Source organism: Triticum aestivum, chromosome 1D (assembly GCF_018294505.1).
Source record: "Triticum aestivum cultivar Chinese Spring chromosome 1D, IWGSC CS RefSeq v2.1, whole genome shotgun sequence".
Classification (NCBI taxonomy): Eukaryota; Viridiplantae; Streptophyta; class Magnoliopsida; order Poales; family Poaceae; genus Triticum; species Triticum aestivum.
This window is the reverse complement of record NC_057796.1, coordinates 91,354,181-91,425,234: the sequence shown is the minus strand read 5'-3', so window position 1 is coordinate 91,425,234 and position 71,054 is coordinate 91,354,181. Positions and strand designations below refer to the sequence as shown.

The following is a 71,054-nucleotide window of genomic DNA, read 5'->3' as shown; positions in this document are numbered from 1 at the left end:
CCACGGCCGTCCCTCCGCCTGGCGTCCACCCCGAGGTAGCACTGGCCGCCTCCGCATCCCAAGCCGACGAGCTGGAGCCCACGGCCGGCTGCGGCTCCAACGCGGCCTTCTGCGGCTCCGACGCGGCCTTCCCCGCACGCCGGCTCGACGGAATCCAGACTGACATCTCAGCCCTCACGGCCGGCTCGCCCCCCGCCGACTGTGCAGGCGGCGGATCAGGCCGGCCGCCTTGGGCCGCCCCAGTTGGCGGGGTCGGCACCGGCGCCCTCTCCAAGATGATGACGTCGTCGCCGCTTCCCCCCAGCCCTGGCTGGTCGCCGCTGGCTCCCTCTGGCGAGGGCTCCATGGGCCCCGGCGCCGCAACACGCAGAGGGGTGACCATCAAGACCTCCCCCGCTGCTTCTGCTGCTGCAGCCTCTGCTTGGGCCCTGGCTACAGCATCGGCGAGCGCCTTTGCCGCCTCCTCCTCCCGTGCCGCCTGGGCGGCGGCCGCCTTCCGTGCCTCCGCCTCCCGTGCCTCCTGCTCCTCCCGCGCCTCCCGCGTGTTCCGTTCCGTCGCCGCCTAAAGCTCGGTGCGGGGGTCCACACGGCGGGTGGTGCTCCCAGACCCCCTTGGAGACTCGACGACGGAGGCAGCAGCCGCCCGCTCAAGCGACAGCGGAGCCCTGATCATTGGAGAAGAAGACAAGAGCTCAAGAACCACCAAAGAAAAGAAAGAAAAAGAGTATACGAAAGAAAGTGAACTTACGCCGACACGGTCTGCGGTTGCTTCACCGCCTTGCGGAAGCGAGCCGCCTTCGCGGCCGCCTCCTCCCGCCTGGTGGCTGCCGCCCCGCCTCTGGGCTTCTTCGTTCGGCTACCAAACAAACCCTGGGCGGCGCGACGCTTCTGCCCTCCGCCCCGAGCAGGCGGTGCAGCGGAGGAGCCCGCGCCGCGCCCAGAAGCCGGCCAGTCGTCGAAGGTGACTCCGAGCCCGGAGCCGCCTGCTTCGCCGCCGGCTTGGCCGCCACCCGGCTCGATGTTGTCGTCCATGCCGGCCGCCCCCAGGTCGGGGTCCTCCAGATCGTGTTCCGTCCGGTCGGGGACGAATCGACGCTCCGTGTCTGACCCGCCGGCCGGCCGAAGAAGAGGACTCTGTCAAAGAACAAGCCGACTAAGTTAGAGTCGGCCAAGAGGAACTCGGCAACGAAGTTGAGAGAAAAAGAAGACACAGGGAGAGCATACCATGGGCGGTGGATTGGCTCGGCTGTATGGCTCCTTGCCGAATTGCCACTCTTCGGAGAGCTTGCAATTCGCAAGGTAGTTCACCATATAGGCGACCTCCTCGCGCGGCATGTCCTTGGTGCACATCCGGCTCGGATCGAGCTGGCCGCTCATCTGATAGATCAGATGAGGACGGCTCTGGAGCGGAAGAACCCGGCGCGTGACGAAGGCGGCCAGAAGGTCAGTCCCCGTCAAGCCCTCCGACTGGGTCATCACTCGCACTCAGGCGACGGCTGCGGACCCGGCTGGCGTCAGAGTCACAGCCCGGAAGGACCACTGGGGCAGCCCGCCCGCCGGTGGGCCGGCTACGTAAGCCGGCAGGTTGATGTAGTCGCCCCGTGGGGCGATGTTCCGCACGTAGAAGTACGACTTCTGCCACTTCTTCACCGATTGGATTAGCGGGATGACGGGGAAGGGGTTGTCGGCGACCGACCTCCGCGACGCGATGAAGGCGCCAGTCTGAGCCGGCATGCCCTGCCTGCGCATGCCCAGCTTGGTCTGGAAGAACTCCCCCCAGAGCTCGAGGGTGGGGAGGACGCCAAGGTAGCCCTCGCACAGGGCGACGAAGGCCGACAGCAGCACCACCGCATTCGGGGTGAGGTGGTGCGGCTGGAGCTGATAGAATTCGAGCCAGGAGCGGAAGAAGGCGCTCACTGGAAGGCCGATGTCGTGCAAGAAGTGCGAGCGGAAGACCACCCGCTCGCCCTCCTGCGGCTGCGGCGTGATTTCCTTCGCCGGCGCGAGGCGGACCTCCACCTTGTCCGCGCCGGGCAGCCGCCGCGTGTTGCGGAGAAACTCGACGTGGTCGTCGTGGACGTTGGAGCCGTCCCAATCCCCGCCATGCTGCTCCGTGGCGGGAGGCATGGCAAAAACAAGCGCGGCGGCGGAGGAATGCGTAGAGGAAGTGCGCGGCGGCGAGGCGCTGTCGCAAGAACGGGCGAGCGAAGAAGATGGTGGAAGTAGGAGGAGCGTGCGAGGGCCTGCTGCCCTCCACCTCCCCCCTACTTATAGCTTCGCGAGGCGAGGCCGAAGAGGCCGGACGTGGGGGGGAGACGTGGGATTAACTGCACCCATTCCCCCCACGCCTCGCGATTATTGCGCATAAATGCGAGCCGAAACTGCCGCACGGGACGTGCGGGCGGTTTCGGGATGTAGACGATCCGCGCCTGGGCCGGGGCGCGGACGTGGCGGGCCCCCTCCCTGCGGCGACGTCCCATCACGCGCGTGGGCTGGCAGGCTTTCTGGCCGAGGGAGACCACGTGGTTCGCGGGCGGCAAGTGGCCGGCCTGCGGCCCGGAGCACACGCTAGCGAGCTCCCGCCCTCCGACTCCGGAGTTTTCGACCAAGGTGGCACGCCTAACTGAAGCCGGATCCCAGCTGCCGGCCTGCTAAGACGGGAAGCTGATCGAGCTTCTCAACTCCTACTCAACCTCAAAGCCCAATCAGCTTCGGGGACTACTGTCGGAGTAAATGGCCACGGGTAGCCTAACCGACTACCCCTGGTTCTTCAGAAAAATTATCAGGCCTTCGGGCCTCCAAGCACTCCAAGCATTGGGCCGCCTTCCCTGGCCGGCTACCTCTGAAGCCGACTCCCGGAAGGCGACCCAGCCTCAACAACCCCTCCCCAGGACGACTGCGGGGTGGTCGACTCCAAGAAGCCGGCCAAGAAGGACGCCGACTCCAAGAAGCCGGCCGAGACCACAACCACCAAAGCTACACCCACATAACGGTGACAAGACGGGGTGTGGCCACAGTGCAGCCCACTACCCCCGAGGCCCGAGGCAGGCATGGCCACAGGAGGCCGTACGGGATGACCGTCTCCTGTTCGGCTCGGCACTGTAGCCATGCCAGCCTCGACGTCATCCACGACCAACTCCTGTACGGCCCGCGGGCGGCGGGCCCCTTCCGCCAGAGAGAGGCGCGGAGGCGGCCCGGCCTCCCCCAGTCGGCCAAGGGCGTAGCTGGCCCCCAGAAGCCGGCTACCCCCTTCCTCGAAGCAGGAGCCCCATTAAGGAGACAAGACGAGGTAAGGCTACAGTGAGAGCCCCCGAGGCGGCCCACTGTAGCCACGCCTACCTCGACGAAGCCCTCGTCATCAGAGGCGAGGCTACAGTAAGCAGCCGCCGACAAGACCCTGGGCGGTGGGGCCGGCCTGTCGACCGAGAAGCCGGCAGCCGGCGGGACCCAACAGCCGGCGGAGAAGCCGGCGAGAGTAGACAGTGACGGCTGGGACCAGAGCCCAGCCGGATTACAATTGTACCCCCGGGGGTAGGCCTATATAAACCCCCCGGAGCACCCATGCAAAGGGTTGGCTTCTAAGCATAGCACACACACACCATAGTTAGAGAGAAGCAAGAGCTAGCCTTGTTCTTCTTCTCCCTTGACCCCAACAGCTCTAGGAGCGATTGTAGCTACCCATTCTCGATCTAGTGATCATGCGGAGACCCCGCAGAGCAGGACTAGGGGTGTTATCTCCTCGGAGAGCCCCGAACCTGGGTAAGATCCGTCGGCGTGCATGTCTTCGCCTCATCCCGTTTCCAGGCACCGGCGACGTCTTATTGGCTCCCACAATGATAAGCCATCCATTGGCATATGTCGCACCAACCACCCGACAGATAAACAGTGCAACATCATCGGCATACATAGAAAGTCTTTGTGTGTCTGCGATGCCTCTGAAAGAACCGAGGACTCCCACTTCTGATGCTTTGCAAATTAGGTTGGTGAGGGTGTCCATGGCGATCACAAATAGCAGGGGGGAGATGGGGTGAGGGAGTCCTGGACTAAGGGGTCCTCGGGCGTCCGACCTGTTAGCCATGGGCCGGACTAATGGGCTGTGAAGATACGAAGACCGAAACCTGCACCCGTGTCCGGATGGGGCTCTCCTTGGCGTGGAAGGCAAGCTTGGCAATTAAATGTGTAGATTCCTTTCTTTGTAACTGACCTTATGTAACCCTAGATCCTCCCGGTGTCTATATAAACCGAGGAGTTAGTCCGGAGGAGGATATACTCATTACCATAGTCATACATGCTAGACTTCTAGGGTTCAACCATTACGATCTCGTGGTACATCAACTCTTGTAATACTCATATTCATCAAGATCAATCAAGCAGGAAGTAGGGTATTACCTCCATAGAGAGGGCCCGAACCTGGGTAAACATTGTGTCCCCCGTCTCCTGTTACCATCATCCTTAGACGCACAGTTCGGGACCCCCTACCCGAGATCCGCCGGTTTTGACACCGACATTGGTGCTTTCATTGAGAGTTCCACTGTGCCGTCGTCAAAAGGGGTTGATGGCTCGCCTTGTCGTCAAGGAAAATATCACCTCCGGAGGAGCCCTGGCCCCAGGCCAAACCCTCCGGCTGGGCGGCTTCGTCATGACCGCCAGTTCGGCCCTTAAGCCGACGATGACCTCTCGAGTCATCGAAAATCGCCTCCGCGTTGATCCCGAATACTCCACACGGATGGATCCGACAGATTTATCATCTTTAAACGAACTCCTAAATCGCATTGCCGCCTTGGGGGTCGCTACAGACTACGATCGGATTGGGCTTAAACCCGACCAGAGAGAAATTAAAACTCCGCCGATCACCCACCAGATAGCGGTAGTCGAGGAGCAAGACGACTCTTCCTCTATATTGAGTATGAAATATGTTCGGATCACCGATTTCAAAGAGCCGGATACTCTCCGGCAGAAAGACATGCCTTGTCCTATGAACATAGAGTCGGACGACGAGCCTAAAAAATCAGTCGATGTCCTGGAGCCCGAACTGTCATGTCCGGAAGATCTTCAAACTCCGGATCCAAAATTGGGTCAGGGTTCAAATTTAAACCCACCCACCCAGATATTAGCGCTCTCATGAGCATACAATAGCAGTCTCAGGAAACGGTCCACCACTTCTGGGCCAGATTCCTCCTTGTCAAAAACAAGATTAAAGATTGCCGCGACGAGGACACGATCTCAGCGTTCCGCAATAATTGCATGGACGAAGAAATCCTCAACGCCATCAGCCGCCGTCGCATATTACAATTCGCTGATTTGGCAACTATCGTACAGAAATACATCGCAATGGAAAGCGCCTGAAAAACTCAGGCAGCCCACTGGGAACCATCGGTCCCCACTCAACCCCTCGTTCACGCGAAAAGGGCGCACCCCCGTGGCACGCCTGGTCCAATAGTAAAGAAATATAAGCCCATTACAAGGCGCGAAACCGTTCTGGAAGGATGGCTCGATGGGCCATGCAAAATACAGCGGATATCACGTCCTGCTGGGGCGAGACGCTTTTTCACGCTTCCAAGCTATACCTCATTATGGGTACATGAAGCTCAAGATGCCCAAGCCCAACGGCATAATCACTCTTGTCAGTGATCCAGACATAGCACTCCACGCCGAAAGCAAAACCGCATCCCTGGCCCTCGAGGCATTATCTGAAGCCCTCGCGGCCGAAGAATTAACCGCATTGCGCTCTATGGTGGATAGGGACGATGTGATCCTAGACAAACGACCCAAGTCCACCTCCTTCAAACCAGCAGAAGAAATAGTCAAATTCCAAGTCCATCCAACGGACCCCAACAAGACAACATCTATTGGGGCACAACTCGACCCAACGGTTGATGCCGGGCTACGAGAGTTCATGCGCGAGAACTGGGACATATTCGCCTGGCACCCTTCTGACATGCCAGGAATCCCACGCAGGCTAGCCGAACACAGCCTCAATATCCTAAAGGGATATAAACCGGTCAAACAAACACTGTGGCGTTTTTCCGAACCCAAACGACAAGCTATGGGAGAAGAGCTAGCCAAGTTACTCAAAGCCGGATTCATCAGAGAAATAAAACACCCAGACTGGCTAGCAAACCTGGTGATGGTACCAAAGAAGGATAAATCCTCGCGCCTATGTGTCGACTTCAAAGACCTCAATAAGGCTTGCCCTAAGGATCCCTTCCCCCTCCCCCGGATCGATCAGATCATCGATGCAACCGCAGGACACGACTCATTGTGTGTTCTTGACGCATACTCCGGATACCATCAGATCAAGATGAAGGAGTCCGATCAAGCCGCAACGGCAATTATTACCCCATATGGGCCTTTCTGCTTCAACACTATGCCTTTCGGGCTCAAAAACGCTGGCGCCACTTACTAACGCATGATTCAAACATGCCTGGAAAAGTAGACCGGCAAGACAGTAGATGCATATGTGGACGTCGTCGTCATTAAGTCCTGGCACGTCGAGTCGCTAATAGACAATTTACATCTCACATTCGACAACCTCTGTGCATTCTACATTAAGCTCAATCCAGAAAAGTGTGTCTTCGACGTCCCTGCCGGAAAACTGCTGGGCTTCATTGTTTCCAATAGAGGAATCGAAGCAAATACAGCCAAAATCCGAGCTTTGTCACAATTGGCTACACCAACAGACCTTAAACAGGTCCAAAAACTCACCGGATGCGTGGCAGCATTAAGCTGCTTTATCTCCAGATTGGGAGAAAAGGCATTGCCACTGTATCGCCTACTCCGGCGCACCAATCACTTCGAGTGGACGGATGCGGCCACGGCCGGACTGGAAGAAATAAAAGCCCTTCTAGCGAACAACCCAATCCTGGCCGCGCCAAACGTCGGCGAACCCATGCTATTATACATATCGGCAACACACCAGGTGGTGAGCGCCGTGCTCGTTGTTGAGCGAGAGCAGGTCGGACACAAGTTCCCGCTTCAGAAGCAGGTATATTACGTATGCACTTTTCTCACACCATGCAAATCTCGGTACCCCCACTATCAAAAGATAGCATATGCGGTCTTCATGGCATCCCGGAAGCTGTGACACTATTTTCAAGAGTGTTCGATCACGGTGGCTTCCGAAGTACCACTCAACGATATAATAAACAACTGCGATGCTACGGGCCAGATTTCCAAATGGGCCATTGAGCTCCTTCCATTCGACATAACATACAAACCACGCCGAGCCATTAAATCCCAAGTATTGGCGGACTTCATCGCCGAATGGACAGAAGCCGAACTCCCTAAGGAGTACGGCGCATATTCCAACTGGGTCATGTATTTCGATGGCTCCAAAATGCTGGCAGGATTAGGAGCGGGCGTCGTTTTAACGTCCCCCACTGGAGATGTAGTCCAGTACGTACTCCAGATATTATATACAGACTCCAACAACGCAACCGAATATGAGGCCTTATTGCATGGTCTTCGGATGGCCGTCTCCATGGGCATACAACGCCTCGAAGTGCGTGGGGACTCAAACCTCGCAATATCTCAAATAAACGGAGATTTTGACGCCAAAGATCCGAAGATGGCGGCTTATCGCAATGCCGTCCTGAAAATGTCGGCTCGGTTCGAGGGGCTCGAGTTTCGTCACGTGGCTCGAGAAAGTAATCAAGCGGCGGACGTCCTTGCTCGCATCGGCGCCAAACGCGACCCCGTCCTACCTAACATCTTTCTGGAAAGGCTTTTTAAGCCATCCGTGGTTTGCAAGGGGAGAGCGGCGACACTAGTCCGGACCCGAACACAACCCCAGATTCTGAACACACCGATATCATCGGGGGCTCAGCCACCGAAATAACACCGTCGGCCCATCTCATTATGGCAGTAATTGCCCCATGGACTGAACCCTACTTGGCCTACCTTAATAGGAAGGAACTCCCTGAGGATCAGAACGAGGCCCGCCGCATTGTCCGGCGTTCGAAGACCTATAAGGTTCACGACGGCGAGCTCTACAAGAAAAGTGCTACCGGAGTCCTTCAAAGATGTATCTCCGAAGATGAGGGGCCGCAGATCTTGGCTGAAATTCATGCTGGTCTCGGCGGCCACCATGCCGCAGCTCGGGCCCTTGTTAGCAAGGCCTTCTGTACAGGTTTTTATTGGCAGACGGCCCGAGCAGACGCGCAGGACCTTGTCCAACGTTGCGTCGGATGCTAGCTTTTCGCTAACCAGAGCCATATGCCACCCACCGCTCTGCAAACAATCCCCATCACTTGGCCTTTCGCGGTCCGGGGGCTCGATATGGTCGGACCCCTTAAAGGAGGAAGCCATAAGAAAAAAAATATGTTGGTCATGGTGGATAAATTCACTAAGTGGATAGAGGCCAAACCAGTTAAAACGGTCGAGGCCGGACCAGTGATAGACTTTATATCCGGCGTTGTACACCGTTATGGTGTTCCACACAGCATCATCACTAATAATGGCTCCAACTTTACAGCCGATGAGGTGAAAAATTGGTGCGCCAATCTGGGCATTAAGCTCGATTACGCCTCCATCTATCACCCGCAAACAAATGGTCAAGTCGAAAGGGCCAATGGTCTTATTATGAGCGGCATCAAACCCAGACTGGTGCGATCTTTGAAGGAATCAGACAAGCACTGGGTTGAGGAGCTCGACTCCTTACTCTGGGGGCTGCGGACCACGCGCAATCGCACTACCGGATACACACCTTTCTTCATGGTGTACGGCGCAGAGGCGGTGCTACCCTGCGACATTATTCATGACTCACCTCGAGTGCGGATGTACGAAGAGAGAGAGGCCGAGCTCGATCGGCAGGACAGCCTAGACGCCCTGGAGGAGGAGCGCGACGTTGCAAAAGCCCGTTCCGCATTTTATCAACAGCAGGCCCGCAGATATCAAAGCAGAGAAGTACGGGCCAAGACTTACAATGTTGGCGAACTCGTTCTACGCTTGCCGGAGAAGAAAAAGGACAAACTCAAGCCCAAATGGGAAGGTCCCTTCATCATTGACGAAGTACTCACTGGAGGAGCTTACCGCCTGCGTGATGCGTCAGATAATCGCTTAGAGCCGAACCCTTGGAACGCGGCCAGACTCCGAAGATTCTATGCCTAGCGCCGAACTCTTTGTTTGTCTCCTTCTCCTTACTGTTCCCTTTGCTTTTTCCTCTCTTTTCGCCCCCCCCCCTTTTTAGCCTTAAAGCTTTTCATGCGGCTCAACCGTGCACCGGTGACATACACATACTTAAATATGTATGTCCATCATACCTGGGGGCTTCTTGAATAGAAGCTTGTTATTATTATTTTCCGCGCATCAAGCTCATCACATATGCGTTTTTTCATATGTCCCTTTTCTTTGCCATTATATGCATCGATATGACTTAAGTTTTGGCCAATCTGGGTTGCCTGGCTCCTGTGCTTATGCCCTACGTTCCCGTTAGTTCGGCTAGGGCATAAAGGGAGCACATTTGCGATTGTTACTGTCGGGTCATCCGGATGTGTACCTCAGGCTGGGTGAAGCCGAAAGCTAGCGTTCTTAAGGGAATATTCCGTCGGTGGATTAAAGATGTTTTTTGCATTTACTACATTGTGAACCCCTAGAAGTTAAAACATACTGCGATTTTTCAATCACAGTTCGGACATGCGCATTAACACATGCACACCCAGGGAAAGGAACCCTTAACGGAACTATTCTCTCTGGAAGATGTTTCTTACAATCATAATGTAATATAACATAACTAGCCGGATACAACTTGTCTGTCAAGCAATTATGACCCCTACGCCTGGTTTCCACGCATACCTGGTCTATTTTACCTCTCAGGTATTCGAAAACACTCTGCACCTTCAGGTCCAGAGGTCGAAGCGAAAAGGTCTGCCATGACAACAATTCAGCTAGAAGGAAAGTACATAGTCACTTGGACTAAAAAATTTCCTCCTCTGTACCGTCTAGCAGGCTGTCTAACTTACAATCCTGGTGGGAATACTTGGCGGCTACTTTTACTTGGTCATATGCCAAATTAACGGGAACTTCTTTCCCATCTGACCCTAGAGGTCCGACCTGAGCCATATGATTCGGATCAAGCTTGGTGTACCGTGTTTTCACCATGGCCCAGGCTTCTCGTGCACCTTCCTGGTAGGCCGATATCTTCCACAATCAAAAGCACCGTCGCGCTCCCTTGAATAGCTCTATGATCTCCTCCATCTTTCCTGGAGGGGAGGCAGATGGCCACAAGGCCTTGGCAACGCTTCGCATCGCCTGCCGAGCCTGCTCGTACATGTGCGACAGCTCTTGTAATAGATCGCCCGAGAATCCGGACATCTCCTCTTCGGGACGACCGGTCAGCATACCTGCAGACATAACTCTGTCGGTCCCTTTTTTCTCCGAATTATTTGAAGGTAAGTTCGACAACATACTGAATATGCCGCCTCGCAGCCTCTTATTTTCCTTCACGGAATCAGCCAGGTGGGCCCGTACATCTTTCAGTGCTTCGCCCAGCTGGGTACAACTTGTCTGTTCAAGCAACTATGACCCCTACGCCTGGTTTCCAAGCATACACCGGTCTATTCGGCCACACTGGTATTCGGAAACACTCTGCACCTTCGGGACCAGAGGTCGAAGCGAAAAGGTCTGCCATGACAATCGTTTTACAATTCAGCTAGAAGGAAAATACATAGTCACTTGGACTCAAATATTTCCTCCTCTATACCGTCCAGCAGGCTATCTAACTTACAATCCAGCTGGGAATACTTGGCGGCTACTTTTACTTGGTCATATACCAAACTAACGGGAACTTCTTTCCCATCTGACCCTAGAGGTCCGACCCGAGCCATATGATCCAGATCAAGCTTGGTGTACCGTGTTTTCACCATGGCCCAGGCCTCTCGCGCACCTTCCCGGCAGGCCGATATTTTCCACAATCGAAAGCGCCGCCGTGCTCCCTTGAATAGCTCTAGGAGCTCCTCCATCTTTCCTGGAGGAGAGGCAGATGGCCACAAGGCCTTGGCAACGCTTCGCATCGCCTGCTGAGCTTGCTCATGCATGCATGATAGCTCTTGTAGCAGATCACCCGAGAATCCGGACATCTCCTCTTCGAGACGACCGGTCAGCATACCTACAGACATAACTCTATCAGTCCCTGTTATGTCTGAATTACTATAAGGTATAGTTCGGTCACATACTGAATATGCCGCCTCGCAGCCTTTTGTTCTCCTTTACGGAGTCGGCCAATTGGGCCCGCACATCTTTCAGTTCTTCGCCCAGCTGGGTGTTTGAATCTTGGAGTTTGTTTTTCTCCTGTCTGACTCGGGCCAGCACCCGCTCGCTTGCGGCATGTAGTCTTTTCGACTCTTTCTCTTCCAGTTGATCTGACGATCCTACTATGAGACAAGCAACAGTATTAGCACAGCTGGTATATAATTATTGTTCCTCGATGGAGGGGAACATTACCAGAAGATGACTTCTTGGACTTTTTCAGTTCGGCGGTAGCAGCATTTAGCTGTGTCCGACACTGTTCCAGCTCTTGGGCTAGCAGGTTGTTCTTCTCCGTAAGAACCTGGGTATACCATGATCCTTAAATCAGTTGTACCAACTGCTTTCAGTCACAGGGGCTACTGGCATATGGTTATCCTATTAGGACAAAGAAAACTTACCTGCACATCTGTTAAATGCTGCTTCGTGGCTCTGCCAAGCCCATCTCGAGCAGCTCGGATGTATGCATCAGCCGAGCTGAAGGCATCGAACGCCTCTTTTGAGAAGCCAAGGTCTCGCAAAACGGCCCTCCGGCGCCGATGATTCATGGCGCTCTCCACTTCCGAGTTGGTGACGGACATATCTTCCGAACCCTCGGGCGAAGGATAGTTCGGTGCTATTCCTGTATCGGCCCTCGTCTCTCCGACGGGGTCTACACGCCGACTATTGGGAGTACGGCTGGCCGAATTCCCGGACATAGTTCGGCGAACTTTTTTTCTGATACAGGACAAACATAATAGTCACAGTTGGATGTGACTACTAAAAGCATGTTTTCAAATCCATACCTCTTCGATGAAGGCCCGGCTGTGTCTTCACCTGCCTTCCTTTTGGAGGCCTTGCTCGGCATGGGAACCGCTCTCTTTGGAGTCGCCCCTGGGGTAGCATGGCGTGCCGAACGTCTCCCCTTTGGGGCATGAGACAGTGCGGTGGGTGAGGCAGAACGAGGAAACTCTTTCGGGGGGATGACTCCTGATGACTTACGTGAGAAGCAGGAAGAAGACCGGGATAGTCGGTGATAATAGCCACTTCCGTGCCATCGTAGCTCGCCTGGTAAAACACCCCTTCCGCGAGTACCACGAATATATCCGAATCCTCCTCGAACCCAGGATCAAGATCCCGGTTGTGGTTCTCAGGCTGTGGGGTGGGGCTGTGAAGCCCCTCGGAGACCTTTCGCCAGTGCTGTTATAAATAAGAGGATTAAGAATTCATTAAAGATGACCAGGGGAGTGGAATGAGTAAATACAGAGGGGTTAGGACATACCTAGCTGGGAGGGTCGTACATAGAGTACCCATCTCTGCGCTTGATGCGAAGAAATTCCTCTTCCTCCCCTTTATATAGCTCGGCCAAAATCTTGGCCAGAGCGGCGGGGGTGTCCGGACCTTTCCGACCGCAGCGGGAGGCGTCATCCTCCCCATTATAGTGCGACATTGGGAGCCCTCTGTATTGAAGTGGCTGAACCCCTCGTACTATGGAGGTCGCCATTACCTCGACTATTGTTAATCCGGACTGGGCGAGAGTCTTTATCTTGCTCATGAGTTGACGAACTTTCACACTGTCATCCTCTTCAAGACTCCGGGGGCGCCAGCTGTGGCGTTTCTTCAGCGGAACGCTTGCAAACTCAGGAAGACCCTTCCGAATTGGGTCAGGAAGTGCGACGTCCTCGATATAGAACCATTCGGAAGGCCATTCTTCGGATGCCTTCCTTGGTGTGCCGGACAGGTACCCGGTATCGGCGATGCGCCATATTTCGGCTCCGCCCACTTCAAATATTGATCCCTCGTGGTTACGCGGGACAAGACAGAACAACTTTCTCCACAGTTCAAAATGGGACTCAATACCCAGAAAATAGTTTGCATAAAGCGACATAACCCGCAATGTGCAGGATGGAGGCGGGAGTAAAGTTGTGCAGCTGGAGGCCATAGTATTCCAGAAGCCCCCGGAGGAACGGATGGATTGGAAATCCGACGCCCCTTAGCAGATAGGGGACGAAACACACTCGTTCCCCCCGGATGGATTGGGGAAATCCATCGCCTGGGTTCCGCCATTGAAGGAGGCCAGCCCTACTCGAACAGGGACCAGATCCACAGGAGGGAGAAATCCCTGTGTTTGCAACTTCACTAGCCGACTATGGGATACGGAGCACTTCTCCCACTCGCCTTTTTCTGGGCCGCAGGGACGGGAGAAGGAGCCGGGGATACTAGACATGTTGGAGTGTTCTTTCCTAGCAATCTTTGGGGATTTTTTCCGCGAGATGTCAAATGGATCTGAGATCCAATCTCTTTAAATAAATGCTATCCCTCGCGTGGCCAGGGTGTTATGTGCAAAAATGCCCTGACCTTCCGCATTCGCTCGACACGTGAAAGCTAAAGTCATGGATACACAGAAGCCGAGGGGAGCGACATTAAAAGGAAGGCCGAATACATTACTTGGAGGTCATCGGTGGAGGAACCCGCCTTGCAATGCCGAAGACAATCTATGCGCCAAACACCTCGTCATTGAAGACTGGTTCGGGGGCTACTGAGGGAGTCCTGGACTAAGGGGTCCTCGGGCGTCCGGCCTGTTAGCCATGGGCCGGACTGATGGGCTGTGAAGATACGAAGACCGAAGACTGCACCCGTCTCCGGATGGGGCTCTCCTTGGCGTGGAAGGCAAGCTTGGCGATTAAATGTGTAGATTCCTTTCTTTGTAACCGACCTTGTGTAACCCTAGATCCTCCCGGTGTCTATATAAACCGAGGAGTTAGTCCGGAGGAGGATATACTCATTACCATAGTCATACAGGCTAGACTTCTAGGGTTCAGCCATTACGATCTCGTGGTAGATCAACTCTTGTAATACTCATATTCATCAAGATCAATCAAGCAGGAAGTAGGGTATTACCTCCATAGAGAGGGCTCGAACCTGGGTAAACATTGTGTCCCCCGTCTCCTGTTACCATCATCCTTAGACGCACAGTTCGGGACCCCCTACCCGAGATCCACCGGTTTCGACACCGACATGGGGCCCCCCTGCCGCAAACCCTTCGCATGGTGGATGGTGCGTCCCGAGACTCCATTCACAATGATCTTTTGGTCGTAGCAGTGGCCAAGATGAACGACACCCAGCTGAGCCAAGCATTGCCAAAGCCCCTTGCCCCCATGATCTCTAGCAGAAAAGGCCAGTAGAGAGAGTCGAAAGCACGAGAGATGTCCAGTTTAAAAAACAACGCCTTCTCCTTCCGAGCATGAATTTGGCGCGTGACCTGCCGGACTAGGAGGAAATTGTCATGGATGCCCATTCCCATGATGAAGGCCGACTGATTAGTAGCCACGATCTCAGGCATGATTATGGCAAGGACCTTCGAGAACAACTTCGAGAAACTATGCGGGATGCTAATAGGACAATAGTCCCAAACTTCCGTGGCGTCAGCCTTCTTAAGCACAAGCACAATGAGCGCCTTGTTGAGCTTGCTAAATCCTCTTTCATCTCCACAAATAGCTTCAAGAAGGCCGCCATGATGTCGTGCTTATCTACCAGGCTTTGTGGTAGAATATGCCAATAAACCCATCCGGACCCGGAGTGCGATCGGGGGGTATCTCCTTAATAACATTCCATACTTCCTCCTCCGTGAAAAAATCTTCCAAACCAGAGAGGTCAAATTCTTCCAATCCCAGAAAATGCAGGTTCAAGGTGTGTTCCCTCTGTTGGGCCGAACCCAGTAGGCCCTCATAGGCCTCCGCGAACACCTCTTCTTTCCTCTGTTGGTCTGTAATGATATCCGCGCCTTGCCTAATGCTGGGTATAAAGTTATTCGATCTTCTGCCGTTGGCAACCGCCTGGAAGAGCTTGGTATTGGCATCGCCCTCGCGCAACCATTTAATTATGGACCTTTGTCGATCAATAGTTCTTTCAAGGGATGCCAGTCCAAGTAGGGATAACTTCAAGGATCTTCTCAGCCAAAGTCAAGTGGCGTCAGTAACCTCCTCTCTTGGACTTGATCAAATTTGTAAATGACCCAGTTAGCCACAGCCATAAGCATCTTGATGTTGCCGGTCTTCCGCTGCCCCATGCTTGCAAGTAGCGGGCATCATTCCTGTAGAGGGCATTGATCCTTTTGAATAGATCTACGACGGAGTCATCGCAGACCCAGGCTTCCCTAACTGCTTCCTCGAAGCCCTCCAGTTTAGTGCAATATAGTTCAAATCTGAACCTCTTCTTTGGGGAGAAAAGAGCACTGGTAGACAAGTGGAGGGGTGCATGATCCGAGATGTTAGTCGACAGCGTTTGGAGGTGGTGGTCTGCATGCGCCAGCTCCCATTCCACCGAGACCAACATTCTATCAATTTTCATGAGTGTCGGCGCATCCCTTTCATTGGACCAAGTAAACAAACGGCCATGCATGTAGAGCTCCTTCAACTCATGGTCATCCACGAAGCTCCAAAAGTTAGCCATCATTGATCTGTTCAAGTTATTATTGCTCTTCCCTCTCGCATGAAGAATCATGCTAAAATCACCCATCATGATCCATGGGCCCGGGCAGCAAATTTTTCTGGTGTATAGATCCAGAAGAAATTGGGTTCCGAGCTCGTCTCCTTGTGGGGCGTAAACAACCGTGAGCCACCAAGATATGCCATCCATGATGTGCACCATACCTGTGAGAAAGTTAGTATCATATTGTAACCGGTCCACCATCATCACCATGTTATCCCATGCCAAATAAGATACCTCCACGAGTGTCCGTAGCCGGCAAATAAGCATGGCCGTCAAATGACGGGCCTAAATATTCCATTATCACAAAGTGTTCCACTACATCCAATTTAGTTTCTTGCAAGCACACCATGTTAACTCTCACCGATGCTACAAAGCTCTTTACCGTCTTCCTCTTCGCGGGGTTGTTAAGACCACGCACATTCCAACACAATACCTCAGGGTTGTAATCCATGAAAAAGATGGAAGCAACACCAACACCTCATGAGCCAAACTCATTGCACGGCAACCACCGTGCTCTCTGCTACCTCCAGCTCACACATTGGAGGCACGGTTTTGCCAAACAGTGCCGCAATGACACGGACATGTTGCTCCCTGAGTGACGAGTCAAAGAGCTTCTGTAGCTCCAGAACCGCGTCATCGTCCACCTCCATGTCTTCAGCCACCAAGCCAAGGGTGCGCAGGAGCACATTCTCCACTGGCTTGGGTTTGCCCGAGCACGAACTCATGTTGCGTTTAGCTGCACGGGTTGTACGCTTCAGGGTAAATGGCTCCGCCTCTGGCCTTAGAGAGGAAGCCTGCACTTCACGAAGCAGGGGGGTGCCAGTTTCTATACTATGTTGGCGCAGAAGGCTTTCATCTTGTCAAAGGCAACAACTTCATGTGGTGTCATCCCAACTGATAGACGGCCAGAATCCTCGCCCGGGTAGCCGCATTCCCTACAATGGACATCTTCAATTGTGATTAGTAGCCATCTATAGGATACGCCACGCCCATACGTGCATGGGCGTGGTCTGCTGCATGATTTCCATCAACTGGGTCAGGCACCGCATTGGCTGCATGCGCCACCACCAATGGGGTTCCTGAATCAGGTCCCACCACGATGTCAACCTGCGGGACCTCAGGTGGAGCCGGACCCTCAGGGGCCACCACTATCTCTGTCCCCATTGGCAGCGCAACCAGCTGATCCTGTGTCTCGATAGACCCCCCAACAGAATCCCCCGCCAGCGGGCCCCCGCGATTGGGCTCAGCAACCTCGGTCTATGGGTCCACAATGGTTGTGTCTCCCGGGTCCACCACTGGGTCGGTTGGGATCCGCTCGGGTGCGACCACGTTCGTCCTGACGGTGGGGGAGGCAGTCACCCCGGCCGGCAGAATGATGGCCCTATCCAATCCCGCAGCTTCCTCCACAATTATTGGTGGGACCCCTGGCGCATCCAGAGCCAACGAGTCCTGCCGCACCGTGCCCGACGCACCGGAGGGGACGATCGCACCAGTCTCCTGCAGCGGAACAGCTGGCCTTATCCCATCGCCCAGTGTCTTGTCTTCCTCAGTCATGGTCGCCTACGAGTTGTTGGTTGGCTGGCACACCACAGCACCATCAGCAACAGTTCTCTGATTTGAAATTTGAATCCTTTCTGAAGCATCTCTTGGGCCCAGCTGCGTGGTCAGGCGGTCAAAAGCCGACGCCCTAACCGTAAGCCTATCCTTGACCGGAATCGTGGGTCCCCTGTCTTTGCCACCGACCTCTCCTCCATGGCCAGAAGGCGCCAGTCCTCGCCGGCGCTGAGAGCGCGTCTCAAGGCACCGACGTCGCCGGCCACCATACCTCCGTCGTTGCTAGCTCCCTGCCGACGCTCATCTCGGACCCCAAACTGCCAGGGCAACCGCCTAGGAACTGTCCTGCTCGCTCCACCCTCACTGATTCAGCCATCCAAAGGAACGCCACTCTGTCCACTGTCCGATGACACCCCCAGAAACAGGGGCTCATCCCAATCACTGTAATTTGTGATCGAGTCCAGGTGGATCAGCACCTTGTACTGCAGCAACGTCAGCTCCATCAATGGCGCGCCAAGCCCTGGCTCCGGGACCTTGAGCCGCCGGAGATATGGGATGGACTCAGGCGCCGCCGTCTAAGCCATAAGCTTGAACGCCGATAGATCACGGTGCGAACTGGTCTCCAGGGCCACCATGTCGACGATGCAGGACGAGCCCAACAGGTCTTCCACCACCCCCCTCTCCCAGGTGTGCGACGGGATGCCCTCGAGAATGAGGGAGACCTTGAAGCAGAACGCAGAGTGAACGGCCTGAGCTTGACGATTCCATTGCCTGAAGTACAGTCTGATCCCCCGGTGCTCCACGAATGGCCGCTCCGCCACCATGTTGCGAATCTCCTGTGAACGGAAATCCACTCCTGCTCGATCCCGATGACCACCCCAATCGCCACACTCCAGGGTGATATCGTGTCGGGCACCAGCTGCGTATGCCACCATGGCGAATTGCAGCCTCCTCTCCAAGTCCGCCATGGAAGGACAACAGCGTGTGATGCAGAGCTCCTGCAGGTTGAACTCCTCATGTCGGGCATCCACCAGACGGGGTAAGTGAAGGCGAGGCCAGGCGGCAGGGGCCGCCTGCATCGGCGGCGGCGGGGGCGGGGGCAGCAAGGACGAAGATCCCCCGCCCGCGAAGGGAGCACGGCGCGAGGGCGCTTGGTCGTTGCGAGCCACCCTGGCCGCAACCTGGCGTCGGAGCTCCTCCTCCGGGGACGGACTGCGGGGCCTCTTGCAGTCTTCGGAGCTATGACCTGACCCGCCACAACGGAGGCAGACGATGTCGTTTGTGCAATCCCGCCGGAAGTGGCCTTCCTCGAAGCACCTGAAGCATAGCCCCGCCATCTCCGGTGGGACCTCCCTCCTAGGCCGCACCGAGGTCTCTCCATGGGCAGCGGACCCCCTGAGGCCAAGACGACGCCTCCACAGCTCCTTCCTCGTCGGCGGCGGCTGCACCCAGGCCGGCGCCCCCGGAGCAGCGTCCCCAACCACGGCTGGTGCGGGGTCGAGCGCCGGACCCATCGTCTCCGAGCCCTCCGAGCTCGAGGAAAGGCCCAGGCCCGAAACCACGGGGCGCTCGTCGGAGCGGCGGTAGGCGAAGGTGACCGAACGAGGGCTGGACGCCATGGCCGCGCGACCAACCGAAGGCGGGCGGGGAGACATGGGAGAGCTGGGGGGGAGGGGGCGAGCGGACGGTGTCCGTCGTGGCCGGAGTGACCGACGACGGGAGGGGTGGACGCCGCCGTCAGAGTGGCGAACGGCGGGGAAGGGGAAGGGCTCTTGCGCTCTCACGCTCGGGGAAGGCTCTCACCATACCGACGAATCGATTTCAAAGTGAACCGATTTTTTGAATTTTTAGGAAGTGTTTGAACATTTAAAAAAACTTGTATTTGTTACAATAAAATAATAAATAAAAGGGAACCAAAAAAAAGAGAAAACTTGAAAAAAAAAAGTGGCGTACGAGTTGGCTTGCGGGTGACGAAGCGATTTCAAAGTGAGCTGTCCCTGCGACTGCGAGCGTCACCCGCGTAAACGCGACGCGTACGCAATCTGTCTGAATCCCGCGCTAATTCGGAGACGCGCGCTGCCAGTGCCAGCCCATAAAACAGCCTCGATCCTCATCCTCCTCAATCCTCATCCTCGATCCTTCCTCTCATCCACCTCGATCTCCTCTGCTCCCGACGCACACGAATCCCCGCCCCTCTTGCTCTGATCTGCTCTCGGCGCGCGTTCTAAGCCAGGGTCATGTCGACGGCCATCCGCAAGCGCCCGGCGGAGGGACAAGAACCGCGCGTCCATGGCGGCAAGAAGCCCCGATACGCGTTTGGAAGCATCTCCGACTACAAGAAGCTTGAGGTGCTTGGAGATGGCACCTACGGCGAGGTGTTCAAGGCGCGCGACCGCCGCACCGGCAAGAAAGTCGCCGTGAAGTGGGTCCGCGGCAACGGGGCCGGCGGGCACGGCCCGCCCGACATCCGCGCGATCACCCGCGAGGCCGGCTGCCTCGCGGCGTGCCGGGGTCACGAGTCGATTATCGAGATCTTGGATGTGGCGACGGACACCAAGACAGGGGATGTGTTCCTCGTCATGGAGCTCGTCGCCGACGGCCGCACCCTGCGCGAGTCACTCTGGAGGCCTGTATCCGAGGAGGGGACCCGCGTGATGATGGAGCAGCTCCTGGACGCGGCCGCCGGAGTGCCCTATGAGGAGTGCTGTGTCGGCACCCTGATTTACACCTCGCCGGAGCAGCTGGAAGGCAACCGGTACTACGGCCAGGCCGTGGACATGTGGGCGCTTGGGTGCATCATGGCGGAGATGTTGACCGGCGGGACCCTCTTCGTGGCGGAGACAGAGGAGGAGCTGCCCGCCGAGATGTACAAGCTGCGAGACCAGATCACTTCTATGGGGAAGCTGGATTTGGAGTTCTTGGAGGAGCTTTCAGAAGCCGGGCATGAGGTCCTGACCGGCCTGCTTGCCTTCAACCCCGACGAGAGGATGACGGCGGCGGAAGCGCTCGAGCACCGGTGGTTCAGCAAGCCCAAGGCAGCAGAGCACCCTGGCTTTGTGTCGCTGATGAGTTAATTAGCTTGATGTAGCATCTGATAGATGCAGTGCCACTGATTAATTATTTCATTGCAGTGCCACACACCGAGTTAGCTTAATTACTGTGTTAGTATGTACTGTAATTAGTTTAGGGGCCCAAACTTAGTTTATGGGTTCCTCGCCATGTAATCCTCTGAGCAATCAATGATTCAGTTACTGTAGCATGCAAATTACATTACATAATGGAGCTAAAGGCCAAGTTTGAACAAACAATGTCTGAATCTGCTAAAGGCCAAGTTTCTGAATCTGGTCGAGCTTTCTATGAACGGTCTGAATCTGCTAAGCTTCTGAATCTGGTTGAAAAAATTGATGTTGATGTATGGACCAAATAGATGTGAAGTCCAAGGAAGGAAAACAAATGCTGAATGTCTAAGACATAAGAAGGATATTCTACTACTAGCAACTTGGATTTCGTCGGTTTAGAGCAACGCACATGAAATCTGCACAACAGTAACATATTCCACTGAAAAAAAGATGGCACTAACAGACAATACAATGAAAAAGGGAACATCCACATAAAAATCCTAAGCTTTCTTGGCCCAGCAGGTCTCTGCACAGGTGTCTCGGCTCTCATCATGCCTCAGCTTTACTTCCATTGCAATGCAAGTCACACAAACACAAAGTGCCTGCTCCTAGTCCTAGATTAGGCTCGATCAATCCTCGCCTCTTCTCTGCAGTTGCAGGTCTATATAAACCTCGTTTCATATCACTTCATCTTCATTTCAGGTCTCCTCCTCAACTCAAGAGATCTGAGCCGAGAGATGGCTCTTCTTCCTCCTCTGCTTCTGTCCTGCATCTTGGTGCTGGCTCTCCCAGGTGACTCATCAGTGTGCTTGTGAAATGTGATGAAGGCCTAGCTAGCTACTCGACTGCTGCGTTTGGACTGAACATGTGCAGCGTTTCATTTTGCTGCAGGGCCGGCGGTGGTGATGGTAGGGGGCGTCACGTTCCACGTAACCAACAAGTGCCCGTTCCCGGTGTGGCCGGCGGTCGCGCCCAACGCCGGCCACCCCGTACTCGCCGCAGGCGGCTTCTTCCTTCCTCCGGGGCAGTCGGAGCGCGTCGGGGCTCCGGCCACCTGGAACGGCCGCTTCTGGGGCCGCACCGGCTGCACCTTCGCGGGCAACGCCGCCCGCTGCCTCACCGGCGACTGCGATGGCCGCCTCGCCTGCAACGGGTCCGTCGGCACCCCTCCCGCCACCCTCGTCGAGGTGAGCCTGCACGAGGACCAGAGCAAGGGGAGCTCCTACGACGTGAGCGTGGTGGACGGGTACAACCTCCCGGTGGCCGTGTGGACCAGGCCGGCGAACCGCAGCGGCGACTGCTTCATCGCCGGGTGCGCCAAGAACGTGAACGCGGTGTGCCCGCCGGAGCTGCAGGTCACGAGCGGCGCGGGCAAGAAGGTGGTGGCGTGCAGGAGCGCGTGCCTGGCCTTCGGGCTGGACGCCTTCTGCTGCCGCGGCGCGTACGGCACCGCGGAGACGTGCCGGGGCAGCGTCTACTCGCGGATCTTCAGGGACGCCTGCCCGGCCTACTACAGCTACGCCTACGACGTGGCCGCCGCCACGGCACGCTGCTACGCGCAGGAGTACGTGGTCACCTTCTGCCCGTCCAGATGGGGCGATCGTGTGGCCCAGATTTGAGCAGTGGGCAGCCCAGGACCGTGCTGCGTATGTATTTATATATATTTTAGACTCCGTATATGTATTTATACCGACGGTGTGTAATATTTTGTGTTGACATAATACATGTACCCGGCGATACGCATTCAGTGGGAGGAGACGTTCCCGTCGATGATGAGGTGCTTACAGTGACTCCATAAATTTTAAGATGATATGCCGGCTCAGTCTTTCGGTACCATGCAAAAATATAAATAATACATGTATTTTTTTTTGAAAAAAATACATGAACTATTTGACCGGAAAAAAAAATTCATGTACCATTTAGAGGCTAAAGTGCGCGGCGAAGCTATTCTCTATTTGTGGGATTAAGGGTCTGTTTAGTTGATGTCCTCATCACAAGATGCTTGGCTTGAAGCCTGCGTGTACCCCATCCAGACGCGTGGAGTCAGGCTAAGAGCATCTCTAGCCGCGTCCTCAACAGGCCCTTTCCAGGTGTTTTTGCCGCGCCGGCGCTCAAAAATCGGCCCAGTCGCGTCCCCAGTAGCTCGTTTTTCGCCGGCTCGGGCCGAAACTGGTGCCGACGGACCCAGGCCGAACCCGGAGCGCTGGGGGGCGCCTGCACAAGCGAAAAGGGGCGTGTGGCCGCTCTGTCGGCGAGTCGAGAGCCTCTTCCCGCTTTCCCCCCTTCCTTCCCATTCTCTCCATTCCTCCCGCCAATCTCCCTCCCGCTCGCCTCCCAGCCGGCCGCCATGCCGCCGAAGAAGTACGTGATCCCCCGCGCCGCGACAACCGCGACCGCCTTCGTCGCCCAGCCGAAGCAGAGGAAGCCGAGGGCGCCGCCGTCCAAGCCACCGGGCATGACAAACGCCGAGTGGAGGGCGGAAGTTCAGCGACGGGATGTTGTCACCGCCGACCGGCGGAATAGGGCAATCGCCAAGAAGGCCCGTGACAACGCGGCGCGTGCAGCTGCGGCCGTGGCGGACCAAGCCGAGTCCGAGGCGACTTGCGTGGGGATGATGAATCCTCCCGGCGGCCACGCCCAGTACGCGCCCTGGAGCCAGCAATGCGTCGGCTCTCCGTCCGGCTTCTCGTCATCGCCGCAGCCATGGGGATGCACGCCGTCGCCGGGCTACGCCGACGGGGACGCGCACGGTGGGTCCAACCCCAACATCACCTTCCCCCATGAACACCCGGCCCAGCGCACGCCCTCGCCCGCCTTCGCCGGCGTGCAGTACCCTCCATACAACTACTCGCCGCCACCTTACGCGTCCTCCCCGACGCCCCCTCTCCGCCGTGGCGCGCTGCCCTTCTCACAGCTTGGCGACACCGATGAGACCGACGCCGACATGGACGACATCATCGTGGCAGGCTCGGCCGTGGCTGCCGCGTCCCCCGGGTTCGCTACCCCGGAGGATCTCAGCGGCGACATGGACGGCGAGCTCGACTACGGCGATGAGGAGCCGGAGGAGTAGGAGGACGAGGACGAGGAGGAGGAGCCGGCGACTGTTCCGGCGAGGAGGCGCAAGAAGAAGAGGGCGGCCAGGACCGGCAAGCCGCGCATCAAGTTGGCATCCAAGGAGCAGGAATGCCTCGCCGAAGCATGGAAAGTCGTCTGCCTCAACCCGACCACCGGCACAAACCAGAGCATCGAGACATACTTGGAGCGCATCAAGGCCGAGTTCGACGAGCGCAAGCTCGTCAACCCCTACTTTAAAGACGTCTACATGCAGCGCGGGGCGAAGGCAATGGCGAACCATTGGGGGCTCATCCAGTGGCGAAGCCACGTTTTAGCTGGGTAGTCAGTTGACTACCCAACTTTTCTTTAAAATCAACGTGCACATGTATGGATCCTGCAAAAAATACTACAAACTCACATATTTGACTACACAATTTTAAATTGACCACACAAGCTTAAAATTCTGGCATCGCCACTGGGCTCATCCAGGGTGATGTAGGGCGGAACCCTAGGTGGCCGATCTTTCATGAAAGGAGCGGTTCCCTATGAAGAATGTGATGAACACGAGGGGAAACACGAGGGAAACACGAGAGAAATCACTCAACCAACAAGAATAGATCACACATGCGCTATATCGATGAACACAAAGGTAAGATACAAGATCCAAATCCAAGAAAGGGCGATACAAAGGTAACCGGTTCTTCACCGTAAGGAGGTCTTGATGGGGGTCTTCTCCATGAGGAGGTCTTGATCCAAGGTGGATCTTCTCCGTAGAGGGGCCGCGGTCTTTCTCGTGGATTAGATCCGTAATGGATGAGCAAAGCTCTATCTCTAAATGAGCTAATCCTTTGCTAACCCTAACTAGGAGGAGGTGGGGGAGTATATATAGTCTAAGGGACGAAGGGGTACATGGGCCTCGGCCCAGATGCGCTGCACGCAGGCAGAGGGGGCCGGATGTCCGGGCCTTCCCGAGACGCCGGATGTCCGGGCGCTGGGGCCGGATGTCCGGGCTGGCAGGGTCCAGCTTCTGTGATGGGGCGCCAGATTTCCGGGAGCTGGGCCGGATGTCCGGCGGCTCGCGACGGGCCGGATGTCCGGGCCTGGGGGCCGGATGTCCGGGCTGACTTGGTTCAGCTTCGGGTGTCTTCTGTGATGGGCGCCGAATTTCCGGGGGTCGGGCCGGATGTCTGGGCTGGTCCGGATGTCCGGGCTGGGGCTGGATGTCCGGGGCCTGTAGCAGTTGTCTCTTCTTCCTTCTCCTTCCTTTGCTTCCGCGCACGCTTGGCCTTGGTCCTTGGGTTCTCCATGGTCTCCTCGGGTGTACCTGAGTATGAACAAGGTCCGCGCTTGAAGTAGCATCCATGTCTTGCATGCGGAAAGGGAAGATTCGGAAAGGAGCGAGTTCACCTTAGGTCCAATGGCGTAGGCTCGAGTGTACATGGGGATGATCGTCGGATGCTCCGCATCATCTCCCCTCCCTTGGGAAAGATCCGGCCTCGGATCGTAATCCTCATCACCATGGAAACGATTGTCGTGGACGGACTTGAAGTTGGACGGAGTTGAAGACATTGCGCAAGCCAAGTACTCCAAGATGTCTCCGAAGTGGTATACATGCAAAAATAGCAAACACAAACGACACTCGGAAATACAATGGTTAGCGCACACAAAGTGTCCATCATGTAAGAATGAGTCCGTGAGGCAAGATTGTTCATGACAAAGCACATGAAGCTTAGCAAGATGATATGGAATGAGATGTAAAGCATTCATGGCAGCAAAAGCATTCATTGTGCACACAAATGTGTTGTGAATGTGATCAATGCAACCACGGTGCAAAATGATGTCATAGTGAGACGGTTGATCAATAGCATGAATATGGCAATGGATGCTCAATATGATTATGTTATCATGCAATTGATGGTAGGCAATATGATCATGATGTATGAATATGCCATGAAGAAAGATCACAACAAATTTGCTAAGAAAATGCACAAGCTCATATATCATGGATGACATGGGAATAGGTGCAACAAGACAAGCATAATGTGTGTCAATCCATGCATAAGATGCAAATTTGTCATGGGTGGTGTTGTACCATAGCTCGATGTCGTGGTAGAAGTGTTGGTCCGGTGGTGCATCCACTAAGTCCGAGCACTCCTCAACTTGAAGGTCCATAGGGTCCATCTCCAATGTCGGTCCTCCGTTCACGAGATGTATCATGTAGAAAACAAGAAGGAAACAACAATGAAAGAATGACCCATCCAACATGCGTATTTGAGAATGGCTCAAAGGGAAGGAGTTCACCTTTAGTAGTTTCTCAAGGGTGATGGAGTTGCGCATCATGTATGCCTTCTCATAACCAAAATGTTTCGTGATCGTACCGCCTCGTGAATCCTTCAAAACGAAAGAACATGACAAACACTCGGAAAAACAAATGAGGTTAGCTGAAATGCAAAACCTAGCATTCGTGTGGTAAGATACCCAACAAGTGTATGCATCATGCTCATCATAAGAAAGTACAACGGTGTAGTTCATGGTATGGAGGCGTATGATGCGAAAACAACCAAATACAATAGGCTCAATCAACCAAGCATGCATCACAAGTGAAGTATCCAAGTCTCCAAGATCATTAAGCATAGAGGCAACTATTGGAGGCAAGCGACAATAAACAAGATATATCATGTGAGAGGCATGAGCATATATGTCATCAACCCAAGAAAGCGAGTAATGGAACATGGGTGATGCAACCAAGCAAGTAATCATAGTGATCAAGTCAAGCAAGCTAGTAGTGCGAAGATGCAACGTACTAGAAGGAATCATGGCAAACATGTCATGTGTGCAAATAGTGGGTATATATAATGCACATGACATTTCACAAGCATAAAGACAAGATATGAGCAAAATAGCATCAATAGCATGGGGCACATGATAAACATGGCAATAGCAACAAGGATCTCCACCAAGCATGCAAATACACATAGAAGTAGCATAATGGTGAATCAGATGTAAGTGCAAGCAAGGGTCATAATTGCATGTCAAAGGCATGGAAAGAGGTGTAACATGCAAAGTGAACACGATAGAATGGGCATAAGGTAACAAGTGATAAATAGCCCAAAGCCTTGTGAGAACCAAGTAGAAGAGATGCGCGTAGTGCTTGCGCGAAGGGAATGGTGGTAAGGATAGTCCACGGGATCCCAAGTCATCTTTGCTCTCAAGAGCTCGTTTCGTCAACTCATGGGATTGTGAGGTTGACGAGTGTTCATAAGTACCTACACAAAACAAAGACAAAGGGAAAATTGTGTGTGCGTGGTAGATGTACACATCATCCATCATGATGCATACATGCTTGTGTCGGTTAGCACCAAATAGCCAATGCTCAAATAAATGAGATGCGTGGTATAGAAACATGTCATCCATCATGATAGGTTTGGTGTTATGTATAGCATAATGGAGACTCAAAGGATGTAATGCATCATGGGAAATATGTAGAGCATTGTTATTCATGGAATGCATATGGTGCAAACAATTATGGGAATCATGCAAAGTATGGAATGCATCAAAATCTCCTAATATGTATGAGGAAACTATGGGGGTCTCCTCATGAGCATTAGTTGAAACATCACATGGAGAATATTGACAACATCCAAAACAAAGCATATTTGGTTCTATGTGATCATGGCATGGCATAGTAGATGAATTGCGTAAATCATGTAAAGGAAGCATGGCAATATCATCACATGAAAAACAAAAGCCAATGACCATCATTTCGTCATCTATGCCATAAGTGCAAATGGGATGTATTTTAATGGGGCATGCATAGTTACTATGTTGAGATTGAAATGAAGCAATATGGGAGATCTCACTCATAGCATATGACAAGTTCAATGGATTGTCAAACATGAAGTGACCAATAGAATTTTCACATGATATCCTATGGAGCATAGCATCACAACTAGGCAACTCAACATGCTCATCATCATATTCATCATAAATTGGTAAGTCATGACATGAAGAAGTCGCACTAGCATGAAGCATTGGATTAGGTGGATCAACATCATGCAAGCAATCATTGGTAAGATAGTCCACTAGTGGGACAAGAGAAGCACTATCACCTATGTTACCTTTGGAGCGTAGCTCATGTGTTGTAGGTGAGGTTGCAACTTGATGGTACCATGTGGGGGTTCATCATTGTCCACCATGGCCATCGGTTTTCCCATTGGAGGTATGGACTCGTCGAGGATAGGCGTGTCGTCATGTAGGAGACCTAGCACCAAAGAAGAAAACACACTCGGAGTAGAGGGTAAGTCGTTAGAAGTCATAGTGGCCTCACATGCTGTGTCAACTACCTCACTCACTAAGTGTTGTGGCTCACTCGCTCCCAATATGATGCTCTCACTCGTATGGTTGGTGGAGTCACTCAAATGGCTCTCAACCTCACATAGGATGTGTGGCATGCTCTCAAGTGTGGGGCTAGTGGTGGTCACACTCATCCTCTCATAGGAAATGCTCTCAATTTCACATATGGTGGAGTCACTCATGTCACTCATGTGGTGGTGGCTCTCCTCACATGGCAATTGGGTCATCTCATGATATGTGGGTGTCGGAGAGGTGTAGGTGCAAACGTCTCCATGCTCAATCATGTCGTAGTCGTAGCCGTGGATGAAGGCCGAAGATGGCACATCATCACTCTCCTCCAAGACCAAAGATAAGGTCTCATGTGCGGTATCGTAGCTTGACTCGGAGTATGAGTCCAATATGGGCAACGTCTTCATGTTGTTGAAGAGGTTCGTGCTCATCGCTGTGGTCGAAGGGGATGGTCCTTGCTCGACCTTCTTGTCGCCGTCTTGTTGTTGGAGGCCCATATGATGTGGCACCTCGTAGCTCATCTCCATGACCGAAGGGAATTTCCCATGCTCGGCCATCTTCCTTGAGGGGCTTCCGAAGATGGAAGTGTCGCCCTCGCTCGTAGGTGGTCGCCTTGTTGTTGAAGATGTCGATGTAGGCGAACTCACGGGAAGTAGGTGAAGATGTCGTACGTCCAAAGGCGAATATGCCTTGATAGCACTTGGTGAAGATGCCGAAGTGGTTGTTGTAGCCGTAGCTCCGTCTTGGTGGTGTTCGTCTCGCGGTCTTCTCTTATGCTCATGAAGCTTGGACTTGGCGTGAAGTAGTGCTTGTTGGGACTTGTGCACTTGCGCTTGTGGAGCATCTTCATGAGGATGGTGTCGTTGTCGTACTTGAGCTCGTAGTAGATGTCGTTCGTCGTCGTTGTGCACATGATGCTTGGAGGTGACTTGCCCTTCATGACGATGTGGATCACGAACGTGATGGTGGTCGCCATGTATATGTGGACGTGGACGACTTGCGCTTGCGTCGCGTGGGTGCTCCGAAGATGATCGACTTGCTCGCCGCCGCCTTGAGGATGGTGAAGGGGAAGAAGACTTGTAGTCGGCCACCATGTCTCGTAGTTGATCCTTTAGCTCGCCCAACTTGGTGTCAATGTAGTCCCTTTTCCTTGCTTCGGAGTGTCGTATGTCGATGGCGAGGTTATCGAGGCGCTCTCGCAAGGTAGATTGTGCACCTTGCATTTGTCGTTGTAGTCCGAAGATGGACGCTTTGGTGATGTAGTTGTTCGCGCCGTCGTTGTTGTCGAAGACTGGAGATGAAGTGCCTTGCATATCCATCACAAGACTCGAGCAAATATGAGCGGGAGAAAGAGAAGAACTATACCAAATGTACCTTGACCGATGTTGAAGATGGATCAATGATCACTCAATGTGTAACAAGGAAATAGCACAATTGGTACCAATTCTTGTCGGTTTCTCACACCTACACAAATAAGGCTTATGGTGGAGCTCGGTGAGGATAGTGGCACAAAAAAATTGATGCAAAATGTTAGCAAGAGTCAATAATGTTGAAAGAGATTCACAAATTCGCAAGTGAAACAAGTAGACCAATAGCAAAGAATGGCACACGGAAACACACACACGGATAGATAAATGGGGTCATGCAACCAAGGAATGAGCACAAAATGTGGAGTCCACGGAAAACGCTCGTGTTGCACAACTCAAGAGAGATGCTAGCACGATTGCTCAATAGGCGGATACGACACTTGTGCACAACCTATGATATGCAAAATGGATAAACTTCTATCCCAAGTATGCTATATATGTATGGTTCCCGATGTTTCTATCAAGATGATCTAAGATGATCGGATATGACAATCTTATATGCAATGTGGTATGATGCTATGGCACTTGCTTACAAGCTTCTTTGCTCTTTCTCTTTTTCTTTGCTTAAAAGCTTTATTCTTTTCTCTCTTTTTTTGTATGTATGGTCACTTTGCGAAATGCACAAACCAAGATAGCAATTGTGTATATGCGGGAACAAACTTGTGACACAAGGGATGATATGATACCAATATGATATGGTATGTATGCAATGGGAGGTATAGATCACTAATGTGCACAAGTAACATTGCCGGCAATACTCAAATGGCTAGTCTCGATAGGCAAGTGACGCAAAATGGGCTAGGGGTTATCAATGCAATTGCAAGGGAATATACAATGGAGGGATACCACGATACCAAGATGATATGGAGGTTACCGTCCGAGGCGATGATGAGTGGCGGTGTTCTTGATGTAGATACCAAGATGATGGAGACTCGTCCCTAAGTAGCCAAAACACCTTAGGAAACAGAAAAACCGCGAACTCAAAATCTCAACTGTCAAATGTCAAAATGGTGGTAGCGGGAATGCGGTGGAGGTTTTGCGGAAACTCAATGGGGTTGCGAGAATGCAATGATGGGTTGTGAGACGCAATGCGGAAGTGGAGGGTAAGGTTGTGGACTATACACGGTGTCGGAGTTGGAAACATGGTCCCTAAGTAGCCGAAACACCTTAGGAGATGCAACTCACAACACCAACAAAATTGGGTTATATGGAGTGGTGGAAGTGTATGGTGGGTAAGCCTATACGGAAGTTATGGTGGCGGTTGATGAAGAAGCAATCATCCCTAAGTAGCCGAAACACCTTAGGAGACTCTAATCACAACTCAAACAATCACTAATGATATAGGGAACGAAATGGGTTAGGTTGCGGAAGTCGGTGGTGGTTATGCGGATGTTGTGGTGGAAGCCCTAGGCAAAGATGCCAAAATGCCAAAAATTTGATGGAGTCAAATGGTGATGTAACCTATCTAGATGGATAGAGGATGTCAATAGCTACTCAACGAGCTAAAGAACGCGAAAATCGGACTCCGGATGTGGAAGTTATGCACAGAACGGTGAAACGGGGAAAGCTGAAATCCCAGGGGCCGGATGTTCGGGGTTGAGCCCGGATTTCCGGGGCTGTCTGTCCAGAACCGCGCGCGAAAAAGCGCTCCAGGAGCCGGATGTCCGGGCTAAGGCCGAATGTCTGGGGTGGCCGGATGTCCGGGGGTCGGGCCGGATGTCCGGGCTCCAAATCCGAGGATGAAACTCGAGGAACTCGATTTTGGGGGCGGAAATTGATGATTTCGGGGGCAAAATTGCGGAGATTTTGCGGATGGAAAGTGGGAAAAAGTGGGGGAAAGCTAGATCCACAAGTAACAAAGCAAATCCATGGATCAAAATCAACAAAACATCATCAAACCAACAAATCACAAAAAAAAATTGGGGGCTATTTTTGGTGGGGATTTTCGAAATTGGGGAAGAAATCAACAAAACTAGGCTAGAAAACACAACGGGGAGGCTCCGAAATCGTGATCAACGTGGCTTATGATACCAAGATGATGTAGGGCGGAACCCTAGGTGGCCGATCTTTCACGAAAGGAGCGGTTCCCTACGAAGAATGTGATGAACTCGAGGGGAAACACGAGGGAAACACGAGGGGAACACGAGAGAAATCACTCAACCAACAAGAATAGATCACACATGCGCTAGATCGATGAACACAAAGGTAAGATACAAGATCCAAATCCAACAAAGGACGATACAAAGGTAACCGGTTCTTCTCCGTAAGGAGGTCTTGATGGCAGTCTTCTCCGTGAGGAGGTCTTGAATCCAAGGTGGATCTTCTCGGTAGAGGGGCCGCGGTCTCTCTCGTGGAGTAGATCCGTAATGGATGAGCAAAGATCTATCTTTAAATGAGCTAATCCTTTGCTAACCCTAACTAGGAGGAGGTGGGGGAGTATATATAGTCTAAGGGACGAAGGGGTACATGGGCCTCGGCCCAGATGCGCTGCACGCAGGCAGAGGGGGCCGGATGTCCGGGCCTTCCCGAGACGCCGGATGTCTGGGCTGGCAGGGTCCAGCTTCTGTGATGGGGCGCCAGATTTCCGGGAGCTGGGCCGGATGTCCGGCGGCTCGCGACGGGCCGGATGTCCGGGCCTGGGGGCCGGATGTCCGGGCTGACTTGGTTCAGCTTCGGGTGTCTTCTGTGATGGGCGCCGGATTTCCGGGGGTCGGGCCAGATGTCCGGGCTGGTCCGGATGTCCGGGCTGGGGCCGGATGTCCGGGGCCTGTAGCAGATGTCTCTTCTTCCTTCTCCTTCCTTTGCTTCCGCGCACGCTTGGCCTTGGTCCTTGGGTTCTCCATGGTCTCTTCGGGTGTACCTGAGTATGAACAAGGTCCGCGCTTGAAGTAGCATCCATGTCTTGCATGCGGAAAGGGAAGATTTGGAAAGGAGCGAGTTCACCTTAGGTCCAATGGCGTAGGCTCGAGTGTACATGGGGATGATCGTCGGATGCTCCGCATCACAGGGGGCGTGTAACAAATGGCATGGGATCGTTGGAGGAGGTCGCGGCTCGCCCGGAGAGCGGCGCCAACGTTGAGAATCAGGTATGGCACGCCGGTCTCCCGCTTCTCTTCGCCGTGTGCGCCCGTCAACTGTTTGTTCCTCCGCGCAGCTGGTGCGCATGTTCGCCATGTATCGCCAGGGCAACAGCGACCAAGAATTCAAGTACCTCCACGTTTACAAGCGCATTAACAAATGTGAAAAGTGGGCGGAAGTCCGACGCACCCTCGACAAGGCCAAGGAGACCTACAAGCCGGACGCGCCGACGCCGGGCGCGTCAGAAGGGCGGCCGGACGGCAACAAAGGGGCCAAGAAGGGGAAACACGCCGACGCGGCTGCCGCGTGAGTGCAGGAGTCCATCGAGCATTGCCTCGCCGACGCACAGGCCCGGGCTGCCGTACGTGAAGAGAAGACCGAGGCGCGGTGGTCGGTGTTGATGACGAGCAACGCCGTCAAGCTCGACCTACTCCGGACCAACGTCGCCGCAAAGAAGAGGAACACCGACCTGGCTATCCTGCTGGGTGGGGCGGACATGCTCCAGAGCAACGAGGAGACGGTCAAGGCGTGGTACTTGACGGAGTGTGGCCTCATCCTGAACCAGCCGCCCTCGACGGCGCCGCCAACTCCCACGCCCAAGCCGACGCCGCCGCCAAGCCCGAATGATGATTGTCTCCACGACTCCCCACCGCACAGAAGCCACGCCGACGCCGCTCAGCACAGAAGAAGATCCGACCCCGCCAAGCTAGCGCAGGCCGACTCCGCCGACGCCGGAGGCCGACCTTGCCGTCTAATGCGCGGCACGCGCGTCCTTTCTTTTTTGTACGCCGAACTTTTCATTTGATCGCTGAACTGTGGCCACTTGATCGCCGGATTTGTGGCGTCTATTTTGTGAGCGGGAATGACTACGTTTGAATTTGCCGCGGCTTGGGGGCGGCACCTGGGGGCGTGGCTGGGAGGTAGGTCGCCCCAGGGGCCAATCTAGCGCCGGTTCGCCCCCGGGTCGCTCTTTTTCAACGCTCTGGGGGGCTGAACGGCTGGAGATGCTCTAACACCCTCCTGGCACTAATGCACAATATTACAATTGGATTGTGTGCTGCTTTCGTGCGTTGTAATAATTTTTTAGTGCTCCCAGGCCAGGTCTCAATCAAAACAAGTCCTTCCCAGGCATTGCCTGCCCATGCTGAAAAAAGTAAACGGAGATGCTAAAAATCAGTCGACTGAGACTTCGCGAAGTCTCAGTCGACAGTCTAGCCGTTCGATGTTTGTCGCTTCAAGATTCACGTAATATAGTGTCTTGTATCAATTCGGCCTGTTAAGACGTGACCAGCCCACTTCCTTTTTGTTTTTTTGCCGCGAAAGGCTACGCGCGGCTGGCCAACAGCTGGATGGCCTTTTCCATTCTTTTGCTTTTGTCTACAACAAGCAGGAAACTTGCTAGGGCAGCCCACTCTCCTATATACCCGTACTTTCTTTTTTATTTTTTGTTTCCATTTTCTATTTTAGTGTATATAATCATCAATTTATTTGTTAAAATGGTTTACTTGTAATTTCTTTTTATCTTTTGGCAATACGGAACATCTAAATTTTGTAGAACAGACTTTTTTTGCATGCATGAAGGATTTTACGCTGCTTGTTGATGTCTTTTGTACATGGATTTTTTTATTTGTATGTTGCCTGTTCTTTTTTGTACATGGATTTTTTGTTTATTTGTATGTTGCTTGTTCTTTTTTGTAATTTTTTTTGTTTCATTCATGTATTACCCAAGAATATATTTTCGTAATGTTGATATGCCCTATTTTTCCTACGTCAGGTTGACAGAAAAATTGTTGCCTTTTCTTTTTATTTGTCACAAAAACTCTTGTTCCCCTTACGTACAACTAGAATTATCGGAATCCATGCAACTACGAGGGTGCTAACACGTATGCAATTGCATGCATCCAAAACTACATGCAACTCAATGGATAAAATGCGTCCGCAACTGTGACGAGACTTGTGTGGCGATGAGATCGAAACACGCACAATATGGGGAATTTTATTATTTAACTTTATTTTATTTTATAGTTTTTGTACTTTCTTTTTCCCATCTACATGGAAGTCGACATCCAATGGGATATTCAATTTTCTTTTGTTTTTCATGCAATTTGCCCCGTCGATGAGGTGTTTCTTTCTTTCTTTTTATTGCTCTTTTCAAACCTTCTCTTGCTACCTTTTTTATTTTTCATTTTTTATTAAATAACCGTTTCACTTTTGAAAATTGGAAATGTTGCCATCTAGTTGCACAATCGGCCCCGACTGCAACTACATGTCTTCAACATGATCGTAACTCAGTGGTGTTTTTGTTGGGGAGGGAGTAGCTAGCAGGGGTCGCCCCTAAGTACAACTGCACATCTTCAACGCGATTGCAACTCTTTGGTGTTTTATCAGAAGATGTGGTAGTTGCATGTCTATCACTAGGCACACAACTCCAAGTGCCCGCCAACTACAACCCTATGATGTTTCATCGGGAGGACAGTTGCTTGCTTGGAACTAGCATGCAATTGCAAGTGTCTTGTCCTGACTGCAACTGCAAGTCTTCAACTCAATTGCAACTCTGTATTGTTTTGTCGAAGAGAGACAATTGCATGTCTGATACTAGCCATGCAACTGCAAGTATCGCCCCGTAATGCAACTATGTATTGTTTTGTCGGGGCGGGGGGGGGGGGGTGGAGTTGCATTTCTGCAGCCAGGCACACAACTCTGATTGTCGTGCCCCGACTGTAACTACATGATTCAAACACGAGTGCAACTCTATGGTGTTTTGTCGAGAGGACAATCGCATGTGTAGCACTAGGCATGCAATTGCAAGTGTCTCGTCCCGACTGCAACTGCAAGTCTTCAACGCAATTGCAACTCTGTATTGTTTTGTCGGGGAGGGACAATTGCATGTCTGATACTAGCCATGCAACTGCAAGTATCGCCTCGTAATGCAACTATGTGTTGTTTTGTGGGGGGGGGGTGGGTGAGTGTGGAGTTGCATGTATACAACCAAGCCCGCAACTCTGATTGTCGTGCCCCATCTGCAACTGCATGTCTTGTAACCGACCGCAAGTGGACTTTTTTCTGTCGGAGGGGGCGGGCCAGTTGCAGCCCGACAACAGCCCCGCAACTGCAAGCGCCGCACCCGACCGCAACTGCATGTCCCCCAACATGGTTGCAACTGGACCTTTTGTTTTGCTGGAGGGGCGGATCAATTGCATGTCCGACACTAGGCATGCAACTGCAAGTGTTGCACCCGACCGCAACTGCATGTCTTCTAGCCCAACCGCAACTGAACTTTTTTGTTCTGTCAGAGGGGTGCCGCTAGAGGGGGCGGGCCAGTTGCAAGCCCGACAACATCCTCGCAACTGCAAGCGCCGTACCCGCCAAAATTGCATGTCCCCCAACGTGGTTGCAACTAGACCTTTGTTTTGTCGATAGGGGAGGCGGGAGAGGGGGCGGGCCAGTTGCATGTCCGACACTAGGAATGCAACTGCAAGCGTCGCACCCGACCGCAACTAGACTTTTTTGTTCCGTCGGAGGGGCGCCGCTAGAAGGGGCGGGCCAGTTGCAAGCCCGACAACAGCCCCGCAACTGCAAGCGCCACACCTGACCGCAACTGCATGTCCCCCAACATGGTTGTAACTGGCCCTTTGTTTTGTCGGAGGGGGCGGCGGGAGAGGGGGCGGGCCAGTTGCATGTCCGACACTAGGCATGCAATTGCAAGCGCCGCACCTGACCGCAACTGCATGTTCCCCAACATAGTTGCAACTGGACCTTTGTTTTGCCGGAGGGGGCGGTGGGAGAGGTGGCGGGCCAGTTGCATGTCCGACACTAGTTGCACGTCCTCCCATGCGCAACCACATATGTTGTAGTCTGCATGCAATTGCAAGTGACACCACCCGAGCAAAACTAGGGTGTGTGCGGGGCAGGCGGTTGGTTGCTTGGGCAGATCGATATGATGGGTTTATTTTTAACTTTTTCGTTTTCTACTTTCTATTTTTTTGTTTTTCCCTTTTCTTATTAGTGATGTCTAGGATTTTTATTTTAAATAACGCCACTCGACTTGCACACCCATGGGCCGCACAGTCGCCAGTACTCTGGCCATGCCCATCCATGTACAACTTAATATATTTTTATATTTATAAGATAGTGCCACTGGTTTTGCACGTTCCAGCCACATGTCAATCGTCCACGCGCAATTGCATGCTCGTCATTTCTATGCAACCTTTTTTTCTCTCAAAATAGTATCATTTGATCGCTCACACGTTGATCACACACAATTGCATGTCCGTCATCCGTGTGTAACTTATTATTTTATTTAAAATATATTCTATTTTCACACGGATCACCTAACACTAGTGATATACACTAAGAAAGAAGTAGATGGTCCCAGACTAGGCATATGCAACATTATTCTTGTTCCAAATTACATTTTTGTTAGACCAGAGAGCGACCTTCAGTTTTCTACTACCTGCTTCCCCTTTTTAGCAGTTTTTACGACATGCACCAGGAAGCTCATTTTTAGTTCAACCAGAGATGTTCTCTAATTTATTTCCATTTCTTGTGTCAAAATTATGTGCTCAAGTGATACAAACACACTATTTTTTTATGCATTATGTTATGTTTCATGGAGACGCACTCCATGCCTGGCAGCAGCGTTGACACAGACACTGAAAAAAGTAACCAACCAAGTAGGAGACTAGACAGCCCAGCACACTTAAGAAAAATAGGCACAGGAAAAGAAGACAGCCCAACACGAGACAAGCTTTTGGGAGGACAAAACAAAGGGAAAGCAGCCCACTTAAGAAAAGCCTCGTACACACAGCCCACATGAACGAATAGGAAAATCAATCGATCGAGGCAGGCCTATACGTACGATGCTGTCGACTGAGACTTCGCGAAGTCTCAGTCGACTGAGTCCTAGCTAAACCCAAAAGTAAAATCCCAGGCCCAGGCATGCAGCGGTCTCGTCCAGGCATGAGGCTCAGGCATGCAACCAAACTACCTCTAACTCTTATTTTCTTTGACAGGTTGTCATTGCAGTTCATGCTTTTGGTTTGGTTGCATGGCGCCGGCAACCATGCGCCATAGGCGATCAGTAAAATAAAAAGGTAGAAATCAAACAAACACATAGGCGATCAGTAAAATAAAAAGTGGCATGGCGCCGGCAACCATGCCTAAGTACATAGCATGTTTCTCACATATTCAAGATGAATCTGAGAAGTTCCGATGATGTTTTTTCATTCATATATCGTGTTATGATGTTGTGATGTTGTTGGAGACGATATTTGTTCTAAGAGCAGTGCGGAGTTCTAACTAATCTAAATCTTGACTTGACCAAACCAATTAAGGATTCAGTTAAACAAGTTCCATTCATTTTACTGTCCCTATTGAAGTTATGGTCAATGTTAATTGCCATAATGAGTACAGCTCTAGGCTACTGCCAACAAATAGTATTGAAACATTTTTGAAAACCCATATCCTCAATCGATGAAACTGAAGTGATAGCAAATGTTGCACATGCACCTAAATCATAAGAATCGTCAAAGTTTGGAGGATTGGGATTGCCCAATCTTGTTCTCACTCGAGGAAAGCCATGATCTCCATGTTCATGCTTGCCTCCTGAAAATTATGGAAGGAGTGTAATGCTAGAGTCTTCCGCAACACCGCGACCCCTACCTATGGTCACTGTGCACACTACCAAGGAGGAAGTGAGCTTTTGGGTGCTTCGGGTGCTAAGCAATCGAGTAATATAATGTTGCGAGAGTGATGACCTCTCATTTGAACCCTCTATTGGGTTCCTTGTTTCGAACCCACCTCCTTAATTAATAAAAATGGCAAAAAAAATTAAAATAGGATTACCACGGTCTGTGCATCATAGGATGCACACAACTATAATATTAAACATAAATCAAGTTCCAGTCACCGAGTTTCAGTAGAAGAAAAAACACGACCACAACCGGTCAAACTCGAGATTACATAGCTCATCCACATAATCTACGATTGGCTGGACTACACACTATGTTTTGCCTTGTTTAAAAAAAACGCATGCAGCGGTATACAAATATGGACGCACTATGTACCGATCAAGCAACCACGTGGGTGTTGGGGACAAGCATGAGCTTCTCCTTCCTACGGACAGTCAGACCAAACACCTCCGTCATATCGATTTTATCGTCCCTCTCCATGCCGACCGGCAGCTCCCAGTCGAAGCAGTATGCGAGGTTCGCCAGCATGATCTCGACAGTAGCCAGCCCGAAGTTGAGACCGGGGCATATTCTCCGGCCAGCCCCGAATGGCACGAACTGAAAGTCCTTGCCCGTCAAGTCCACCGCTGCCGCGGCGCCACCCTCGAGGAACCTCTCCGGCACGAAGTCGTCCGGCTTGTCCCAGTACCCGGGGTCTCTGCCAATAGCCCATGCGTTGATGATGACTCGAGTCTCAGAAGGTATGCTGTAGCCGTCGAGGTCGCAGTCCGCCATCGCCAGGTGTGGGAGAAGGAGCGGCGCGGGTGGATGCAGCCTGAGCGTCTCCTTCACCACGGCCTTCAGATAGGTCATGCCGGCCAGGTTATGCTCCTCGACAAATTGTTGTCCGGCGGGAGTACCGCGTCGCACCTCAGCTTGCAGCTTGGCCATGAGTTGATCAGGTCTTCGCATGAGCTCGGCCATGGCGAATTCTAGGACCAGAGACGATGTGTCCGTGCCCGCTCCGAACAGGTCCTGTAGGCACGTTGTCCACCAGAGGTAAATGAGGCAACATAACTCAGTCGATCTATGTAACATATTTTTCTATATTTATTAATTAGTTGCTCACCATTAAGATGGCCTTGATATGGTCTCTGGTGATGCCATGGAACTCTTGCCGAACCGATAGCAATACGTCGATGAAGTCACTCTCTCCTTGCTCGTCGACACCGTTCTCCCTGCCATGGTGCATCGGGTTTTTCTCGTGGTCTCTTATTATCGCTTCTAGCAGTTCGTCCCACCTCTTGTGTGCCGTCTCGGCGTTGTTGCGGACGAACCTACTGAGAAGACGTACCTTGGCCAACCTTGGGAAGTAGTCCTCCATATGAAACCCTCCGACGAGAGCCGAGTTTGCTTCGATCAGCTCTCTGAACATCTTATTCCGGCCTTCCGCCCCGAAGAACTTACCCGACACAGCGCGGCACACCACATCGTTCGCGTACGTGTTCACCACCTCGCCCAGGTCGACGGCCACGCTCGCCGCCGCGGCCTCACGGATCCTGGAGATCACCACTTTCACCTGTACATGCAAGAGCAGAGCCGGTTGTGTGTATACGTTCTTCATTATTCTCACGAACATGATCAGGTTCAGGAGGTGATGATGCTGACCTCTTGCTGACGGGCGATGCGGAACGACTGGACCTTTTTGACTGTGAAGAGGTGCGTGGTGACGAGCCTCCTCGCCTGTCGCCAGTGCTCGCCGTAGGGGGAGAAGGCGATGTCGGACGACCAGCCGTACAGGAGGGCGTCGGCGATCCTGGACGGCGGGCGGGACGCGAACAGGTGGTCGTTCGTCCGCATGACCGCCTGGGCGGCTCGTGGGGACGACACGACGAGGTTGGGGACGGAGCCGAGGTGGAGGAGCATGAGGCCGTCAGCGGCATGAGTCCTGGAGAGGCTGCGGAGGGAGACGTGAGGGAGATCGCCGACGAGGTGCAGGTGCCCTATGATGGGAAGGGCCGGAGGCGAAGGAGGGAGACGCTTCGCCTTTGCTTGCTTGCTGGTTGTGGCCAGGTGCAGTAGTAGTATGATGAGCGATAGTAGCAGAAGTGTTTGTAGCTGTAGAGGTGTCTGGTGCATGATATGGTACATTACTTCTACATAGCGAGCCATGGGGTAGGCTGGGCTGGTACGGAGAGAGCTGAGGATGCATGCTGTTATTTATAGCTGCGTGAGAAGTTTTCCCACACGTGGTTAATTTATCTTCACCGCTGGGCGAGGCTTTCAGTTCCGTGCTAGACTAGTGGTGTGCACACTGGCACCTTTCCTTTTCACGCTTCAGTACTACTACTCGAGGATGCCAGACACATCTCAGCACGAAGGTGCTAAATGGAGCTCCGGCTTCATGGAGCCCGATTTTCGAACAAATACTTTTATGTTTTATTTTTTTTTGAAAATTTTACGATGAAATATGTAAAAGTATTGTTCACTCTCAAAGTCCAAGATTTTGTTGTGCAGCTTGCAATTCAAGTTCATTCGTCTTGAAATTTTGCACACATATATATAACATCCTTATATACGTGTATAATTTTTTCCAGATCATTTTGAAACTTAAATATTTGAATTTTGAATTTTTAAAAATAGCTGGCTCCATGGAGCTCGTCCTCCAAAAGCCCTATTGTGAAGGGAAAAGCATTTCTAATGGAATCGGACGCCTGCAGTCAACACTATGCCGTCCTGTGCTAAGATTAGAGATTGTATTTCTTATACGTGTATATATTTGGTGTTGATCTACCAAAAATATTAAATAATATTATGTTAATATTTTTTGACATAGTCCAATACAATTCAAGGATATTAAAAAATCAAGGTAATTTTCAAAATAATTCTCACAAAAGTATAAAAATATTGATTTTATTGGTTTAACTTTTAATAGTTTCATTGATGTTTTATAAAACAAATTTTAGTTATTTCATACATATTTCAATCAATTTCAGTGTCATTTCAAAAAGTCATATTTTCCCTTCAAACTTTTTCAGTTATTTCAGTCACTTTTCCTTATATTTAAAAAGTGATATTTCAAGTATTTCATAAAAACCCATTATTTATGTTATATGTCATTACATTTTGAAATATATTTTACATGTATGGCTATATATCCATACACATTTTCGTTATTTCATAAGGATTTTAATTCATTTGAGAAAAGACACCGTCTAAACACAAAAATCCAAGCCAACTCAGATAAAATCAGAATGAAACAACTGACCGCGATAACCTTCTAGAGAAAAAGAAGAATTGTCCCGCGAATGAGGACGGTGTGGCGAAGTGCTCATTATCCTCTAGTTTCTCTCTATTGTTTTTTAAACACAGTACAGACGCAAGCGCTCATATACACGCACATACACTCACCCCTATGAACGCATACACGCACACCCTACCCCTATGAGCACCTTCGAAAGATTGAGCCGGCATATCATCTTGAAATTTACGAAGTCACTGTAGGCACCTCGTCATCGACGGGAACGTCTCCTCCCACTGAATGCGCATCGCTGAAAAGCTTGAAATAAATCTAGGAATGAATACGAACACCAGGATTTAAACCCTGGTGGGCTGGAAATACCGTAGTCCCTCTAACCATCCAACCACAGGTTGGTTCGCCTCTCTATTGGTTGTTGATTGGGAACTTCCTATTGCATTAACTTTTAGTTATTTTACTCTATCCTAAGACTGGGAATGAAAGTGGATTCCCATCCATTTAGAAAAAAGAGAAGGAAAACACGTTGATGGAGACGTGAGAAAAGACTTGTGGATGTAGTCCAGAGAAAAATGAGGCAAGGAGGTGTTCGACTTGGCGAAATTATTGTCCACTAGATGGTTAAATACTCGGCTTCATCTTTTTACCATGGATACATCGAACATAACATCTTATCATGGATGGTTAGAAAGTGGGCAAGAACACGACAGGTTAATCAGCGAGGCTGCAAAATGCACTTTATCCTGTAATGCGCAGTAATGAAATATATAAAACAATTAAAGCGGTTAAGCTAGGGCTGCTATGGTGCATTTGAAGTGTGTTGTCTGAGTCCTCTCCTATCAGACACATGGCCCTTTTGGTTCATTAAACAATTAAAGCGGCTAGGCTAGGGTTGCTACGGTGCATTTGAAGTTTGTTGTCTTAAGTCCTCTTCTATCTGACACATGTCCCTTTTGGTTCACTATTGATCTTTATTCTTTTGTGTTTTGCTACTGGTTTTTTTAACGCAGTCCAATACAGATGCCCACATACATGCACGTACACTCACACATATAAACACATACATGCACACCCTACCAGCACGAGCATCTTTGAACCGGCACATCATTTTAAGATTGACGAAGTCACAAGTGTCTTCGTACTCGACGTCAATGCCTACATACACACACATACACTCACCCTTATGAATGCACGCACGCACATCGTACCTCTATGAGCACCTTTGAGATACTAAGCCGGTACAAGCCGACACAACATCTTGAGATTGATGAACTCACTTCAGGCATCTTCGTGATCGACGTTGATGCCCACATAAACGCATGTACACTCATCTTATGAACGCACACATGCACACCATACCTCTATGAGCACTTTCGAGATATCGACCCGCACAACATCTTGAGATTACGAAGTCAAAGCAAGTGTGTCGGTAGTCGACGTTGATGCTACACACATACACTCACCCCCTATGAACGCACGCACGCACACCCTACCTTTATGAGCACCTTCAAGATACTGAGCCGACACAACATCTTGAGGTTGACAAAGTCACCACAGACATCTTCATAGTCGACGTTGATGCCCACGTTTACACACATACACTCATCCCTATGATCCACATTTCATCTTCAACTCTCTCTCTCTCAACCCCCCCCCCCCCCCCCCCCTCAAAATTGATTTATAGTTTCCCATTTGAAGTGTATCTACCTTTATATATTTACCGGTATTTTTGAACTAATTAGGATTTTTGGGTCGATTGGTGGGTAAACTTAGAGATGCATTGTCTGTGTACTTGCTTGACACTCTTTCTCCAGATCTCTAATTCTTATTTCCCAAAGTGTTGTGTGCAGGTCTATGGCAAGGAGTAGTAGTCGTCTAGGACATATGTGCTGCTTCGTTGACCAATCTTTTTCTGGTGCCCATTATCTATCCATCTCCAGATCTCGAAGTCTTTTGCAGCACATTTTTTGTTCAACCCTAGATCGTCATCCCTTAAGTCAAGGATCAACTGATGATAATCATGCCACACACTTCAGATAATTCATGTGGACAGCTCATGTAGCCGTGCTTATGAGTACAAAGTACACTGATCTGTTGTGGAGCTAATTAGCCAATAAGCAAGTTGGTTTAAATTTAGATGGTTATTTAGTTTACCTTTCTTTTACATTGTATGCAGTTGCAAGTAGCCCAGTAGCAAACCTGCTGGCTTTTAGTTCACTTATATTTTTTTTCACGTGGTTTATAACTACCTTACAATAGTTATCTTTAGGGCGGCGCTGAAATTGTGACCCTTTGGTGAAGAATAAGAGACACTTAATCACACGGCAAACAACAGATTGTGTAGATATGAGTAATTACTAAGAGCTTCTACAGCCGTTGAGCCGTTGAGGACAAATATGACCTCTCAAACCCCCGCGGAAGCACCGGGACGCATCCGCGGGCAGTAATCGAGCACTCCTCAAATAGCGTCGTCCACATCCGTGTATCTCATATCCGATTCCCTATATCCATAGTAAACCATGCAACGTCGATCAAACTACGTAGATCAGCAAGCGGACATAGGCGAGCGCATTACTTTCACCAAAAGATCACGACTGGATGTTCAAACCGCCAAAGTTCACATAAACGACGCACAACTTGAAACTACATCTAAAACTTGAAATTAAATTGAAGAAAGGCGGATCTTCACCACTTCCATGCCAACCCCTTCCCCTTTTGGTCGCCGGCACAGCTGTAGCCGTCGGCGGCTGGTGAAAGATCGTCCAAGTCGTCCGAAGAGGAGCCGTCGTCGTCGTTGTTGGAGGAGGAGACGATGATGAGGCCCTTGAGGCGCCGGACGGTCCGGTCCTGCTGGCGCTTGAGCTTCGCCAGCCGAGCTGCCTCCGTCACCTTCTCCCTGGCCTCGCGCTCGGACTGCTCGATAGCTAACCGGAGAGCCTTCGCATTCTTCCGACGGAGCCGCCGAGCGCATGTCTCCGCCGTCGTAAGCGACCGGCTGTAGACCCACGTGAGGAGCCGCTGGTCCTCGTCGGGTTCCGCGGGTAACCCGCGGCGGCGGCAGACAGAGCTCTCTGTCGCGTCCCTCTCCCTTGCCCGCTGCCTCTCGCGGCGGGCGACGCGCGCTCTGACTCCAACGTGCATGTCCGGGCCGGCAGGGCAGGCACAAGCACCCACCGCTGCCCGCGTGGGGAGCAGCAGGCGGCGGGGCCAGGGGACGGCGTGGGGGAGGCGCAGACTGCACAACTTGCGCGAAGCCAAGCACAGACCGGGAGGAGCCAGCGCCATCTTCCTTGCTGCGCCGGCGGGGAAGAGGCGAAGCCGATCCGGAACTGCCACCCTTGCCCACCTTGGACCTCTCGAGGGCAATGCGGAGGGCTATATCTTCATCGGAGGAGGAGCGGTTGCCGGTTCTCGACCATATTGCCGCAGTCATCGGAGTGGATTGAATCGGAGAAATCGGAAGGAGAAAGAACAGACGGATCTAGAGTGGAGTGAGTTAGGGTTTCCGGATTGGGGATATTTGTGGGGACGGAGTGGGGTCGGGGTAGGCCGGGCCTAAGTGGCGGGCGTGCCCGGACGCCCTCATATCTGTCCCATATTTGGGCTGGATATGAGGGACGCCGGACAGCCCAGGCGTTCGATGGCTGTTTGAGGTGTCCGACTAGGTCAGATTTTCGTGACTGGTCAGTGACCGAACGGGCCGTCTGGACATTTCAGACTGGTTTGAGGCATCCAGCTGTAGATGCTCTAATAAACTATGAGCGCTCAATCAACTAAGACTAGATGATTCACCCGACCAGTAATCATACAATGAGATATGAAAGTGATTAGACGTCAAATCATATTGGATCGACATATCCGATTTCAGATAGCTGACCAGATATGCCATATGGTAGTATTATTTGAATTCCATAGTGCATTCCGTTTTGAATCCTAGACTATGGTGTCTCATTTGGCTTTAACCTTGAACTACGAAACTATCTATATTGGACCTTTAGTTTTCTTAAAACCACTTAACATGCTGGAGTTAACAGCAGATTTATCCAAGCCACGTAGCAAATTTTTAGAACAAAGGTGGACATGGACAATTTTCTTGTTTTGGAAATGGTGGAAGTCTATCTTTATTTTTTGAAACACTATTAAAAATCATGCTACTAAAGGGATAGAAACTTAAGTGTTTCTCAAATTTTGTAAAGGAACATTTACAAATGGGTTGTGATTTTTCAAAAAGTGTGGATGTCTGTCCCTCAACTCATGGATGGATGTAAGACCATCTCTAACAGTTTCTCTTTCTCGTAAAAGTTTCTGGTTTAAGGGGAGTTAGACCAAAAAAAGAGCTCCAACGATTCTGTGAAAGCGAAAAAATTTAGTGCACCCCATATAATCAGCTTACCCCCCCCCCTCCCCCTCCCCCTCCCCCCTCCCATCCAGGAGGAGATGACCCTTCTCGTAAACCTTTCTCTAAATGTGACTTCGTAAATCTCAAGATAATATGCCGGCTCTGTCTCTCGAAGGTGCTTATAGAATATGGTGCGCGTGTGTGCGTTCATATGGATGAGTGTATACGCGTATGTATGAGCGCCTGTGTCTATACTATGTTAAAAAAGAGAGTCACGAAGTGGAGACATGCATGCATGTGGCTGCATCATGCACTCTGGAAGCAAATGCAGGAACTCAACTGAATAAATAACAGCGTTAGTCAAATCCATGGAGACCTCTTACACACGTATTATAAAGCACACTGAAGCCCCTCTGATGATGTGGGGTAAACCCTAGCCGCCGCCGCGCTCGCCGCCCTACCCCACGTTGCCGCTGCCGGAGGGACGGCCGACGAAGCCGCGCCGGCCCCTAGGATGGCGGCAGCAGGGCGGATCTGGCCCCTTGCACGCTCCGCCCTGTCCTGACCCACCTCGCCCCGCCCCACGGCTCCCCCTTGCGACCACCGGCCCGGCTGATCCGGCAAGGGGTGCGGCATGCCCTGGCCATGTTGCGTGGCCGGATCCGCCCCTGCGCGCGACTTCGAGCTCGCTCCTCGCACGCCCCTCCTCTGGACGCGCGTGGTTGCGGCTCCCCGCGTGGCCTGCTCCTTGCTAGCTGGCCTAGGCCGTCCTCTGGTTGTGGTGCCCACCCCCTCCCCCTGAGTTCCATTGATGGCAGCGGCATGGCGTCGTCGCAGTGTGTCGGCCGGTTTGCGCGGCGGGCGTGTTGTTTTTCATGATGGCCCTCTTCCCCCTCGCGAGTGTGTTCTGGCTTTGCCTCCTGGTAGCCATGAACCTGCGTCCCCTTCCTGTGTTCCTGGCTGGCCCGGGTCCACACTGGCATGGCTCTGGACTCGGCATGCTCCGGGAGCTGCATTCCTCTTCCGGCTTCTTGGGCTTGCCGGGGTCCCGGTGGTTTTGGCCCTGGCGGCCCGGATCTGCGCTCCTCTCCGGATCTTGGACCGTCTGCGTTGCCGGCCACCGTTGCATCGTCTTTGCCTTCGCCGCCGAATTCCCCTCTGCCTATTCACCCAACCCAGCTCACCTCTACGCGTCGCTCTTGCTCCTGTTGGATTTGTAGCTCGCTCTCCCGGTGATGTCCGATGCCGGCTTCGGTGACGGGCGTTGCTCCCCTCCCTGCGATTGGTGACTTCGGCATGTGTTTCGACTTCCTCCTCTCCGCGCCCAGCGGCTTGGGATTGCTCAGACAAAGGCCAGGGCGAAATTCCTGCTCGGCTTGCCGGTGCTGGCAGCGGCGACACCCGCGGGTGTCGTCCCTTTCTTGGAGGTGCTGCCATGGTCTTTGTCTTAGCCCCTCTTCGAGCATCAGGGGAAACCCTAGGTCCAGGCTCCTGGACCGGACGACGACGGTGTTTTGACGCCGTTCCCCTTCTTGAAGGTGTCGTCTTGTTCGCTCGCGGCGTCCCCGACGTTGGAGTTGGATGTTGGTTGTCTTCATTGTGTTCGAGTTGCTTCTCAGAGCCGGGAGAGTTTTGTCGTGTTGTTCTTTTCGTTTTTTTGGGCTGAGCACCCCATGTCTCTCTGCTCCGGGCACCATATCGTGTGTGCATGTGTTGTTCTATACCCTGTATTCACTCTTTTTCTTCTATCAATGGAAATAAAGCACACTGAATCAATGGCAACAAATTCGGCTGGCCGAAAATGAAAATTCAGTTGCCTGACATATACTAGCTAAAGTGAAAAATGATACGATGTACTACATGTTCAGTACAAACGCAGCAGTCGAGTAGCTAGCTAGGCCTTCATCACATTTCACAAGATGAATATGTCTATGCCCAACAACAAGATGCAGGACAGAAGCAGAGGAGGAGGAAGAGCCATCCGTTGAGTCGAGGAGGACTGAAATGGAGATGAACTGCCGAGCTTTAAATAGACTTGCTCAAGAAGATGTGACTTGTATTGACATGGAAGTAAAGCTCGGGCATGATGAGACCGGAGCCGAAAAAAAGCTTAGGTAGGCAAGGACTTTTATACGGATTTTTTTTCCTTTCCTTGTATTATACGGATTTTGAGACAGAGGAGGTTGCCATCTTTTTTTCAGTGGAATCTGTTACCACACATCAAAGAATTGGAGTCTTGGTTGGTTATGGAAAAACTTGATTGCCTGTTTACTGTTGTGCAGATTTCATGTGGGTGCTCTGAACCGATGATATCCAACTTGCTAGTAGTAGAATATCCTTCTTAGGTCTGAGACATTCAGCATTTGTTTTTCTTCCTTGGACTTCACATCTGTTACTCACAACCAGATTTTTTCAACGAGATTCAGAAGCTTAGCAGATTCAGACCAGTTATAGAAAGCTCAACCAGATTCAGAAGCTTAGCAGCAATCACCGTTACATCAAGATCAATTTTTTTCAACCAGATTCAGAAGCTTATCATGTTCAGAGCGGTTATAGAAAAGCTCAATCAGATTCAGAAGCACAACCAGACCGGTTATTCAGACGCACTACTATACTATCACCACGATGCGTAAAATGGAGCTCTTTTAGCGAACTCCATTTCTAGACATTGTTCGTCCATCAAGTAATTTGCATGCTACAGTAACTGAATCATTGATTGCTCAAGTAAAAGAGTTACATGACCAGGAACACATAACTAAGATTCCTGCAACTGATTACATAGTAACACAGTAGTTAAGCTAAGTCAGTGGCACTGCAATGAAATAATTAACCAGTGGCACTGCATCTATCAGATGCTACATCAAGCTAATTAACTCATCAGCGACACAAAGCCAGGGTGTTCTGCTCCTTTGGGCTTGCTGAACCACCGGTGCTCGAGCGCTTCCGCCGCTGTGATCCTCTTGTCGGGGTTGAAGGCAAGCAGGCCGGTGAGGACCTCACGCCCGGCTTCCGAAAGCTCCTCCAAGAACTCCAAGTCGAGCTTCCCCGTAGAACTGATCTGATCTCGCAGCTTGTATATCTCGGCGAGCAGCTCCTCCTCTGTGTCCGCCACGAACAGGGTCCCGCCGGCCAACATCTCCGCCATGATGCACCCAAGCGCCCACATATTCTGAAATTTGAGATGGGCTCTAGGCCCATGTAGCAATTTCTGAAAAATCTCTAAGGGCCGGTCGAGCCCACGTCTCTCCACGCGGCTGCGCCTATAAGTGTGCGGTGTCTCCTAACCCTAGCCGCCACGAACAGATCACATCTGCTCCACGCACACGTCCACCGTCGTTTCCTTGCTGCTGCTGCCGCCGGTGACTCCATCTCGTCCGTCGCGTACACGGTCGACGGGAGAGCAGGTCTCCGAAACCACGTCCTTCTGGTTCCTGTACGAGGTGAGGGGCGAATAGGTTTTTGGGCAGCGATTACGCGACTGCTCACTTCCCGATCGTCTACTTCCTCTACGTCCGCGTCGCCTTCATCATCACCATGTCCACCGACGCCGAACGTGCCGCCGCCGAGAAAGCTGAAGCTGACAAGAAGGCCGCCAAGGACGCCGCTGCTGCCACCAAAGCCGCGGCCTCTGCATGGCCTACTGGAGGGTATAACTCGTTTATCCCGCTCCTACTGTTTTCAGTTTTAGCCATGCTAGCGTTATACGTAGATCTTTCTGCTATTAGCGTAGTATGTGCTAGTTTGACTGAATATCAGTATGCGATCATATGTGTCAATGCCATGCTAGTGATTTACTCGTGGATTAATTTAATCGAGAAATTGCCTATTTACTCAACAATCCAAAAACCTATTATGTGTAGGAATTTTTCGGCAAGTGGCTTTGCCGCTGCACTGAAACCGGATAAGTTTACCGGTACATACTTTAAGCGTTGGCAGACTAAGACCACGTTATGGCTCACGGCTATGAACGTGTTCTGGGTCACCGATGTCTCCACGGGAACGATTGCTCCTGAACAGGAGAAGGCGTTCAAGGAGGCTATCGTTGTGTTTCTCGGAGCAGTTCTTAGCGTGATCGGAGATAAACTGGTCGACGCATATTTACATGTGCATGTCGCCAAGGACTTGTGGGAGGCGCTCGAATCTAAGTTCGGGGCAGCCGATGCCGGAAGCGAGATGTATATTATAGAGCAGTTCCATGATTACAAGATGGTTGAAAACCGTCCTGTATTGGAGCAGGCTCATGAGATAATATGCATTGTTAAGGAGCTTGAACTTCTTAAGTGCGAGTTACCGGGCAAGTTTGTCGCGGGCTGCATAATCGCTAAGCTCCCTAATTCCTGGAGGAACTTTGCCACCACTCTGAAACATCAGAGGCGTGAATTCTCTGTGGAGGATGTCATTGGCCATCTGAGTGTTGAGCAGAATTCAAGGGCAAAGAACTCGCACGGAAAAGGGGCCGAAGGGACTTCTGTCGCCAACATGGTGAACCAGAAGAACTTCAACTCCCACAAGCCCAAGGGAAAGAACGGTGTCCAACACAATACCGACTTTAAGAAGAAGGGTAAGAAGACCTTCAAGAAGAACAAGAAGGACGAGGGCTGCTTCACTTGTGGTTCGGTTGAACATTGGGCCAACAAGTGCCCAAACAAGTACAAGAAGTCAGGACAGGACTCCAAGTCCGTCAACATGATTGTGGACAACAATGAGAATGGTGCACCTGGGTACGGTAATTTATTTACTGTTTTTTCAGTGTTTCAGCCCACCGATTGGTGGGTGGACACAGGTGCAGGTGTACATGTGTGTGCTGACATGTCATTGTTCACTTCTTACCAGGTCACAGGCCACGGGTCCGTATTGATGGGGAATGGCGCGAGTGCTTCTGTTCATGGTGTTGGCACGGTCGATCTGAAGTTTACTTCGGGAAGGATCGTGCAGCTGAAGAACGTGCAGCATGTCCCCGCCATCAAGAAGAACCTCGTTAGTGGCTCCCTTCTATGTAGAGAAGGGTTTAAGTTGGTTTTCGAGTCTAATAAATTAGTTGTTACGAAATATGGACTCTTTGTTGGAAAAGGTTATGAGAGCGGAGGGATGTTCCGCCTTTCCCTCGCAGATTTTTGTAATAAAGTCGTGAACCATGTTCATTCGAATGTTAATGAATCTGAAGTTTGGCATTCACGTCTTTGTCACATTAGTTTCGGTGTTATGACGCGGCTAGCCAAGTTGGATTTAATACCGAGTTTTACTTTAGCCAAAGGTTCTAAGTGCCTTTCATGTGTGCAAGCTAAGCAACCTCGCAAGCCTCACAAGGCCGCGGAGGAGAGACACTTGGCACCATTAGAACTCATACATTCTGATCTTTGTGAGATGAATGGTGTGTTGACTAAAGGTGGAAAGAAATACTTCATGACATTGATAGATGATTCCTCTAGATATTGCTATGTGTATCTGTTAAATACTAAAGATGAGGCTCTACACTACTTTAAAATCTATAAGGCAGAAGTTGAGAATCAACTTGAAAAGAAAATTAAACGAGTCCGGTCAGATCGTGGTGGAGAGTACTTCTCGAGTGAGTTTGATTCCTTCTGTGCGGAACACGACATTATTCATGAGAGGACGCCTCCCTATTCACCCCAGTCAAACGGGGTTGCCGAGCGGAAAAACCGTACTCTAACTGATTTGGTTAACGCCATGTTAGATACATCGGGTTTATCCAAGGCATGGTGGGGGGAGGCTATATTGACGGCATGTCATGTCCTGAATAAAGTTCCGACAAAGGATAATGAGATCACTCCCTATGAGAAATGGGCAAAGAGGAGGACAACACTCTCGTACTTGCGCACTTGGGGCTGTCTGGCGAAAGTCAATGTGTCGATCCCCAAAAAGTGTAAGCTTGGACCCAAGACTGTGGACTGCGTTAATTTGGGCTACGCTAAGAACAGCGTTGGCTATAGATTTCCAGTAGTGAAATCTGAGGTATCTGACCAGAAGGTCGGTACAATTATGGAGTCTAAGGATGCTACATTCTTCGAGGATACTTTTCCTATGGGAGATATGCAAAGCACTCCTAGACAGGAATCTGAGGAGACTCCTGAACCTGCCATCCCTATGGAATATTATGAACAAACACATGATGAAAATCCTGAGGGGGATGACGAGGAAACCCTTGGTAGGGGCAAGAGACAAAGGACTGCAAAGACCTTTGGTGATGATTTCTTCATGTACCTCGTGGATGATACTCCCACTTCTATTTCAGAAGCGTATGCCTCTCCAGAAGCTGACTACTGGAAGGATGCGGTCCGTAATGAGATGGATTCCATCATGGCTAACGGGACATGGGAGATCACTGAACGTCCCTATGGTTGCAAACCATTAGGATGTAAGTGGGTGTTCAAGAAGAAGCTTAGGCCCGATGGTACGATTGAAAAGTACAAGGCTAGGCTTGTGGCCAAGGGCTATGACCAGAAAGAAGAGGAAGATTTCTTCGATACTTATTCACCTGTGGCTAGACTGACCACCATTCGAGTATTACTCTCGTTGGCGGCCTCGCATGGTCTTCTCGTCCACCAGATGGATGTTAAGACGGCTTTTCTGAATGGAGAGCTAAAAGAGGAAATCTACATGCAACAGCCAGATGGCTTTGTGATAGATGGTCAGGAAAGAAAGGTGTGTAGGTTGCTGAAATCTTTATATGGCCTGAAGCAAGCACCTAAGCAATGGCATGATAAGTTTAATACAACTCTGACATCTGTTGGTTTCGTTGTTAATGAGGCTGACAAATGTGTATACTATCGCCATGGTGGGGGCGAAGGAGTTATACTGTGCTTGTATGTTGATGACATACTGATATTCGGAACCAACCTCAAAGTCATTGAGGAGGTCAAGTCGTTTCTATCTCAGAACTTTGAGATGAAAGACCTTGGTGTGGCTGATGTTATCTTGAACATCAAGCTACTGAGAGATAATGAGGGTGGGATTACACTTCTGCAATCCCACTATGTTGAGAAGGTGTTGAGTCGTTTTGGATATTCGGACTGCACACCATCTCAAACACCATATGATCCTAGCGTGTTGATTCGAAAGTCCAAAGGCACGGCTAAAGATCAATTGAGATACTCTCAAATCATTGGTTCACTGATGTACCTAGCGAGCGCAACGAGGCCTGACATCGCGTTTGCTGTGAGCAAACTAAGCCGGTTTGTTTCCAAACCGGGTGATGTACATTGGCATGCTGTTGAAAGAGTTATGCGCTATCTGAAAGGTACTATGAACTATGGACTTCACTATACCGGAGACCCGTCGGTACTTGAAGGGTATAGTGATGCGAATTGGATCTCTGATGCTGATGAGATGAAGGCCACAACTGGGTATATGTTTACTCTTGGAGGTGGCGCTGTTTCCTGGAAGTCTTGCAAGCAAACGATCTTAACGAGATCGACAATGGAAGCAGAATTAACAGCATTAGACACATCTGGTGTTGAAGCGAGATGGCTTCGAGATCTTTTGATGGACTTGCCATTGGTTGATAAACCGGTTCCGGCTATCCTTATGAACTGTGACAATCAGACTGTCATCACCAAGGTGAAGAGTTCAAAGGACAACATGAAGTCCACCAAACACATAAGAATGAGATTAAAAGCTGTCACAAAATTAAGAAACTCCGGAGTGATAGCGTTGGACTATGTCCATACGGCTAAGAATCTGGCAGATCCCTTTACGAAAGGGCTATCACGTGTTGTGATAGATAATGCATCGAGGGAGATGGGTATGAGACCCACATGAGTTGCCATGGTAGTAACCCAACCTATGTGATCGGAGATCCCATGAATTAGGACCTGGGAAAACAAGCCAGTGGTGAACTGAGGAGAGTAACTATACTAACCCACTCCGTTGGAGATGCAATACTCTCGATACTGTATGGTAGGATGACTACTGTCTTAATGTGTTCCGAAGCTTATATAAGCAAGATGCTATCCTACAGAGTGATCTTTGGAGGAACACACCTATATGAGCCCGACTGCTGGTCACAGTCTATGAGATTGGGGTGATCTCTAGTAAGCTCATGAATAGGCCAGGAGTGTGACTTATATGCTCCACCCGAGGGGTCAGGCCTTCGGCAGCCCAGTACTAGTAAGACATGTGGTGAAACTTCTTTACGCCAAACTGACAATTCAAGGCATAGTCCATTGTTCAGTTGTGAAGGAGTGTAGCTACTTGCTCTAGGTGAAGCTCAACCTTAACAGGTCTTCACTGAAACACTGGTATATCGAAACAGTAATTGGAACAGAGGACACAATGGGCCCTCGAGATCTGGTGGGGGATTGCTGAAATTTGAGATGGGCTCTAGGCCCATGTAGCAATTTCTGAAAAATCTCTAAGGGCCCATGTGGGTTATATGGCACTAGGTGTAGTGGGAAGTTTAGTCCCACCCCAGAAGTGGAAGAGGAGTTGGACCTCCTTATAAGGGTTTCTCTTCTACGTGCTATTGGAGCTTGAGAAGAGAAGAGGCCCTCGCGCACTCCTCCTCCGCCACCCGCCTCGCCACGCCACGCCTCGTCACGACGCGCCGTGGGTTGCGGGATTGAGCCGAGCCGAGCTTACACCTACGCGCTTATTTTTGCCAGTCACTAACGGAGAGTTCTCTGACAGCTGGGCCATGATCTGAGACGTGGGCTATCACAGACTCGGACGTGGGTCGAGCCCACGTCTCTCCACGCGGCTGCGCCTATAAGTGTGCGGTGTCTCCTAACCCTAGCCGCCACGAACAGATCACATCTGCTCCACGCACACGCCCACCGTCGTTCCCTTGCTGCTGCTGCCGCCGGTGACTCCATCCCGTCCGCCGCGTACACGGTCGACGGGAGAGCAGGTCTCCGAAACCACGCCCTTCTGGTTCCTGTACGAGGTGAGGGGCGAATAGGTTTTTGGGCAGCGATTACGCGACTGCTCACTTCCCGATCGTCTACTTCCTCTACGTCCGCGTTGCCTTCATCATCACCATGTCCACCGACGCCGAACGTGCCGCCGCCGAGAAAGTTGAAGCTGACAAGAAGGCCGCTGAGGACGCCGCTGCTGCCACCAAAGCCGCGGCCTCTGCATGGCCTACTGGAGGGTATAACTCGTTTATCCCGCTCCTACTGTTTTCTGTTTTAGCCATGCTAGCGTTATACGTAGATCTTTCTGCTATTAGCGTAGTATGTGCTAGTTTGACTGAATATCAGTATGCGATCATATGTGTCAATGCCATGCTAGTGATTTACTCGTGGATTAATTTAATCGAGAAATTGCCTATTTACTCAACAACATGTTCACGGCCTGGCCGTAGTACCGGTTGCCTTCCAGCTGCTCCGGTGAGGTGTAAATCAGGGTGCCGACACAGCACTCCTCGTACGGTACCCCGGCCGGCTTCGCCCGCATCGCCGATCCAAAGTCGCCAACCTTGAGCCCGCCGAAGAAGCCGACCATGACGTTCTCCAGCTTGAAGTCCCGGTGGATGACGCCAGCTCCATGTATCTTCTTTGCCGCGTCCAGGAGCTGCTCCATCATCACGCGGGTCACCTCCTCGGATACAGGCCTCCAGAGTGACTCGCGGAGGGTGCGGCCGTCGGCGACGAGCTCCATGAAGAGGGACACGTCCCCTGTCTCGGCGTCCGTCACCACATCCAAGATCTCGATAATCGACTCGTGACCACGACACGCGCCGAGGCAGCCGGCCTCGCGGGTGATCGCGCGGATGTCGGGCGGGCCGTGTCCGCCGGCCCCGTTGCCGCGGACCCACTTCACGGCGACCTTCTTGCCGGTGCAGCGGTCGCGCGCCTTGAACACCTCGCCGTAGGTGCCTTCTCCAAGCACCTCAAGCTTCTCGTAGTCGGAGATGCTACCGAACGCGTATCGGGGCTTCTTGCCGCCATGGACGCGCGGTTCTTGTCCCGCCGCCGGGCGCTTGCGGATGGCCGACGGCATGATCTGAGCTTAGAACGCGCGCCGAGAGCAGATCAGAGCAGAGGGGCGGGGATTCGTGTGCGTCTGGAGCAGAGGATCGAGGTGGATGAGAGGAAGGATCGAGGATGAGGATTGAGGAGGATAAGGATCGAGGCTGTTTTATGGGCCGGCACTGGCGGCGCGCGTCTCCGAATTGGCGCGGGATTCAGACAGATTTTGCGTACGCGTCGCGTTTACGCGGGTGACGCTCGCACTCGCACGGACAGCTCACTTTGAAATCGCTTCGTCACGCGTAAGCCAACTAAACTACCTGAATTCTGACTCGTGCAGCTGCGCTCGTTGGCTGTCTCGAGCGCACGCGCTTCAGCCGTCCGATGCGGTCTGTCGATCCCCCTGCGCGTGATGCGTCCCAACCAGGTGCCGTTACGGGATTGCGCGAGGCGTGCGGCGCGTGGTGGGCCCGCACCTTTATTCCAGGCGAAAACTGCCCGCACCCCCCGCTCGTCTTGTTCGAAACCGCCCGGCCGCACCCGCAGATTTCATTCGAACTCCTCCCCCTCTTCCTTCCTCTCCTCTAGCAACGACACGACGAGGCGGGGTGCTGCGGTGGTGTATCCGGCGCGGAGTCGCCGGTGCGAGAGGCTGTCCGCGAGCGTCGCGAGTCGCCGGCTGCAGGCGGAGGTAAACCCGGCACATATTCTCCCTAATTCTTGCTCTGCTGCCCGGTTGCGGTCCATGGAGATAGGGTTTCAGTGAGGGGGCGGGCACGAGGTTGTCCATGGCGTCCTCGGGCTCCACGTCGTCAATACTTGGAAGGGCGCGACGTTGCTATGGCGGGGGGAGGGGGGCGGTGGGGTTGTGCTGGGGGTAGGCGGGATTGAGTCGCTGTAAGGGGATACACGCGACCGAATCCTGGTGACTGGGGCATAGGATTCGTTTTTTTCTGTTGCTTGCTTCTCAGGACGCAGTTGCTCATAATTTCGATGGCAGTTGCTTAGTTTTTTCCTGTAATTTGCGAGATTGAGGGGCAGGATAAGGGGATGCATCTGACTTGGGGCAGTTGCTCATAATTTTGATGGCAGTTGCTTAGATTTTTCCTGTAATTTGCGAGATGGAGGGGCAGGGTAAGGGGGATGCATCTGACTGGGCAGTTGTTCATAAATTTGATGCTAGTTGCTTAGATTTTTCATGCAAATTTGTGAGGGGAGGGCCAGGGGATGCATCTGAATTGGGCAGTTGTTCATAAATTTAATGCTAGTTGCTTAGATTTTTCCCGCAAATTTGCGAGGGGAGGGTCAGGGGATGCATCTGACTTGGGCAGTTCATGGAGGGGTGATCGAAGTTCATAGTATCCACAGTTGCACTAACTAGGGGCAGTAGTCGCCTTGTGTTCAACATTAAAGTAGCACATTGTTTTTTTTGGGAAAATGGTTTTTGTGATTGGTTGATTTTAGTTATTGCCTAGATTTGCAGCACCAAGTCGTTATCCTTTTTGTAGTGTTCTTTAAAATTACTGTATGAAACATGACGTTGCCTATATCCACCATCAAGTTGCAGTTTTTCTCGCAACTATGAATAGGAGATGAGATATCTCTCACGAATAAGCGGCAAAGCCTGAGTGTTTTTGATATTTTAGCTAATGTGATGAAGATGAATATGTGACTTTTTTGTGATGAGTAATTGCATAGTTTTCAACACCAAATTGCCTTTGCAAGCACTAGCATTCAGTAGTTGAGTTATCTCTGGATAGGAATAAATGGAGTTCGTTCATCTCCAAATGACAGTGATATTACCTCCAAATGCAAGTAGTATCATTGAGCAGTTGAGTTATAGGGCTTTGTATCTTTTTTCATTAACTTGGTTTTTTTTGTTGTGTTTTATTTTACAGAATGGCTCCGAAAAGCAAAAGGCTTGCGGGTAGAACTGATGGTGAAAATGAGGGAGAAGAAGTGGCAGCTCAATCAGCAAGGAGTAATGTTGGACGCAAGCGCGGGCGGACGAATCAGGATCCTGTACATGGTGGTTGGGCAGGGAAACGGGCCACCAATTCTGCCCGGGGTGGTCGGGCGGGAAAATGGGGCACCGATTCCGCCCCTCGTGATGAAGGAGGGAGAAATCCGAAACATGCGAAGAAAGTCGCGGACGAGGTTTTTTTAATGAAAAACTTGAAAGAAGGGAGGCATCCTTGAAATATGTAATGCTCAATTAACATGGCATTTTCTTTTGTATATGCACTCATATCATTTGATAAGCAGCAGAATAGCAGTGTAGCAGTTGCCTAGTTTAGTACTAGCAGTTGCAGTTCAATATAGATCTAGTTGCTCAGTTTTTTAGCAAACACATCTTTGCTTTTTTTAATTATGGTGTGGTTTGCTTAGCTTAGTACAGTGAGTTGCTCAGCTTAATATTGTGGGTTGCTCAATTTAATATAATTGCCGCTGCCTTTTTTAATGAGTTTTCTCGTTCAATTTTTTTGTATGCAGACTGGTAGCAATGGGCCACCACCGAGGAACAGGGCATCACCTTCAAGAATTTTTTTCCTAAACAGTGGCCTCGATGATACACAAAAGGATGCCATCGGTGATATAAGCTTTGGGGGTGTGCTTGATATCGGGACAAGAACAATGAAAGGAGATCTTGTGAAGTTTGTCATGAAGTGTTATGATCCAGAGTTGTCGCAACTTGTTATCCCAGATAGGGGGAAGATCCCAGTTGATGCAGCAAGCGTAGAAAGAATCTGGGGTTTGCCAAGGGGGCAGGTGAAGGTTGCGTATGAAGTGGACCCAGACGTAGTTAGGTTGTTCAACGAGAAGTTCGACATCCCGACAGGGCCCGCGCCATCAGTGACCGAGTGGTGTAAAATGATAAATGATATGGGAGTTGTTGCGGACGACAAGTTCTTAAGTGCCTGGCTGGTTGTTGTTTATAGCTGTTTTCTTGCGCCGACGACCAGCTTGAAGGTGTCACCACGCGCATACTCAGCTGCACTGAATCCACGTGAGGTTGTGAATTCAAATGTTTGCCAGTTTGTCGTCGACCAACTTAGGCTTGCTTTCATGGGTTTTGGAGACAAGAAGAAGACTATATGCTGCTGCCTTTTTCACCTAGTGGTAAAATGATCTAGACCTCCCCCCCTCTTTTTTCGGTTCATTTTGCGTTTGTATGTTTCATGCTGAAGTTGGATAGGTCTTTTCGCAACTCACATGTGTTGTCTATTTTTTGAAACAGCTCCTCTACCTTGACCCGCTTGATGTGGACTACAGGACAGTCCATAAAGATTATGTGGATGAGAGGACAACAACTGTTCTTCCAAGGGTCAAAGCATGGAATGAAGGTCTTATCAAAGCAGTAATTAAGAAGGACATGATTAGGAAGGGTGTCTATGGAAAGTTGCGAGTAAGTGTTACTTTACTTTCTGAACATAATTTTTTGTAGTTGCATGATTTTTTCATGCAGTTGCCCACCTATAGGGATTCTGTTGCCTAACTTTAGGAGCTAGTTGCTTTGAAGCTAGTTTCATGACAGTTTTTTTGCATGGAAATTTGTATGGTAATCTTCCTCATTTTTGTCTCCAAGTAGTCATACATGTCCAATTACATGAGTTTTTTTAAGCAACAGTTGCCAATAATTTATAGTTTTTTATGGTTGCTCAATTTTATCTGGGGGTTGCTGTAGGTGCTGTAGTTTTTTGTGATGTCTATAAGTGCAGTTGCCATCAATAGTGCTGGTTTTGCCCTAAGTTAGGGAGGCAGTTGCTCATCCACCCCCTCTTTTTTGAACTTTCTTGATTTTTTTTGCTAACTGAGTTTATCATGTACATTTTTTTACAAAAAAACAGCTCAAAGCTGAGTTCTCGAGGTGCGCAAAGATAGTGTTTTTGGGAGCATGGATCACATCCAGAAGTTTGTTGCTGCGAGGCTTCCTCAAAACTACAACACCAATGTATTTCTTTTGCTTACCATGGTTTTGCTCTTTTCATAAGAAACGGACTGCTTTTTTGTTCATCATTGTTGTTGTATAGACTGCTCATCTTTGAGTTTTGTATTTTTGTGTTTTGCAGAAACAGAGGAGGTTGTCAATGCTGGTCCACGATATGTGCTCTGAAATATCAGTCCAAATTGGGAGGTTTGTTCAAGGGGTGGGCAAGTTGGAAGAGGAGGAGGTTGAACCAGCAGCCACAAGCGTTTCCAGGGTCACAAGCGTACGTCAATCAGCACGGCAGATAAAAGGCAGCGGCAAGTCTGAAACAGCAGAATGTTGCAAAGCAAAAGAATACAAGGGGCAGTAGCAGTCGGTGCAAGGAGACACGTTTGGCGTTCGATGACGAGGAGGAGGAATCTGACGAGGAAGAATTTGAATCTTCAGAAGAAGAAGAAGAAGAAGAAGAGGAAGGGAAAGATGAGGACAGTCCTGAAGAGGAGAGTTCGGATCAGGACGGGGACAACAATGATGATGACGACGACGATGATGACTATGATGATGATGCTCTGTCATACAGCAGCCCGCCAGCAGCCACAGAAACTGGTGATGATGATTCACAGCACATGGATGTTGACAATTCACATCCGCCCCTTGCTGGTGAAGACGATGCTGAAGATGAGGAAGAGGATGACGAGGATGATGTTGAAGAGGAAGACCAGGACAGGGAGGAGGATGATGAAGAGGAACGGGACGATGAAGAGAACAAAGAGAAGGAGAGAAATGTGGAAGAGGGCAATGAGAAAGAGAATGAACCAGAAAAGAAAGAGGGGAAATTGGGGGAGAAACAGGATGATGAAAATAATGAAGAGGAGGAAAAAGAGGAGGAAGACAGAGAGGATGAAGACGATGAGGCGGAGCAAGATGGCGGGGGTGGGAAGAAGGGGGACGAGGATAAGGATGATAGCGGCACTGGCGGCAACGCTAGCACCGACCAGCCCAACGGGGGAGGTGGTGATGATGAGGGAGTTGCACGAAATTCGGGGTGGCGTGGGGGCAGTTGTGACAACGAGGTGCTGCTAAGTACGATCATGGAGAGACTCAAGCGCACTGGCAAGGAAAAAAGTGAGCCAGAGGAAACGATGTCCGTCGAGAGCACACAAGGAAGCATCCAAAGCGCCGACAGTTTTTCTCAGAGCAGCTTCGTTAAGATGGACATGCGAAAGGAGCCGTTTGAGGTTCAGAGTGGGCCTGTCATTTCAGCTGCATATGTGGTGAGGATTGGAGATACCCAGTACAGACAGAAACAGGTCATCCCCGAGACCCATGATATCCCTCTTTTCCTGATGCCCGCGATGCCAACTGAGGAAAAATTCTCCGTGATGGATTTGTGCCTTGAGACGATGGTAGATGAGTTGGAACTACCAAGTTTTGGCCAAAAAGAGAAGGAAAGAAAGCTTGCAGGAGGATTTGGAGTGGCTGCCATGAGGAAGGTCAAGAAAGTGAGCCATAAGACAGTTAAGGCTTCTGTTATGTCTCCAAAGGGAAGCGAGGATGAGGCTGTTCAAAGTGCTGCAACTACGACAACCAGCCAGCAAGCTCCGACAGCTCAAAAGCCTACAGATGAAGCGGCAAGTCAGAAAGCCACATCACCAGCAAAAAGCAAGGTTTACCAAAAAAGAGCAGCAAAGAAGCAAAATAGAACAACTGATCACATTATGCAAGCAACTGAACAGAAAAAACAAGCAACTACTGAATCAGCAACGACTGGAAACAGAGCAACTGGTGCTACCTTTGAAGTAACTCAGCAAAAAACTCAGGCAACCAGAGTGAGCATGCAGGTAGCAACTGCCCAGGAATCAGCAGCCCCTCCCACGCAAAGTACGGAGGCAACTACTGTGCTTGAGGAAGCAACCCCTGAGCAGGAGCAAGCAACTGCCCAGGAATCAACAGACAAGCCTCCGGTACCCCCCAACAAGCAAGTGTGTTGTGCAAAGGGGAAAGAAATCTCATTCCATGATGTTAGGGGCATCAACGAGCTGCTCGAGAAGTGTGTGAGCCCAGGTTCGACGCCACCACTCGCGAGGAGTAATTCTGCTGGCACCATACCTGAAATACGGACATCAGCTGCCATCAATCTACCAGCAAACAAAGGAGCATGCGATTCAGGTGAAGAAGCACGATTGCTGCAAAGATCAAAGTCTGGGAGTGCTGTGTGGGATGATTACTGTCCAGCTCCACCTTTCGATCTTGGGATAGATGAGCCAGCAGGAATAACGGGCGAGGAGGGCAAGGCAGCAGAGGATAAGGGGGTGGCAAACGCACCTGCCACCGGCAACATTTAGTGGGGAATTGACTGGGGCAATATGGATTTTGATGAAGTTGTTGAGGGGGCAGTGAAAAATGTTGTAGGACAGAGTGCGGGGAACATGTCACCTGCCGCTTTCAGCACACCAACCGAAGTTGCAAAAACTACCGCTAAGGGGGAATCATCGGGCAAAGGTGCAACCAGCAGCTCGGAAGAGCCCGTTCCTGAGAAGCGCGAGAGGAGGATACTGAAAGCTCCACCATCACAGAGGTCACCATATGTGAATGTAGAGACCGCAATGCAGAGACAAACAGAGTGTATGCACTGATTCTATTGCTTGGAGGAGGAGGAGGGATGAGAAGGACGTCGCAGGGTGATGATACAACGTGTGTGTTTCTTCCAGTAGCCACTTTTTTCTTGCTCTTTTCTTTTTGCATGCAATGATCTCTCCTATTGTTACTTTTCTCAACAGAGCCTTTCTTTTTGTTCTACAGGCCGCAAATCATAAACTATTGTGGTTACTTTTGCACAATCAAGGAGCTTGCTCAATCAATGAGGAAGGCAGGATGGATGAAGACACATGTCTTTGAGTTAGAGATTGAAGCAATCATGTACAACAGACATGTGGGGTCCAAGAAAATAATCATGCCTGTTAGGTTTTCGGTAAGAGAAATAAAACCCACGATTTTTTTCCTTTTTTTGTTTTGGGACTGAAGTTGTTTCTTTATCATCTCATTCTACATTTCTTCATAGACTTGGCTTCAAAGACTCAATCTCGATGTGAAGGAGCTGCATGATAGGTTCAAAGAATCAAACCGTTTGGATGAGCAAGACATGGTATGCTCCATGTGTTTTACTAGTTGTTTCCCTTCTAAAAACATTTTTTCAGTTGTCTATAATCGTGTGTGTGTGTTTGTTGTCTAAATTTCTATGACATGACACATAATTAGGATGGCCTTAGGTGCATGTACAAACCCCTCCTTCTGTGCATGTACACAACCACCCCTGCTGTGTACCTACTATAATAGCCCCCCTCAAGATATTGAGTGAGCAGTATCTGTCAGTTGGCTTTTCTTTACATATACGTTGCCTGTTTTAGTTTGCATTGCTGCCTAAAAAGTGCATGGTTATAGTGACATTTTTTTCTGCACAGGTTGAAAACCAAGAGCATTGCTTGTGCTTTGTTGTTCAAAAGTCAGCTTTTTTCTTCTTTATTTTTGGTTTTTACATATCCGTCGCACTTACTCAAGTAAAGTTGCCCCTACCAACTCAGGGTTGCCTGAAATCACATCAGAAAGTTGGTGTTTTTTCTATTTTTTCTTAGATCATTTTTTTAGAAGCTGATATCAGGAAATCATAGGAGTTGCTTGAAATCACATCATAAGTTGCTCATAAAAACCCACAGAGTTGCCTGATAAGTCCCATCATACACATGTCAGAAGTTTTTTGATGTTTTTAGTGTTTTGAGAGCTATGTCAGAAGTTGCCTAAAATTCTAGAGTGTTGCCTAAAAATCATATCAGATGTTGCTCCTAAAAATATATAGAGTTGCCCAAAAACATATCAGCAGTTGATGTCCTTTTGTTATGCTGACATGGTTTTTTTGAAGGTTATGATTCCTGTGCTTGAAAATTTAGACCCAGAGAACGCCGATGGTGCACACCACTACTGGCTACTCAACATCAATCCGAGGGACAAAAGGTTCGAAGTGTTTGACTCATGGAGGATGTTAAAGAAAAGCAAGAGGCTGGATGATGTTGCAAGGGCTATTGTAGCAGCAATTGTGTGTTGTGGGACAAATACTATCCAAAACAAGCAAAGACAATGGACAAGTTCCCGCTTGTGGATATCGATGCACCAAAGCAGACTGTATCGTAAGGACTAACCCACATACATAGATATCGTTGTTATAAGACGTAGTTTTTGCCCTTTTTTGCAAGTGCTTTCTTGACATTTGTTTTTTTAGAGTGGTGACTGTAGCATATTCACATTGATGAACGCGTTATTGTGGAACGGGACGTGGCTCCTAAACTACGGACAAAGCGACATACCAAACATCAGGAAGAAGATGACCATCTCCATGTTGGAGTGTGACCTGAACAAGATTCCATGGCAGGAGATCCTCAAACCGGCCAACAAGTGAACGAATAACTAGGTACATTTTTTTCCTGATGAATGTGTTCCATTAGAGAATATCAAATGCGAATACTAATGTGTTCCATTAGAAAACTCACAAAAGTTTGTCCCAAACCACCTATAACAAGTTTGCATAAATCACAAGCGTCCATAGGATTTGCAAGTTTATGTCTAAGGAATATAAGCACAAATGTCAAGCATCTACCTCCACACAGTCTCCAATTTGTGAATTTAAAACTAGGAAAACACATAAATTAAAACAAGTCCATGCAAATAATTTCATAGTTGCTTTTTTTTGAAACTGGCAGTTGCTTGATTTCCCTTCTACATTTGCTCAGAAACCAGACCACAATTGCTTCATCTACCAGGACACTGTTGCTTTTTTTTCTTACTTCAGCTAGTTTTGCAAGCCCAGGGGGTCATTATCTTCATGTGGTAACGATCACAGCAGCTTCCCTAGGCATGTCGCAGCAGTGTGATCGATTGATTCACAAATGCCGCTCTTGTTCTTTTTCTTGGGGTGTAGTTCCAAGGCTGATTTGAAGCGCCTGCTGCGACTGCGCCCTTTTGTGACTGAACGAGGTGGATCCATAGGAGCAGGGGGGCAGGGGGGCAGGAGGTTGGTTTGAAGCACTTGGGGCATTAGGGTTTGATGCTTCCCTAGCCCGAGCCGCTTGTCGGGCTGCCTTTAGCCTCTTCTTCCTCAGTTTATTCAGCTTAGTAACCTCAGTATCTGCTGCTTTCATGTGCCTCCTAACTGCAGCGGCTGCCTCATCACTAGTCATTGCCTTCTTGGCTAGCTTTGCAAAATCCATTGTCAGAGTCACTTGCCGAACTTGGTTCTCTGACTCAGCGGGTGATACGTCCATTTTGCATCATGCTTTTATACCAATATTTATCGCATTATGGACTGTTATTAGACGTTATGTCACAATACTTATGCCTATTCTCTCTTATTTTACAAGGTCTACATGAAGAGGGAGAATGCCGGCAGTTGGAATTCTGGGCTGGAAAAGGAGCAAATATTAGAGACCTATTCTGTACAGCTCCAAAAGTCCTGAAACTTCACGGAAGTTATTTTTGGAATTAATATAAAATACTGGCGAAAGAATCCACCAGAGGGGCCCACACCCTGGCCACGAGGGTGGGGGCGCGCCCCCTGGCTCGTGGGCCCCCTGGCAGGCCTCCGGTGCCCATCTTCTGCTATATGAAGTCTTTCGTTCGAGAAAAAAATCATAAGCAAGCTTTCGGGAAGAAACTCCGCCGCCACGAGGCGGAACCTTGGCGGAACCAATCTAGGGCTCCGGCAGAGCTGTTCTGCCGGGGAAACTTCCCTCCAGGAGGGGGAAATCATCGCCATCGTCATCACCAACGATCCTCTCATCGGGAGGCGGTCAATCTCCATCAACATCTTCACCAGCACCATCTCCTCTCGAACCCTAGTTCATCTCTTGTATCCAATCTTTGTCCCAAAGCCTCAGATTGGTACCTGTGGGTTGCTAGTAGTGTTGATTACTCCTTGTAGTTGATGCTAGTTGGTTTATTTGGTGGAAGATCATATGTTCAGATTCTTTATGCATATTAATACCCCTCTGATTATGAACATGAATATGATTTGTGAGCAGTTACGTTTGTTCCTGAGGACATGGGAGAAGTCTTGCTATAAGTAGTCATGTGAATTTGGTATTCGTTCGATATTTTGATGAGATGTATGTTGTCTCTCCTCTAGTGGTGTTATGTGAACGTCGAGTACATGACACTTCACCATTATTTGGGCCTAGAGGAAGGCATTGGGAAGTAATAAGTAGATGATGGGTTGCTAGAGTGACAGAAGCTTAAACCCTAGTTTATGAGTTGCTTCGTAAGGGGCTGATTTGGATCCATATGTTTCATGCTATGGTTAGGTTTACCTTAATACTTCTTTTGTAGTTGCGGATGCTTGCAATAGGGGTTAATCATAAGTGGGATGCTTGTCCAAGAAAGGACAACACCCAAGCACCAGTCCACCCACATACCAAATTATCAAAGTAACGAACGCGAATCATATGAGCGTGATGAAAACTAGCTTGACGATAATTCCCATGTGTCCTCGGGAGCGCTTTTCTCTATATAAGAGTTTGTCCAGGCTTGTCCTTTGCTACAAAAAGGATTGGGCCATCTTTCTGCACCTTGTTTACTTTCATTACTTGTTACCCATTACAAATTACCTTATCACAAAACTACCTGTTACCGATAATTTCAGTGCTTGCAGAGAATACCTTACTGAAAACCCCTTATCATTTCCTTCTGCTCCTCGTTGGGTTCGACACTCTTACTTATCGAAAGGACTACGATAGGTCCCCTATACTTGTGGGTCATCAAGACTCTTTTCTGGCGCCGTTGCCGGGGAGTGAAGCGTCTTTGGTAGGTGGAATTTGGTAAGGAAAAATTTATATAGTGTGCTGAAATTTACTGTCACTTGTTACTATGGAACATAATCCTTTGAGGGGCTTGTTCGGGGTATCTTCACCCCGACCAGTAGAGCAAAGAGTTGCTCCTCAACCTACTGAACCTAATGAAAATGTTTACTTTGAAATTCCTTCGGGTATGATAGAGAAACTGCTAGCTAATCCTTTTACAGGAGATGGAACATTACATCCCGATTTGCACCTAATCTATGTGGATGAAGTTTGTGGATTATTTAAGCTTGCAGGTATGCCCGAGGATGTTATCAAGAAGAAGGTCTTCCCTTTATCTTTGAAGGGAGAGGCATTGACATGGTTTAGGCTATGTGATGATATGGGATCATGGAACTACAACCGATTGAAATTGGAATTTCATCAGAAGTTTTATCCTATGCATCTTGTTCATCATGATCATAATTATATATATAATTTTTGGCCTCGCGAAGGAGAAAGCGTCGCTCAAACTTGGGGGAGGCTTAAGTCAATGTTATATTCATCCCCAATCATGAGCTCTCAAGAGAAATGATTATTCAAAATTTGTATGCTCAGCTTTCTCTCAATAATCGCTCCATGCTCGATACTTCTTGTACTGGCTCTTTTATGATGAAGACTGTTGAATTCAAATGGGATTTATTGGAAAGAATTAAACGCAACTCTGAAGATTGGGATCTCAACGAAGGTAAGGAGTCAGGTATGACACCTAAGTTTGATTGTGTTAAATCTTTTATGGGTACCGATGTTTTCCGTGAATTTAGCACTAAATATGGACTTGACTCCGAGATAGTAGCTTCTTTCTGTGAATCCTTTGCTACTCATGTTGATCTCCCTAAGGAGAAGTGGTTTAAATATAATCCTCCCATTGAAGTAAAAGTAGTTGCACCTATTAAAGTTGAAGAAAAGACTATCACTTATAATGATCCTGTCGTTCCTACTGCTTATATTGAGAAACCACCTTTCCCTGTTAGCATAAAGGATCATGCTAAAGCTTCAACTGTGCTCAACAAAAGTAACATTAAGACACCCAAACCCCCTGAGCAAATTAAAGTTGAACCTAGTATTGCTATGGTTAAAGATCTCTTGGCTGATAATATTGATGGGCATGTTATTTACTTCTGTGATGAAACTGCTAGAATTGCTAGACCTGATACTAAAAATAAACATAGACCTGTTGTAGGCATGCATGTTATTTCTGTTAAAATAGGAGATCATTGTTATCATGGCTTATGTGATATGGGTGCTAGTGCATGTGCAATACCTCATTCCTTATATTAAGAAATTATGCATGATATTGCACCTGCTGAGATAGAAGAAATTGATGTTACAGTTAAGCTTGCCAATAGAGATACTATTTCACCAATCGGGATTGTTACAGATGTTGAAGTCTTGTGTGGGAAAGTTAAATATCCTGCTGATTTTCTTGTTCTTGGTTCCCCACAAGATAGCTTTTGTCCCATCATATTTGGTAGACCCTTCTTGAATACTGTTAATGCTATGATAGACTACGAAAAGGATGTTGTTACTATTGGTCTGGGAGATATGTCTCATGAGTTTAACTTTGCTAAATTTCATAGACAACCCCGTGATGAGGAATTGCCTAGTAAAGATGAAATTATTGGTCTTGCTTCTATTGCCGTGCCTCCTAATGACCCTTTAGAACAATTTTGCTCGACCATGAGAATGATATGTTTATGAATGAAAGAAGGGAAATAGATGAAGTATTCTTTAAACATGGACCTATTTTGAAACACAACTTGCCTGTTGAAATCCTAGGGGATCCTTCTCCACCCAAGCTTAGACCATTACCTGATACTCTTAAATATGCTTATCTTGATGAGAAAAAGATATATCATGTTATTATTAGTGCTAACCTTTCAGAGCATGAAGAAAAGAGATTATTGAAAACTCTGAAAAGGCACCGTGCTGCTATTGGATATACTCTTGATGATCTTAAGGGCATTAGTCCCACTTTATGCCAGCACAAAATAAAATTGGAGAAAGACGCTAAACCAGTTGTTGATCACCAACGACGGTTAAATCCCAAGATGAAAGAAGTGGTAAGGAAAGAAATACTAAAGCTTCTGGAGGCAGGTATAATTTATCCCGTTGCTGATAGTCAGTGGGTAAGTCCTGTCCATTGTGTCCCTAAGAAGGGAGGTATTACTGTTGTTCCTAATGATAAAGATGAATTGATCCCACAAAGAATTATTACAGGTTATAGAATGGTAATTGATTTCCGCAAATTAAATAAAGCTACTAAAAAGGATCATTACCCTTTACCTTTTATTAATCAAATGCTAGAAAGACTATCCAAACATACACATTTTTTCTTTCTAGATGGTTACTCTGGTTTCTCTCAAATACCTGTGTCAAAAGAGGATCAAGAAAAGACCACTTTTACTTGTCCTTTCGGTACCTTTGCTGATAGACGTATGCCTTTTGGTTTATGCAATGCACCTGCTACCTTTCAAAGATGCATGATGGCTATATTCTCTAATTTTTGTGAAAAGATTGTTGAGGTTTTCATGGATGATTTCTCCGTATATGGAACTTCTTTTGATGATTGCTTGAGCAACCTTGATCGAGTTTTGCAGAGATGTGAAGAAACTAACCTTGTCTTGAATTGGGAGAAGTGCCACTTTATGGTTAATGAAGGTATTGTCTTGGGGCATAAAATTTCTGAAAGAGGTATTGAAGTTGACAAAGCTAAAGTTAATGCTATTGAAAAGATGCCGTGTCCCAAGGACATTAAAGGTATAAGAAGTTTCTTGGCCATGCCGGTTTTTATAGGAGGTTCATTAAGGACTTCTCAAAAATCTCCAGGCCTCTGACTAATCTCTTACAAAAAGATATTCCTTTTGTCTTTGATGATGATTGTGTAGAAGCATTTGAAATACTTAAGAAAGCTTTGATTTCTGCACCTATTGTTCAGCCACCTGATTGGAATTTACCCTTTGAAATTATGTGTGATGCTAGTGATTATGCTGTAGGTGTTGTTCTAGGGCAAAGAGTTGATAAGAAATTAAATGTTATTCAATATGCTAGTAAAACTCTAGACAGTGCCCAGAGAAATTATGCTACTACTGAAAAAGAATTTTTAGCGGTTGTATTTGCTTGTGATAAGTTCCGACCTTATATTGTTGATTCTAAAGTAACTGTTCACACTGATCATGCTGCTATTAAATATCTTATGGAAAAGAAAGATGCTAAACCTAGACTTATTAGATGGGTTCTGCTGCTACAAGAATTTGATTTGCATATTATTGATAGAAAGGGAGCTGAGAACCCCGTTGCAGACAACTTGTCTAGGTTAGAGAATGTTCTTGATGACCCACTACCTATTGATGATAGCTTTCCTGATGAACAATTAGCTGTCATAAATGCTTCTCGCACTGCTCCATGGTATGCTGATTATGCTAATTACATTGTTGCTAAATTTATACCACCTAGTTTCACATACGAGCAAAAGAAAAAATTCTATGATTTAAGACATTACTTCTAGGATGACCCACACCTTTATAAAGAAGGAGTAGATGGTGTTATTAGACGTTGTATACCTAAGCATGAACAGGAACAGATCCTACGCAAGTGTCACTCCGAAGCTTATGGAGGACACCATGCTGGAGATAGAACTGCGCATAAGGTATTGCAATCCGGTTTTTATTGGCCTACTCTCTTCAAGGATGCCCGTAAGTTTGTCTTATCTTGTGATGAATGTCAAAGAATTTGTAATATTAGTAGACGTCAAGAAATGCCTATGAATTATTCACTTGTTATTGAACCATTTGATGTTTAGGGGTTTGATTATATGGGACCATTTCCTTCCTCTAATGGTTATACACATATTTTAGTTGTTGTTGATTACGTTACTAAGTGGGTAGAAGCTATTCCAACTAGTAGTGCTGATCATAACACCTCTATTAAGATGCTTAAAGAAGTTATTTTCCCGAGGTTTGGAGTCCCAAGATATTTAATGACTAATGGTGGTTCACATTTTATTCATGGTGCTTTTCGTAAAATGCTTGCTAAGTATGATGTTAATCATAGAATTGCATCTACATATCACCCGCAGTCTAGTGGTCAAGTAGAATTGAGTAATAGAGAGGTCAAATTAATTTTGCAAAAGACTGTTAATAGATCTAGAAAGAATTGGTCCAAGAAACTTGATGATGCATTCTGGGCCTATAGAACTGCATATAAAAATCCTATGGGTATGTCTCTGTATAAAATGGTTTATGGAAAAGCATGTCACTTACCTCTCGAACTAGAACATAAGGCATATTGGGCCATTAAAGAGCTCAATTATGATTTCAAACTTGCCAGTGAAAAGAGGTTATTTGACATTAGCTCACTTGATGAATGGAGAACTCAAGCCTATGAGAATGCCAAACTATTTAAAGAGAAAGTTAAAAGATGGCATGACAAAAGGATACAAAAGCGTGAGTTTAATGTAGGTGATTATGTGTTGCTACTCAACTCTCGTTTAAGATTTTTTGCAGGAAAACTTCTCTCTAAAGGGGAAGGTCCTTACGTTATCGAGGAGGTCTATCGTTCCGGTGCCATAAAAATCAACAACTTCGAAGGCACAAATCCGAAGGTGGTGAACGGTCAAAGAATCAAACATTATATCTCAGGTAATCCTATAAATGTTGAAACCAATGTTATTGAAACCATAACCCCGGAGGAATACATAAGAGACACTTTCCAGAACGTTTCAGACTCCGAAAAGGAATAGGTATGTGGTACGGTAAGTAAACCGACTCCAAAACAGTTCTAATGGCAATTTTTCTCCGTTTTGGAATAT

The 71,054-nt window shown here is 49.8% G+C and overlaps 4 protein-coding genes across 4 annotated transcripts; 2 read left to right on the top strand and 2 right to left on the bottom strand.

Annotated features, from left to right (window-relative positions):
• The first annotated feature begins 19,315 nt into the window (after positions 1-19,315).
• Positions 19,316-20,533, top strand: LOC123180522 (putative cyclin-dependent kinase F-2). The gene has a single exon (XM_044592589.1). It carries the CDS (start codon positions 19,503-19,505, stop codon positions 20,337-20,339), a length of 837 nt encoding a protein of 278 aa, XP_044448524.1. The 5' UTR covers positions 19,316-19,502; the 3' UTR covers positions 20,340-20,533.
• A 286-nt stretch (positions 20,534-20,819) lies between these two features.
• On the top strand, positions 20,820-22,206 carry LOC123180523 (thaumatin-like protein). Its single transcript, XM_044592590.1, has 2 exons — positions 20,820-21,176; positions 21,276-22,206. The coding sequence occupies exons 1-2, from the start codon at positions 21,122-21,124 to the stop codon at positions 22,001-22,003; spliced, it is 783 nt and encodes a 260-aa protein (XP_044448525.1). The 5' UTR covers positions 20,820-21,121; the 3' UTR covers positions 22,004-22,206.
• A 16,107-nt stretch (positions 22,207-38,313) lies between these two features.
• LOC123166058 (indole-2-monooxygenase) lies at positions 38,314-40,086 on the bottom strand. Its single transcript, XM_044583822.1, has 3 exons — positions 39,583-40,086; positions 39,044-39,493; positions 38,314-38,949 (listed from the first exon to the last, which is right to left on the bottom strand). The coding sequence occupies exons 1-3, from the start codon at positions 40,084-40,086 to the stop codon at positions 38,314-38,316; spliced, it is 1,590 nt and encodes a 529-aa protein (XP_044439757.1).
• An 8,119-nt stretch (positions 40,087-48,205) lies between these two features.
• On the bottom strand, positions 48,206-55,511 carry LOC123166051 (putative cyclin-dependent kinase F-2). The gene is made up of 2 exons (XM_044583814.1): positions 54,819-55,511; positions 48,206-48,678 (listed from the first exon to the last, which is right to left on the bottom strand). The coding sequence occupies exons 1-2, from the start codon at positions 55,467-55,469 to the stop codon at positions 48,379-48,381; spliced, it is 951 nt and encodes a 316-aa protein (XP_044439749.1). The 5' UTR covers positions 55,470-55,511; the 3' UTR covers positions 48,206-48,378.
• Between the last annotated feature and the right edge of the window lie 15,543 nt (positions 55,512-71,054).

Bases quoted from the DNA above. Each gene is read 5' to 3' on its own strand.
- LOC123180522 (XM_044592589.1), top strand. From the start codon at position 19,503: ATGTCGACGGCCATCCGCAAGCGCCCGGCGGAGGGACAAGAACCGCGC.
- LOC123180523 (XM_044592590.1), top strand. From the start codon at position 21,122: ATGGCTCTTCTTCCTCCTCTGCTTCTGTCCTGCATCTTGGTGCTGGCT. The intron at 21,177-21,275 runs GTGACTCATCAG...ATTTTGCTGCAG, and splicing joins CTTGGTGCTGGCTCTCCCAG to GGCCGGCGGTGGTGATGGTA.
- LOC123166058 (XM_044583822.1), bottom strand. From the start codon at position 40,086: ATGGCTCGCTATGTAGAAGTAATGTACCATATCATGCACCAGACACCT. The intron at 39,494-39,582 runs GTCAGCATCATC...TTGCATGTACAG, and splicing joins GCATCGCCCGTCAGCAAGAG to GTGAAAGTGGTGATCTCCAG. The intron at 38,950-39,043 runs GTGAGCAACTAA...ACGTGCCTACAG, and splicing joins ATATCAAGGCCATCTTAATG to GACCTGTTCGGAGCGGGCAC.
- LOC123166051 (XM_044583814.1), bottom strand. From the start codon at position 55,469: ATGCCGTCGGCCATCCGCAAGCGCCCGGCGGCGGGACAAGAACCGCGC. The intron at 48,679-54,818 runs GTGAACATGTTG...CTCAAATTTCAG, and splicing joins ACCGGTACTACGGCCAGGCC to AATATGTGGGCGCTTGGGTG.